General features: G+C 46.7%; 1 protein-coding gene across 1 annotated transcript; it reads right to left on the bottom strand.

The window, feature by feature from the left end:
* Positions 1 to 6494: 6494 nt before the first annotated feature.
* Positions 6495 to 42124, bottom strand: CLRN1 (clarin 1). Its single transcript, XM_046652703.1, has 3 exons — positions 41872 to 42124; positions 18526 to 18705; positions 6495 to 6760 (listed from the first exon to the last, which is right to left on the bottom strand). Exons 1-3 carry the CDS (start codon positions 42122 to 42124, stop codon positions 6495 to 6497), a joined length of 699 nt encoding a protein of 232 aa, XP_046508659.1.
* Positions 42125 to 71923: the final 29799 nt, after the last annotated feature.

Here is a 71923-nt window from a genome sequence, read left to right on the forward strand (position 1 = left end):
CAAGGCAGGGCAAGATAAGAAGGCTTGAAGCTAGCTTCCTGCAGAGAAATGAGTGTTTCTAAACAAGATCAGAACAACCTCGGACCAGGCCATTTTGCTCACCTGGCTCCTCACACACGTGTGGGCTTGCCCATAGTGTGCTCTGTTGTGGGTGAGGGAAGACCAGAGAGAGGATGGAAACGTTCTGTCAGTTAGAATAGGATGGATAAGTCTGGAAGTGAGACTGCTTTGCCTATTCAGTAGAAATCATCCAGAGCGTCTTTTTTTAGGGAAGTATTGTTCAGTCAACTGGGATATCTCTGGATGAGATACACGGAACAAAGTTAAGCTGCGTCTCCATGTGTTTCTCTCCATGTCTCTCTCTCTGATTTTAGAAAACAATAAGACAGGGTAGAAATTGTGAAGGAACTTTGGTCAGTCATTACAAGGCAAAAACCTAGACTGAGAGACCCCTAGGAGCGAAGATGAATGCATAGCTACAGAATCTCACGACCAACCTGGATGGGGAGTTTTGGGTACCGAGGACTCGCCTCACACAATGCATGCACACGCACACACGCACTCTTCCTCTTCACCCAGACTCTCCCTACGTTGTGTGGAGCACGGGTGGGCATCTGACAAGGGGAGCAGGTCCAGAGGCTGGGCTGCACCATTCTGACATCCTCTCTCTCGCTCACTGCCATTTGGAAATGGGCAACAGAGAGACTGAGGCATTGGTCCTGGAGCTAGGGGATAATGTAGGCCCCAGCTGGAGTTTTCCCCCTCATGCTTTGGCAAAACAAAGAAAGCTGGTATGCAGAGAGAGAGAAGTGCATTAGAGGCCCAGGGAGAAACAGAGGCCGGAGGTACGTGGCCTTAGACACACCCCGGGAGGGGGTGGGAGGGAAGGGACGGGAAACCTTGGTCCTCCTGGCTTTCCAACTTCTGGATCTGCCCCACGGGGCCTGAATGCACTTACTGTCCTAGTGTCCTAGTGTCATGGGTGATGCCATTAAGTTTAAAGTGAGTTTTTGTTTCTCATATTAAATGCTCCCTGGCCAAGATATTAAGTAAAACAGGGAGCTTTCCTTTGAGGTAAAGGGGAGAGGATGAATGGATACGGCATAAATATATTTTATGTTTTTATATATTTATGTATTTTAAAAAGGAAATAGCAAGCATATTTTGTAGGGGGCAGCTATAAAGCTTGCTAAAAAGGGGGAAAAAAATCTGAAGCGAAGAGCTTCCAGCCCAGTGTGGATGTGTGTGGCGGGATAAGATTTCACCGGTTCCATTTGCCGTGCTTCTCTGTGCCCTGTGCTCAATCCACGTCTCGCCTGCCCTCCGAAAGAGACCTCTGCCGGGGCCACGTGGCTCCACATAAGCTTTGGGGAGAAGGGGGTGACTATGGCGAACTTGAAAAGTGATGTGAACTTGAAAAGTGATGTTAATTCCATAGTCGCTAGTTTAGGTGTGAGACAGAGTCAGATACAATCTTGCAGGATGCTGGAAAATTCCTAGGATGGGGGATGGGCAGGAAAGGAGAAGAGGTGCCCCTACATTAAACCTAGAATCCTTGCTGGAGTAAGGACCGTCTTCTTCCAGCACTAGAGAACAGTGGGGAAACTGAGTCTGTGCCGAGTTGTCTCATTGCCGTCCAGGGGAAGCCCAAGCTGACAGCAGGGAGCAGGTTGCCCAGCAACTGACTTGCAGGAGAGACACTACTGTAGGCCCCAAGACCTTGCTCAGGCCTCATCTGACCCACACCTGTGGAAAGTCCCTCCTCCCATCCCTTTTCAGGAGGGAGAGAGCGGGGGATGGTGGTGTGGGGGGGGGGGATGTGGCCACAGCCTATGCACCGCCCGGGGGCACCCCTGACCTGGACAGGGTGCCAGCCTCCCTCCCGCTCTTTCAGACAGATTAAACAGCTTTACTTGGCATTATTTAATTAAGCTCACGGTTCTTAAAACCTTTTGTGAAAATTGGAACTCTGGAATAACGGTTGATCTTTTTGCAATTTATGTAGTGAAGGAATCTCATCTGATTAGTTTGAGCTTTTCACTGGCAAATTTTTAAAACTCTGTCTTTAATAATAAATTGAAGCTTTAAAAAGAAAATAAGGATGGAAAGTCTTGAGGATATCTTTTTCTGCTCTCAACCAAAGATCAAGAAAAAGGGTTTTTCTGGCTTTTTTTACATTTGCTGCCCCCCAATCTTCAGCGCCTTAGGCACGGCTAGATCCATTGTAGATGCAAGATAAAATCTGTCTGAATGGATGGAAAAGGGTTTATTAATTGTCTTTTGGGAAGAATTCTGAAGGATACCAGCATAAGCAAAAGTGTTTATTCACTCTTTAGATATTTATGCAGAAAATTCACCCTCTGGTCTTCACTTCAGCAGGCGGTGGGTTATGTGGCCAGAGGGCCATGGTGTCAGGAAGGACAGTGGCACAGAAAGCTGGGTGGTGGTGGCAGAGGGCACAACCAGCCCCAGGCGGCACCTCGAGAGAGACCTGGAGGAACACCTCACTGGTACGAAGCAGAGCTTCCCGGAGAAGAGGGCCTTGTGGGCGAGGCCCAGGCAGGCTGAGCTGCAGCAACAACCAACCACCCGGACGCAGTGGCTTCACTCTCGTCACACTCCCGTGCAGGTCACCAAGCCTGCCTCTGCTTTGTAGCCTCGTCGTCTGGATCCCGCGACCTCCAGGGCTGCAGCGCAAGAGGAAGACAGAGCTAGAGGATTGTGTGGGATGGTCTCAGGACCAGGCCTGAAAGTGGCATGGGTCACTTCATGCTCCAACCCATCGGTCAGACTCACTCTCGGCCCCAACTGCAAAGGAGGCTGGGAAGCGTGGCTTAGCTGTGTGTCTAAGAAGAACGTGGTAGAGAGCACAGAGCATTGGCTGGTGAGTCAGTGGGGACAGGTGACAGCAAAGGAGCAGGGCCAAGAGAGCACCCACGAGGCAGCAAGTAAGTGTACACACCAGCTTCTCTTGGGGTCTCTGGCCTGGGGTAAGCAACAGACACTATCCTTCTCTGTGTTAAGACACACTCTTTATTATACTCGGCTAAATGGAAGGATAGCAATTTAAGTGACATCAGTGAGCTGTGGCATCCTGGACTCCATACTCTGAACTGGATGAGATGCACTTTTTTGCACAGGTCAAGTCCACGACAAACTGGAACCCGAGGAGACTGTGACGACAGGGTGAGCAGCTGGTGAGCACTGAGGGTGCGTGTTTCTGGTAAGGCATGGGCTCCAACCATGCGAGGGGCCCAGGCCACCTCCTCCGTGCACCGCCTCACAAACCAGACAGGGGAGCGAGGGCACAAAGGCTGCTGGGAGCTCCCAGTCTCTCACTCTCCTCCAGAATTAGACCCGTGGCCCTCGGGGAGGATGAGGGACACATCTACCTGGCAACTCATTCTGTTCACGTTCAGAGCGGGTGGAAATCCCTCAGACCAAGATCCTAGCAAAGAAACACAGTCCGTGAGGACATTTGCCTTTTCATTGCTGCGTGGCCGTCACAGCACTGCAGCTATCCCCCAGGAGTCTCTACAGCCACGGTCTGCCACTGTCCCTTAGGCCCTGCAGGGGACACTCTGGAGATTTCTGACTTGGGCTCATTCGGGTTTTCCAAATAGGACAGCGAGTCCCAGCTCTGGGCGTGACACCGCAGGTGTCTGGTTATCTAAGGGTGGGGGGAGTCACCAGGGCTGTAAATTGAAGTATTCGTTTACTGAGTTTACATCAGCATTTTTATGAGCAGGAGGATGTTTCTCCAGGTGGCATTTCATCCCAGAAGCCAGGGCCCCCGGCTTGCCCAGTCTTTCTCTCTGCCCTTTAGTTTCAAGGAGCAGGTCCTTTTTCTCTAAACTGACCAGCATTGCTCTGTCCTTTGTCACTTGGAGGAGGGGCTTACCTGCTGAACCAGCCATCTGCCCTGCGGGGGGAAGGATTGCTATGTTCAAGGGGGTTGGGAATCGGGGTGTGACCAGATCAGACACTGAGCCCCCAAATATTGCAATAGAAGGGTCAGGGACGGCCGGCAGTTAGGAGAACCGGGCGGCCGGCCGGGCTGGTCTTGAAGCAGCATTTCTGTAACAGCCACCTTTTTACCTATAGCACTGATCTTCTGGGAAGGGCAGAGGTTGAGGGAAATTGAGAGAGCTCGGAGCTCCCCGCTCCCCACCTTGCTTCTCGCTCAGGTTTCCATAGGTAAATGGTGGGCACTGACATTTATTCTAATGGCCAGCCGCGCTTCCCTGCAAGCTGGCGCGCCCTAGCGCGGCCTCTGTGACCCCCTCCTCCCTCCACCAGAGGTGGGAGGGGCAGCAGCTGCCGCCCGCCTCTCTCCCTGAAAAGGGGCAGAGGGAGAGGGGAGGAATTGCCCCAGGATTGTGTGATGTGTGAGCCAGCAGCCTAACTGATCAGCCTTGAGTGCGCATAAAGTGGCGTGAGAGCAGCTGCTCTGGAGGAGCGCAGCGGACCGCGAGAGCAGACGGGCTGTGTAAACTGTAGAGTGCGCGCGCTCAGCGGCAGGAGGCCTCCCCCGCTCCTCCTGACCGCCCGCCTGCACCTGCCTGGCCCCGCAGCTTCCTCCCACCGCGCGGCCGCGGGCTCCTAGCGCTCGGGCCGGCCGGCTCTCCAGCCTCCTGCCCTCCTCCCCGCATCATCCGCGCGGCGTCCCGGACGAGGGTGTCCGCGCTCCTGGAAACGAACCCACGGTGGCCGCGTTTGCAGCCCCAGAGCCAGCAGGGGGCCCCCGTCCCCGCGAGCTGTGAGCCTGCTGGCCGCCCCCGGGGAGGGAGCTCGGACACGCGTGCTGGACGTCGTTCCCAGGGCCTTTGCTGCCCACAGAGCCGGCCGCGGGTGAAGGTCCTGGCCACATCCTTCTTCCCGGGCTCCGCACGCTTCGTCTGGGAGAAGCGAGGGAGAGACTCCCGGGCTGGTCCGCGGCCGGTGCATCTGCTTGTTTGGGGCGCGACCCCCCGTGCGGGCCGCGCCGCCTCGGTCTGTCCCGTCCCGGGGCCTCGTTGGTTGCCCGGAGGTTCTCACAGGGTCCAGCTGCTGCTCCCGGTTTTCTCTTTTTACAGAACAAAGACTTGCTTTCTCAAGAAGAAAGCTTGGTGTTAAAAGTTTTTCAAACCTCTGAGGGGAGAGAGAGACACAGAGAGACAGAGAGGTCAGTGAGAGGGTGGGGACCTGGCCTTCAGGGTCTCAGGCCAGTTACCCACAGCAGATGGTCCTTGCGATTCCCGCCCTCTCCTCTGTGCTTCTGGGTTTAACCATTTCGTGAAGACTTCCAGAACCGGGCTCCACTAGCCTGCTACCCGAACGAGCATCCCCTTCATCACTAGGCTGACCTGTGGCCTTCCGGGAAGTCTCCAGGTGTGTTTCCTGAATGCAGGTGAGGGACCAGCGTCTGGAAACTCAGGGTGTGCTCTGATGTGGACCCGTGGGCTGCAAATGACCATCTGAGCAAGTGAGTCTCGGCTATACAAACAGTCGTTTGTTTCTTATAAATTGTTCCAAAAAGAAAACAGTATTTTTTAAAAATGAGCACTTTCAAAACCCTTGAGTGAGGCTGCGTACGGAGCGGCTGTGGCCGGGGCCCGTGGTGTGTTTTCCTTCTCCTCTGCTGCTTCTCGAGCGCCTTCCTGAGGGCCCCGGGCCGAGGCTAGAGGAGGTCAGTTCCAGGCTCAGCAGTGGCCTTTGCTCAGCTGCAGACCAAGCTCATGGGTAATTCAGGAAAAAAAAATTGACTCGGGTCATGCCTTGTGCCAGCCAGACCAAAAACCAAGATGACACAGTGATACCATCGGAATCCCAGCATGTGAAATAATTTTCATAATTGGGAGTTAGTGCTCGAGACACTAAAGTTGGAAACAACCCCAAAGAATCATTTTGCACTAAGTTTACTAGGGAGGATCATTTTTTGTGATTCCTCAGTGGTCCTAGCAATTATGTCTGTTGAAAGTACTGTGTTTCTCCTTTGCGAGGTTTGCAAATTTTGACCAACGGGCCTGGATAATAATTTTACACAAACCTTTTTAAAAAGTGCATTGATACATTTTTCGTTGCTCATTTGATGCACTATCACTTTAGGAAAGCGATTCCGGCTCTGTTTTCTGGTATCTGGGGCAACAAATGTGTGGATATATTGGAAAGAGGATTTGTTTGTATAGAAATACTTTGCCCGTGGCTTCGATCCCTCCCCGATGGAGCAGGCGTTTTGCACTTTGGTGTCTCTGTGGAGCAGCAGTTTGTCCATTCTAGTCAACTGCCTTGACTGCCTGGGCAAAGCCGTTTCCCAGCGGGTAAGACGGCCTCCCAGAGCCTCCTTCCACTCCGCCGACTTACCAGCCTGTAGCCTTCGTACATCATTTGTCAGCGTGACCACAGAGGGTTTGGGGCTTTAATTTGTGCATCTAAAAGGACGGGCAAAATTACCCATCTCCAAGGACCAAAGCAAGTCCACTCCCTTACTTGCAAAATTAGAGAAATGTCTGCTTTCAGTACATCAGATCCGCGGCCACGTTAGTTGTCTCTGTGTCTTTAGATTTTGCAAAAGGGAACTGAAATCCAGCAAGTCGTATTAGGAGACCGTTCAAAAAATGAACAAAAAAGCAAATGAAAACGACCCAGAAGGAGGTGCTGTACTTTTCACTCTGCGTTTTGTAGGCATAAGTCCCTTTTTTATAATTTGCAATCTTTTCTGAGAGGTGGTGGATTTTCAGTTCAGAGGCAAACAATATCATGACGAGACAGCCGCAGGAGCCTGCAACAGAGGAACAAACAAGATGTCGGGCAAATATTTCCTGACTGCAAGGGGCACAGAAGAGGGTCAGTGTGCAACCAAAGAAAGCCTTCTACCGTCATCCTCATTTGCATTCTTCTGCAAAAATATATCATTTCCAATTAGTTGTCATGAGCCTGATTCTCCAGCCAATGGGCGGTAGTGCCTGGGTGAGAAGATTTCGGAGGGGGTGGGTTGGGTAGAATGAGCTGATCTCACAGGGACTGAGAGACGATCCCCTTTGCGTGAGGAGAAGCCTGGATTGCTGGGCACCTTGAAAGCACCATGGTGGAATCAGGCCACAAAGCCGCCGCTGCTGTGATGTGGCTTCAAGAGAACCAATTTCTCTGAACTTCACAGCCTTGCAGGATAAATGCCAGTCATCTGGCCCCTGTGAAAGGGCTTAGGGCTCCCTTCAAAAGGATTGCCATGACTGCCCCCTCCTCCAGCTCCCACCTGGTCACAGATGCCCAGAGGAGTCCCTGAGCCGGGGGAGCCACGGGGAAGGTATAGACGCAGCGGCTACCTGTTCTCCTTGTTTGTAACAGGACTCGGGATTTTCACCTGGGCACGCGGCTGCCTTGAATAACGGCTACATCGTTTTGCTGAAAGTGGCAGGGATGTAGGGGCAGGAAAATTTCCTTGAAGGATGTGTGTTTTAGGGGCCTGCCCTTTCTTTCCCCATTCCTCCTCCCTGGAGCTGAAATATGGATGCGATGGCTGGAGCTCCAGCTGACATTCTGGACCAGGTGGCCTCAGAAATGGAAGCCATGAACTATGGAAAAACAAGAAAGAAGGAGTCTGGATCCCAGACACGTGGAGCCACCAGGCCAGCCCTGGACTTCAACCTCCAGGTTTTAACGTGAGAGAAAAATAAACACCAGTTTTGTTTAATCCACTGTTATTATTTTTTCCCTATTTATCACTCATTTATAGGCTAATTGTAACTGGTGCAGCTGTGGTTTGGGTGAGATCTCTGCGGGACAGGGGCACTCCAAGCTGAGTGATATGAGGCTTTGTGAAATTAGGCGATTTTAATCTCCAAGTCTCAATTTCCTTGTCTATAAAATGTGGATGATAGAGACGATGCGTGATTAGCATTTCGCTAATTAGAATTCACACATATAAATGCTTACTAATTGGTAGCTATTCCACTGGTTTTTATGTCTTCCTTTCTTCTTGAAAGTCCTTACCATAACCCCTTACCCACCTCCTCACCCCGAGAAAACCTGACTCCTTCAGGGAGGCAACCCCAGGAATGCGTGACAGCACCTGTTCCATGAATACCCTCCCATTAGGTTTATGACGCCCGTAGAAGGGGTTCTTGCTTTTTGTTCTTTAGTTACAGTTAATTCAAATACCTGGCAGCAGCAACATAGTGGCTTGAGTTCCCATTCGTTAATTCACTCATTCATGTATTCAATTAGACCATTACATGCAAAGCACCGGGACTGGGGAGATTTACACATTAAACAACATGCATATGGTTTCTGCTCTAGCAGAGTCTAACCGGGCAGGGAACATGTATAAAACAATTATTAACCAATCCCAGTGAGTGCAACGGTGAGCAGGCGTGGACAGCTGCTGCTGAGAACGGGCAGCATCCAGGAAGGTTCCCGGGAGGAAGCTGCAGGAAAAGTTAGTGGAACAAAGGGAGGCCGGACTGGATGGGGAGAGCGTTCTAGATACGTGGCGAGACAGTGCGAAGGATGCCTCATTCCTTTGCGAGACCGAGTTCAGATGGGGTGGACCTAGAGACTGGAGCCTGCGAGAGGGGGAGCAGGAAGGGCCACGTCACATTTTTTCTATTAGAATTCCATCCCATCAGCTTCATCATCATCCTAATACCACCCCCCCCAAATAATCAAATGATATAATTTTCTTGAAACTTCCCTTCCCACCAGCCTCAGAGCCGTGGTTGAGAATGTTCCTTTGTAAAATTTGTCAGCCTATTTTTGTATTCTGAGCTTAAAACCAGAGCTCTCCCCTGGCAAAACCGTATTATTCCATTATTGTCACATCCAACAAAAAAGCCGCAGTGCTGTTTTCTCTTTATCTTTTATCTGAAAATTGTGGAGAAAATGCCATTGCTTTAACCAGAGAGCCTTCTTTGTCGCAGGAGCTGGTGAATTTCCGACAGAAGCGAAACACTGTATTTCCTTGGCGCTTGAAAGGAAAATTCCAGCGCTGGTTTCCTTTTCAAGTTGTTAAATATTTTAAAGGTGCCACTTTGTTAAGGAGACAGCATGCAGCGAGCCTGCGTTTGCAGCCTGGAGGTGAAAGGCACTCGGGGCACCCGCAGCTTGGCCACAGCACATGGTGGAGTAGTTGTCAGAGTCAGAGCACAGAAACCCAGCCTGAGTCTCTGCCAACCCCTCGGCGACTGCTAAGAGATGTGGAGGGAAACAATTTGCTGTGAAGTTAGGCTAGTTTTGCTTTTCTCTGTTGATGGCTTTGAAAGAGACATGGGATCAAGGAAAACTACTTATGACTTATGGACCAACAAAATCACATGAAGAGTCTCTCTTTGTGGCCCGGCTGCTGGGACATGGAGAGAAGTGTGTAAGGAATGTGAGCAATGGTGAGAACAGGGCTTTGCAGTTTCCAGCATGACCCTTAGACTCCAGCAAGGGAGGTCCTGCTATGGGCCCCACATGTGGAGGGTCCTGCTCTCTCTCTCCTGGAGAGACACCCCCCCCCCACACACACACACACGCACAGGGGGAGGAATCCTTGAAGTCAGCGGGATGGGCCCATCTGGAGTCCCTGACACGCATTCTAGACCGTACCCCTGGGACCCGGGAATTCCCTCCCCCAACAACCCTGAGTGCGTTTCCAGGGCTGGCGTGGGCACCTCCCCTGGCTCAGCCCTCCAGAGGTGGACTCTGGCTGAGGCCCAGCCCTGAGGCCTGAGGGTGGCCAAGGAGCAGCTGTTTCGGGGGCATGATTGGAGCTCAGATACACAGTACAGTGTCCACATGCACACACTGGGACCTTTATGGTGTGGCTGGAATCAGGCATGGGCAGAGAAGTGGACAGACAGGGGCCAGCTCTCCTCCCATCACCACATTCAGGCACAGAATTCCCAGGCCTCAAGAATTCCAAACTTGAGGGGCAGGCCCGTGGCAGAGTGGTTCACTGGGGCAGCCCAGGGTTCACTGGTTCAGATCCTGGGTGTGGATGTCGCACTGCTCATCAGGCCATGCTGTGGCAGTGTCCCACATAGAAGAACTAGAAGGACCCACAACTAAGATATACAATTATGTACTGGGGCTTTGGGAAGGAAAAAAAGCAAAAAGGGGAAAAAAATGGGCTCAGGGCCAATCATCCTTACCAAAAAAAGCATTAAAAAAAAAGAATTCTAAATTTGAATCTGGCCTTCCAGCTCCTGATGGAGAGATGTTTGTCAAGGTGAACAGACAGAACACGTGTCTTGAATAGTTTATAACATTGACGTGTTTAGACACCCGGTATGTGGGCTGTCATTCACACTCCACCCACGGCTTCACGAATGTCAGCGTCAGGCCTGCACGCTGCCCTCTTCCTTTCCCCAGTTGCCCACGTACACCAGGAGCCATTTGGACAGATTGCCCACGTGTCTGTCCCTCTGACCCACCCCGATGCTGCTCACCAGAAAGGTTAGAGTCAGCTATGACTTGGGAAAACCTGCCAAGCCTGGCTCAAGCTCAAGTCTGGAATGCAACCAGGCACCGGCCCCAGGGTCTGCGGCCCAGGGTCTGCCTCAAAGACCAGCCACTCTCCTTTCACCAGTTTGATTTCCCACCATCTGGCTGGCACTGCCGTGGGTTTTTTTCTTTTAATGACTTTGATTACTGAGTTAATTTCTGACTGAATAGGATAGCTGAGTTATGAGCTGTCGCACTGTGAATTATCAGTCAATTAACAAACATTTGTAATGCGTAGACACTGCACCTCGTGACTCTCCTCCGGCAGCTGTGGCGCCTCTCGCCTCAGTCCTTACAGCATAGGGAATGAGCTAGAAGCCAGCAAGAAGCTGCTTCTTCACCCCTGGCTGTCCCCGAGGGGGAGGACCCTTTTATGGGTGGGCTCTTCTTGCCAGGATAAATCTGTGGGAGTCCAGGTACCATGCGTTTCCATAGAAATGTGTCCTCAAAGGTGGAAAAAAACCTCTGAAATATTCTCCTATTATCATTAAGGCTGTGTTTTGGGAAATAATAAATTAGAATTTCAATTCCGTGTAGAGTAATGGCCAACATTTCCAGAAAGCGAACACATCATCTTTAAAGCCCCTCATAGATGACAAATATGAGAGGCAGCCCATTTCCTCTGCAGAATGATAAGGTGATAATTTCCTTCTGTAAGGAGTGCTGCGAGATGATAAATGGGGGTGGGAAAGCCACAACTTTGCAGGTGTAGATGTGAATTTTCTCTGAAATTATGCAATCTCACTAGAAAGTCGATTACTAAAGGTCAGGTCGCCGGCAATGACTTCTTCCCCAGATGGGAGCAGTTCTGGCTCCATATTGCTCTAGAAACCAGTGCTACCATCTAGAAAAGGGGGAGGAGAAACAAAGCAAGTTAATACCTAAGAGTAGACTCTGCGGTCCTGATGGAGAGCATCTCAAAGAGCAGGGGTGGCTGAAGGAACGCCGCCCGCTGGGGTCGGCGATCTTTCCTCACCTTCTGCTAAGGTGAGTTGAAGGGTCACATCTAACTTCAGTTTTCCGAATGTCGTGTTAGTGAGAAGGATGATTTGTGTAAAGAAGAAATTGTCTGAAAGCACAATTTTTTTCCAATTTGAATTGATTTCCCGAAAACGAGAATGTCATTTGTGACCAGGAAGCGTGCAGAGCCACTTTTGTTTCATTAGTTTGCTCAGCAAATATTTATCAGGTGATTCCTGCGCTTTTCTGGGCACAGGGGACACAGCACCGAGCAGAATCCCTGTCTGCGCGCAGCCCTCAGCGGTGGGGGCCCTGGAGAGAGACCGTAAGGAGAGAAGTAACCACATTCATCGTCATGTTCATCAGAGAGCAACGTGCGCCAAGGAGAATACAGCCAGGAAGCGGGCTGGCGGGGGCCTCAGAGAGGAGACAGCCTCTTAGTGCCCCTTGAAGGAAGTCAGGGAGTCAGGGTGTGAGAAGGCAGATCTTTGAGGGGGAAAGCATTTTGGGCTGAGGGAACATCAAGTGCAAAGGAGGCAGGTGGTTTGAGCAGAGAGAGGAAGCGAGCCTGGCAGAGAGGAGTGGGAGGTGAGCCATGGGGGTGGTTTCTGGGGTCGGAGGGGTGGGTACCTCAAGCGGTGCTTTGGGCGTCATAGCAAGGACTTGCACTTCGACTCTAAATGAAACACAAGGGAAGACACACGGGCACATTCTGAACTGGACAGGAGGCTCTTTGTACCTGTGGTGAACAAAATTGAGCGTCTCCTTGCACAAGGTCATGGCTGGGCCCTGCGCAAATGAGTTAAACAGTCCTTCTCAGGCATCCTCGACGTGAGTAGCCTGGAGTGCATCTCTTATTCCATCTCTGCTCCTTCAGCTGCTGCCAGCCTATCAAAACAAAAGTCCTTGTCCATCGCTATCATGGGCTGGCTAATATTACTTCTCTTTTCCTTCCATGGCCTCCTTTCTAAAGTCTATGCTCAGAAACTAGTAGAATATTTTCCTTGTTGACTTTTCCCACCACCAATCCTATCCTTCCTGGGCTCTGTGGCTGTGATGCTGGACATCCCTGGATCTCCTTCTAGGACTCTGAACAACAGCTCCTCCATGAAGACTGAAGAGGAAACAAGACACAGACAGCTGTCACCGGCACTTGCAGAATAATATGCCCCAGACATGTCACAGAGGCGGGAGATTGCTAAGACCGAAACTGATCGCTGACATAAGCATTCCTCTATTTTTGTACTGTGCTTTGTTTCCCTGTCTTCACGTTCCATCTATGACTGTGCTAGTTTATGTTCCATACCATAGTATGGATGTATGATCATATGTAATGATCAGAATCAATTAGGCCCCAATTGGGAGCATCCTCCTTCTAAAGAAAGGCAGTCATTTTATTTGTATGCCTTGCTTGAGTAACTCATAACGTGATGCTGTATGTAAGAGAAGACATAACAAATACAATTTGCGATAATTCCACATTTTGGAGGCTTTCATCACTTCCAACTGGCCTGAACCAATGTGCTTATGTCATCCTCACAGAATACTCACTGAACTAGCTAGGAGGCCATTTGTCCATGGCGAGTCTTCCACCCAGCCTGCTCTCTTTTACATGCAGATCTGGGACTCTGCCATCAACTAGGAACCTTCTAGAAGGGAATATAGGAAGGCCTACGCTCATACATCAATGCTCCAGTGTGAAACCGGGAGTCCAGTTGCTTCTCTGCTCAGCGCCCTCTCTTTCTCCACCTTCTTAATTTGTGTACCTCTCTCTCTCTGCTACTATGTTAGAAACCTGAGGGAAATTTTCACCCCATTTTCTCCATTCTGCCTTCCCCTGCCACCTGCTCTCCCCTCCCATTTACTCTTTCGCAAAGCTCACTGTCACCAGTACTCTTGAAACAGCCCCTCCTCGTAGCCTCTGGGACACCACTGTCTCCTGGTTTTCCTTCCTCCTCTCTGGACACACCGAATCAGTGTCCTTTGCTGCCTCCTCCTCCTCAGCCCCAAAATTACCTGCTGACGTCCTTCAGGGATTGGTCCTAGGCCAATTTTTCTCTATCTACATCCTCTCCCTAGATGATCTCATCCATTTTCATTGCTTTAAATAATATCTATATCCTGACAACTCCTAAATTTATGTCTTTCGTCTAGACCTCTTCTCTGAGCTCCAGACTCATATATCCTACTGTCTACTTGACATCTCCACTTGGACATCTCACGGGATCTCAAACTTGACATGCCCCAAATAGAACACTGATTTCCAGTGCTAAGCTCCTCTCTCCACCTCTTTTTTGCCCTAAACTCTAAGTTTGTTCCTCCCCTTGTCTTATTCATCTTGGTTAATGCCACCACTACCTAATTGCTTAAACTACCTGCAAAACATTTTGGATCTACTTTCAAAGTCTTTTTAGAATCCATTCATTTCTCTCCATCTGCAATGCAACAGCCTAGTTTTTTACCAGACATTGTTTAAAAGGTAAATCAGCTCTCTGACACCTTTTTAAAGCCTTTCCCTAGCTTCTCATTGCATTTAGAATCAATTCTGAAAGACTTACTGTGGCTCCTGAGGTCTGACATTAACTGGCCTCGACTGATCTCTCTAATGTAGTTTTTTCCTGCCATTCCCCTCACTGCCCACCTCCAGCCACATGGGCCTTCTTTCCGTTCTGACAGCAAGCCGCGCTCTTTCCCTGGAGTCTCCCCGTGATTTCTCCTCTCCTCTCCTTGGTGTCTGTAGAACTCGGCTGCCGGGAGTAGCCTTCGCTGACACTACACTGAAGCCCCCTCTCCCCTTCCCCTTCATTCTCTCCCACCGTGGCCTGCTTATCACTCTTACTGCAGTTAGCGTGATCTTTAGTTACTTACGTCCAGTTTTGTTCAACTCTCCCACTGGACAGTAGGCTCCGCTAAAGCAGGACTGTGGGCCTGACTGTGATGTCACCAGAGCTATTATGGTGGCAGGCACAGGGTGGCACTCAGTCAGCTTGTGGAAGGAACGAAATGGATGCGCCTGCGTCAGTGGGTCTCAATGCTGGTCACACATCAGAATTACCCAAAAGAGCTTAAAAAGAATACCAGTGGCCAGGTCCCTCCCAGAGACTCCAATGTAATGAGTGTGGTGAGGGGCCTGGTATTGGTACGTTTAGAAAGCTCTTCCGGTGATTCCAAGGTACAGTCTGGGAAGAGAATGACTGTCCAAGATGAACTACGGGGACTGTTCAGGTGTTACTGAAATCCTAACTTGGGGAAAGATTTCTCAGACCTCGTTTATAATTGACAAGATGAAAAAGAGCTAATTAACTGACTTGCATGGGTTTCACGGAACAAAGAGAGTGGTCAGAAATGGGACAAGAAGAAGGCTGAGGAACACGATGAGCCAAACTGGAGGCCATGAGAAGCAGAAGGAACGTCCATTCCCTGAGGGCCACAGGACATTAGGTCATGGCATGAGCAGCTATGGGGACTGACCCCACTGGGGGCCTAATCCAAAGGTTTGTTCCCTTTCCTTGTCTGTCTCCAGGGTCTGGCACGCGCCCCATCAGGAGACATCAGGAGATGCTCCTGGCGTTGTTACCCTGGGCAGTGTGGAGGTCCCGGTAGTCAACCAGGAAGACTGCTCTCCCTTCCCTTCTCCCCGTCCTCATGCCTCAGGAGACCAAGCCTTGGGGTCCCCCAAGCAGGGAAGTAGACACTTGAAGAAATGGCCCTGGAATGATCCGCACCAGGAAAGGGGGAATCTTGGGAACCCCAGGGGTGAGTGGGAGGAAGAGGAAGGGGGTCGAAGGAGGAAAGAGCTTTCTCGCTGACTTGCGGGAGGTCAGCTGGGCAGAGAGGCAGCAGAGGGAACTCGGGGCAAGAGAGCTGCCCTCGGGGTCTTAGTGGAATGTGACTCACGCTGGGCTGAGGACCTCCTGACCCAGGCTCTGGCCTCGAGTGTGTGGCTTACTGGCTCACAGCTAGACTGTTTGTGACAAGGTCTGTGACCCCTGACCCACCCACAATCGGGCTTCAGAGCTGGAGTCCCCACGAATATTGCTGCTTCAGAGAAACACTGGAAAACTCCAGGCCCTCTGGATACTGCAGGTAGATTGAAGAGGATGAGGTGTCTGCGATTCCAGAGTGACCTGATTGCCCCAGAGGTCACAAACCATGAGTCTATCTGACCCTCAAACAGGTTTTGTTGTCATGCAGTTTTTAAAAAGTTATTGAGAATTTTGGTATTTAAAAATTTTGGATTTGGGGCTTTAAAAAAAACTGAATAACCTGGAAACACTGCAAGACGCAGATCTGGAGCTGGCTCCTTCTCCCCCGTCCTCCTTCCCTCACCCACAGGCCTTCATTGAGCACCCCCTTTTGCAACCAGTTCAAAGGTGAAGGAGGCATAGTGTGAGCATGGGTCTGCACCCACATACATCTGCGTGCTCAGCTTTTCCTCGCATTAGCCTTGGCCGAAGGCCGAGATAAGCTCCGGGACTTGGATTAAATTCTGCATTCTCTGAGTCATCTTGCTTTTCAAATACCGTTAGTTTCGTAGTCCGTTAGAACTGTCAAATAATTTGTCTTCCAAATAGGCGGCTGTGAGTTGCATTCAGATGCCAGAGTGCGAGACGGCTGTGCCAGTTAGGAAGCTGTTGTGTTTCGGCTTCAACCAGCTTTTCTTTTCTCTGCTTTGTGATGCTGGGTCAAGACTCCCCAGACTCTCGTTCTGCCTTGTCAGCTGCTTCCCCTCAGGCTCTGCCAAGAGCGAGCCCCAGAGAGGCAGAGGCAGGCCCCGGGGAGGGTCTGCTCCTCCTACTTTGCCACGGGCATCGGGCATCGTGCTTTTCCCACAGCAGCAGGTGGGGCGTTGTTCCCAGGCCCTTTCCACAAGCCCCAGCCGCCTTGTGGTGTCCTGCTGTCCCGCGACAGTTCCATCTCCTCCAGGTGCAGTGCCACCTCCTCAAAGGTCTGGCAACTCCAAACTCTTCCCTTGGTCCTCAAAGCCCTGGGGAAGGTAGCCGCTCTCTGAGATCACCATCTTGGAGTTGCTGCGGGGTCTCCTCGTTTGTTTGGTCCTCCAACACCTGCTGAATCCATTCCCTGTGGCCCCGGCTCTCAAACTGGAGCTTGCATCAGAATCACCTGGAAGCCGTGTTGAAACACAGTTTGCAGGTCCACCCAGAGAGTTTCTGCTTTAGTGGGTCCGGGGTGAGGCCGGAGGATCTGCTTCCCATCAAGGTCCCAGGTGGTGTAGATGCTGCTGGTCTGGGGACCTCGCTTTAAGAGCTGCTGCTGAACACAATATTCCTTCTGTTAAGTAGTGTGTCTTCTGTCTACAAGTGGGCCCCTGATGGATTCAAGAGCCTTCATGGAAACAGCACACAGCGCAGATCCACCAGTTTGGTATGGTATGTTGGGTTGGCGGAAGAAATCCCACAGTCAACTTGGACCTTCCCATGAGATGAATTGCTGTCGCTGTCTGTCTATCCACACCCTGCACCTCTGCTATCACTCCTGTGCCCTGACTGCAAAGCCCTTGGCCTTCCGTGACGACAGCCATCACGTCTCTCTGGCTGGCGTCCCACCACCTCTCTGGGCCCACTCTGCTAATTCCATCCACTTGAATTCTATTTCTCTAACTTGCACTGTCTAAGTGACCAAGTTAACAACTCTTTCTGGGCTTTTTCAAGTCAACGAATATGTATTGAATGGTTCACTGTGTGCAGAACCTCATGCTGGATGCTTCGCTGGAGATACAAAGATGAGAAAGACTCTGCCCTCGTAGTGGAATCATGTCTGCACATTTGAAAACTGCATTGTTGGCTTGGGAAAGACATGGAGAAATACTCACAGAGCCCCCACTAGAGAGAACCACTGGCTGGGCGGGTCATCTGATGAGCAAGCTGTAGATGGGGGAGACCCCCAGCAGTGTGCTCTGGTAACATGGATGGAGGCTATCCTGCCTTCTAAGATGGTGAGTCCCTGTTAGCCATGAGGCTCTGTTTTACACACAGGGAGCTATGCAAGTCTGTGGCTGGAGCTGAGGAGTGTGTGTGGTGGGGGATGAGGAAGGGAGGGGTGTCAAGAGAAAGAAGGGGCCTGGGCCTGGTGGCCAGCAGCCAAAGGGCCACTTCAGAGAAGGAAACAGCCTAATGCGGATCTGCACCCACTGCCTGCTGGTGTGAGTTGTAATCTTTCTCATACCTCTATGAACTCATTAATAAAAGTACTTGCTTCCTGTATTGACTCCTTTTGCAAGTTTGGAGTGGGGTGAAGTCAGAGACCTCCTAAAGAAGGACGGCGACACGTGAGTTCTGTCAATATGTTTGATTTTCTCATCTTTCTCTTTCTCCTCCTTATAAATATATCCGGAGCAGCCTGTGGTGCTGACGGATTTTACGTTCCTTTCCATCAGCCCCGGTTATTGAGCAGCACCTGTCTATTGATGAGCTGGTTCCTGGGTTTCGAGATTTCCTTGCCCAGATGCGCCTGCCATGAGGCTGCACAGAGTCCCTGCGCGCCCCAATGCGGCAACTCGTGTGGGCGCAACACTGGCCCTTTACTCTTTTTTAATGATTTTCGTTTATTTTTCTGATCATGAATAAACAAGTGCACATTACTGAGCATTTGGAAATATTACAAAGTATGAGGAAAAATGGAAATCATCCATAATTTCACTGCTCAGAGATTACTACTACCAACAGAATGAACTCTCTCTATATATGTGTATATATGTGTGTGTATGTATTTATGCATATTGTATATAATGGAGAGATTGTATTTATATATTTTCTCTCTATTTATACATATATTTAATCAAATTGGGTTCATGTTTATAAAATCCTATATACTACTTTTTTGATACAAGCATTTATCCTTTGATTACATCTTCTTCAAAAATATAACTTAATGTCAGCATTATATTCATTTGTGTAGACTACCATAATGTATTGATTGGATTCCCTACTGTTGGACAGTTATATTTTCCTCCACTTTTTCTATTACAAGCAATGCTACAGAGAGCAGCCACATGTGTGTACTGTAACTTTGCATGTGGGCACCAATCTTTTGACACGTTGAAAAGCACATTTGTCTTCAGAGGTAGAATTTTGTCCTCACCTGAAATGAAACTCAGAAGATACAACCCTGGTGGGCCGTGCAGAGTTTCAAAGGGCTTTCCAAAGGCGTTGTACATGAAGAAGGCTGTCCCCACCATGGTGACAACAACGAGGATCACGGAGAAGAGAAGGACATTGACGTGGATGCTCACTGGAATCACTTTGAGCAAATCCGGGAAAACTGAAGATAAAACAAAGATGAGAAGAGATTTCATTAGCGGTCGTCTGCAAGGGTGATTTAAAAAGTTAAATCCCTCTTTTTTTAACCTCAAATATCACTAAAATCCTTCAGATGAATACATTCTCACTTACTAATTTACAAGGGATTTACGAAAAGGTTTAAACATGGGATTATTTTATAAAACTTCCAGTAAAAACTGGCAAAGGAGAGATTTGAGGGAATTTTTCTTCTGTCCTTGGTCATATGTAATTACTTAAATAAACAAGGGCTGGCTTTATAATCAAAAACTACATATTGATGACCAAACTTTTAATGACATTGCCGGGTAGTCATCTTTTTTTTTAATGTCTTAACTTGTGATGACATCTTCAGTTTGGGTTTATCTGGGAGAGTTTAAATATCAGGAGGTTTTTATATTTCCTTTCCTACAAAAAAAGTTGTTTCTAGTCTACACTAAGATTAAAGAATGGGGTATTTTCAGTCAACTTCAATATTTTGATGTAGCACAAGCTGTGGGGAAAATAATTGCTGGTGATACAGGAAATATTTTCCGTTCAGAAAACACACCAAATCTATTTCTAGATTTTGTGTTCAGGGCAAGTTTTTCTTGTTTGCAGAGGAAATGAAATACTTTATCACTGTGGGGTTTCTCTTATTTGGTGAGGCATCAGCGTGCTTGGCATCAGCAAACATGGCAAGACCACTCTGGGAAGTTTAGTTCAGTCCATTGTAGTTTTCCAAACATTTATCAAGTACTTTATTTTTTGAGCACCACCTATGTTCTAGGTGCTGGAAATAGAAAACAAGCTAGACAAGGTCCCTGTTGTCTTGCGGACTTTATAACCTGACGGGAATAGATGGACAAGCAAACAAACAAACAAGTGCAAAGCTTCCTGGCAAAGACGGCACCATCAACTGGTTCCTCCTTTTACACACATGTCACTTTCCCTTTAAGAAGTCGAATTTGCTCCTCAGTCCCCTTGAACCTGGGCTGGCCTGTGACTGCTCTGACCTCTTGAATATGGCAGCAGAAGCACACCGTGCCAGCTCCAGGCCTAGCCGATAAGAGGACCAGCCGCTTCCGTTTCTCTTGGCGGCTTGAGCCGCCCTCAGGAAGTCCAGCTACGGTGCTGGGGAGAGAGGCCACCGGAGGAGCACCTGACCTGGGAGGGAGGAGGCTGGGATGCCCAGCCCAGAATGGCCCCTGGGTGCCTCCAACCCCAGCAGCTATTTAACTGCAGCGGAGGAGAAAGCCAGTCAAGAACTGCCCAGGGCAGCTCATAGTTTCATTTTCAGCCCTGAGTTTGGGGGCTAGTATGTGGTCACAATAAGACACTTTTGGAGCCATAATGCTGTGGAGAAGTAAAACAGGGGGAGGGGATTTTGAGTGACGGGATGATGATGAGGCGGTCAGGAGAGTGACAGCCGAGCTGACACCTGACTGTTGAGAAGGAGGTGACCGTACAGAGCTCTGGGGAAGAGGATCCCGGGGAAGAGGAGCACAGCCAGGGCAGGAGTGAGCCCGTGAGCTGGAGCGTGAGGGCAGGCGGAGGAGCGCTGTGCTCCCTGGGAGCAGATCCTTGCACCCGCTCGTCCTGGTCTGCTGACTGTGGCGCAGAGCTGCGTTTAATTCTACATTCCTTTGGAAGCCACTGGAGGATTTTAAGTAGAAGGATACAATCTCTTTCCTGATGTAGAGAGATCATTCTGATCTGGCTGCTGAGCAGTGAGTATGAGGGTGGGGGGTAGGAGGCAAGTGGGGTGTTGGGGAGACCTGCAGGGGCTATTTCCAGTGGCAGGAGATGGGGCCTGGCCTAAGGCGGTCGTAGTGAGAGCTTGTCAGATATGGAGTATATCTTGGAGGTAGAAGACAGGACTTGTTGGAAGAAAGGACTCAAGGATAACTCCTAGACTGTTGGCCTGAGCAACTGAATCAATGGTGATGCCTGGACGGAGGCTTAGGTGCCTCTGTGGTCCCCCCCTAGTCCCAGCCCTGGTTCTTAAAGCCAGGGGAATAGCTATCACCTGTGGAGAAGCTGTGGCCAGAGGAACAGAGAGCCCAGGGAGGAAGCCTGGGGCTCCCCCACGTTTACCTGCACAGAAGAGCGGAGAGGCCGGCCAAGGAGACTGGGATAGGGAGCTTGTGAGTGAGGAGCAAACCCATGAGTGGGACAGCAGGAAGCCAAGGGAAGAGCATGTTCCAAGGAGGAGGGAAGTGGTCAGCTGCACAAATGCATGTCCTGCGGCCACAAGGCTCTGCTCCTGATCATGCGTCAGAGGGCGATGGGTGAGGGAGCTGCACTGGTTCAGAACAAACCCTTCAGCACTGCTAGATATGTATGTGCATAAAATGTGCTTAGTGCCCCCAGATGCGGAGCACCCCTCGCTGAGTACAGACAGGGGCATTCGTATCCTGATGGTGTCCACTCGGTGTCCTCCCTCAGTGTCCTCACTCAGAGTCACGGGCAGGTCATTTGACTGCTGAGGTTTAGTTGCACTGTATTTTCTTTATCTTCTCACAGTAAAAGAAATGCACATTAAAACTATGAGATACCATTTTCAACAAACCATATTTACAAAGATCAAAGCATGCAGCAATATTCTGCACCAGCTAGGGCGTGGGGAAATGGGGACCCTTGTGCAGTTTTCTTGGGAGTGTAAATTGGTACAATTTCCTTCGAAGCTGTTAGGTAATACCAACGAAGAATTAAAATGCACATATCCTTTAGCTCAGCAATTTTATTTTCAGCAGTATATCCTATGGATATTTTTGCACATGAATTGAATAAAATATTACAAGGATATTCATTGAAGCATTTTTTTTGGTAAAAGCAAAACATTGGAAGTAACATACATGTCTATCAGTATGACATCCATACAATGAACATGTCTACGATTATAAACAATGAAGTGAATCAATTCAATGAAGTGATGGAATTATCATCAACAGGTGATGTTAGATGAATAGCACAAAGCAAACAAAGAGAAATGTGCATCATTCTATCATTTGGGGAAAAGCCAAAGGGGAACGTAGGCAATAACAAACTATAATTTAAGTACCGTACTTATCTGATTTAATTCTCTCAACAACCCCATGAGATAGATACTGCTATTAATCCCACTTACCAGAGGAGAAAAACTGGCCCCCAGAGGTGATGTCACCTGCCCAAGGTTTACACTCAGTAAGTGGCAAAGTGGAGATTTGAACTCATGTCTTAGCTTTTGCCCACCATGCTACAGCAGCCTCAGGAACAGGCATGCTTGTCTAGGCAGAGGCTATTTCTAGAAGGCTCCGTGTGGAACTGGTAACATTGCTTCTGGGGAGGGAGACTGAGGGCTGCTTCATTTGTCCCTTTTAGTTCTGTTTGGAAAAATGTTTTTTTGCTGTCCTGCAAGTGTTATCTATTCTATGAATACATAAATACTTTAAAAAAATAATTGAAAGAATAAATGAGTGCGTAAAAAATTCCTGTGACTGTTTTAGATTAAAAGAGACTTAAGAGACTTATTAACCAAATGCAATGTATGAACATTGTTTGTGATTTGAACAAACCATTTATAAAAGACGTTTTTGAGATAACCAAGGAAAACTGACCACGGGCTGGGTAGTAGATGATATTACGTAACTATTATTGATTTTGTTGGTTATGTTAATGGTATTGTTGTTGTGTTTTTAAAAGTCCTCATCAATTAGAAATGATATGGATAGGGGGCTGACCTCGTGGCTGAGTGGTTAAGTTTGCGCGCTCTGCTTCGGCAGCCCAGCGTTGGCAGGTTCGGATCTGGGGTGTGGACGTAGCACTGCTCGTCAAGCCAGGCTGGGGCAGCGTCCCACAGGAAGTAGAGGAAGACTGGCACAGATGTTAACTCAGCGACAGTCTTCCTCAAGCAAAAAGAGGAAGATTGGCAACAGATGCTAGCTCAGGGCCAATCTTCCTCACAAAAACAAATTGATGTTAATAAAATATTTCTTTAAAAAAAAAGAAATGATATGGATGGATGGGTGGGTGGATGGATAGATAGATAGATAGATAGATAGATAGAGATAAAAAGAATTCCTCAGCTCCATTTGGAAGAGTAGGGTAGTGGCAATGTGGATGTTCGAGTTCACAGGTGCTAAGCCTCTGTCGTCAGTGACCGCAGTGGTCCCCTCTGCCCGTGTTCTTGGGGCACAGAGTGAACCAGCTAGTCTTGCACTACGATCTCCTGCCCTCCGAAGCTTCCAGCTGCTGAGACAGCTCAGTTGATCCAACTGCTGTTCTTGACTCCATCCGCTGCTCACTTGGTTTTTACCAGCAGTTATCAACAAACCTGCTTCCGTCTATCTCCCCACCTGCAGAAGAGGTGGCAACATTTTCGTCTCTGATAGGGTAGCTAGGTGAAGGCTGTCTGAAAATTGAGGGTTGTAACCAAATTGAAAAAAGTTGCGCCGATTTGCCTCCTGGAAAGAAAAGCCAGAAGCTAGAATAAATTGGCATGTGGAGCATTTTAATTCTTATGAAGTCTCTTAGAATTCCCACTCTTGTGAGAAAGTCACCTGGCAGAGCACTAATCCTGCATGTTACACTTAGATTTTAACAAGTTTCCTCTTTGATGAGAATTCCGTGAGTCTGTAAGGACCGACCAGAACTCTGGCAACAACTGTCCATTTTTCAACCAGCACTAACAGGACTTCTCCTTGGCTGAAGCTGAGCGCAGACCACTCACATTAATATTGGGAGACGTCACTTTAATGTATTGGATACCGTGTATGGTAGGAGGTGGATTTGTTTGGTCTTTTAGGTTTAGGACGACAACAGAGAAAAAGGATTTGAACTTTTTGATCTTCGGAGGGGCTGTCATTAACCCAGCAGTCACTTCTAACTTCTAGAAATTACTTGATTAGCTGTTGACAAGTGAAAGGGAGTTACTTATTACAATGGGCAGCTGATGCCCACTAGCAGCACAGGCCCGGTCTGCGCGTTCATGGTTACTCTCCCTCTTTCATTCTCTCATCACTGATTTCCTCCACGCTGACTGAGTCAGTGGCTCCAGGTCTCCTCATCTCTAACCCGGTTCAAGACCCTAATTGTCCTTCTTCTCTCTCCATTGTTGCATCACCAAACTTCTTCAAGTAACACTAAGAAGAATAAATGTAACAGCCAAAAATTATATAGCATTTGCTGTATTCCAGGTACTTTATATACATTATATCAATTAAACTATGTTTTAATACAACTAAATTAAAGCATAAGTTACAGTTAGAGATTTAAACTTTTCAATTCTTACAATAATACAGGAAGGTAGTGTTTTATCCCCAATGTATAGATGAAAAAACCCTGAGTCACAGAGAAGTTAAGTAACTTGCCTGAAGTCACACAGTGGCATTGCTGCCTTTGCTTTTTACTGCCCTCCCCTGTTTAAGATTAAAGTAAAATTAACACAGTAGCAATTCTCTCTTTTTATGTATAGTTCTGTGAGTTGTGACATCCGCATACAGTGCACAATCAAGATGCAGAACAATTCCACCATTCCGAAAACTGCCCGTTTCCCCTCCGTAGTCAGCCCATCCCCCACCCCAGCTCCTGTGTGTGTGACTTTCTAAGAAATGAAGTGGCTGTCCCATTTCACCTTCCCACCAGCAATGTCTGAGAGTCACAGTTGTTCCACATTCTTGCTGGCACTTGGCAGGTTTTTAAAAATGGTAGCTATTTGATGGGTGTGTAGTTTATCTCATTGTAGTTGTAATTTGCATTTGCCAAATGACTAATAATGTTGAGCATCTTTTTGTGAGTTTCTTTCTGTGTGTTTATTTGCCTTCCATATATCTTTTTTGGTGAAGTGTCTGTTCGTATCTTTTGTGTTTTTTTATTGGATTTTTTATCATTATTATTGCATTTTGAGAATTCTTTAAGCATGCTGGATACAAGCCCCTTATCAGATAACTAATTCACAAATATTTTCTCTGAGTATCTGGCTTGTCTTTTCAGTCTCTTATCAGTGTCTTTTGGAGAGCAGTTCTTATTTTTATGAAGTTCGATTTATCAATTTTTTCTTTTATGTATCACGTTTTGCACGTCAAATCTAAGAAGTCTTTGCCTAATGCAAGGTCACAAATATTTCTCCTATGTTTTTCTTCTAGAAGTTTTTCAGTTTTAGGTTTCCACTGAAGTCTATGATCCATTTTGAGTTGTCTTTCATATATTGCCAAGGTTAATTAATTTTTTTGGCTATGGATATCCAGTTGTTTCAGTACTTAAAAAGCTGAACACAGACTAAACATAGGACCCAGCAATCTCATTCCCAGATATTTGTCTAAGAGAATTAAAAACGTATGTCCACACAAAAATCTGCCTGCAAATGTTTACAGTGGCTTTATTCATATTCCCCCCAAACTGGAAGCACCTTAAATATCCATCCATTGATGATGGATAAACAAGCTGCGGCCGACGCATAGAATAAAACCCTACTCGGTAATGAACAGGAACAGACTGTCGGTACACACAATAATATGGGCGGATCTGAAATGCGTTATGCTAACTGGAAGTGACCAGACTCAAAAGGCTGCATGTTGTATGATTCCACGTGTACGACATTCTGCGAAAAGCAAAAGGATAAGGACAGAAAGCAGATCAGTGGTTGCCCAAGGTTGGCAGTGGGGAGGAGGTTGACTACAAGGGGCATGATGGAAACTTTGGGGGTGATGGGGTGTTCTGTATCTTGATTGTGGTGGTATTTACATGCCTCTATGCATTCGTCAAAATTCACAGACCTGTACACCTAAAAAGGGTGAATTTTACTGTGTGTAAATTATACCTCAGTAAATCAGACTGAAAACACGAAAGAGGAGGAGGAACAAGGTCTGGAATGAGCAGGGTCTTCCGGCTGTGAGAGACCTGCAGCAGAGGAGACCACTTGCATGCAGGAAGGAAGAGCGTCATGAAGAAGAAAAGAGCAGTGGGCGAGAGTCAGGCCCCAGGTTCTAGTCCACTGTGTGACCCTGAGCAGATTGATGGGTCCCTGGTTCCCTCTGTAAAATGAGGGTGTTCCATAGGGCGACCTGGGAAACGGCCAGGCATTTGAAATTAGACAGAGGAGGCTCCCATTCCAGCTTCTTTTCTAACTGTGAACTCCCTACACCTGAGTTCCTTCTCTGACAAATAAGACTAATTCCACCTTTCTCTCAAACTTGCGAGGATTCAGTGGCATGAGTGAGTGAAGTGCCTAGTGGACAGTACTAGGTGCCCAGCAGAGGGTCACTATGGTGCAGCCCTATCTAAGGCCAATTCCACCAGCGTTCAGGAGCCATACCTTCCCCTCACAGACGCTGCTGCGGAGTTCTCGCCTCTCTCTGCCACACCATCCCTTTCCCCCTCTCTATTGGAGCAGCCCCATCAGCACACAAACGTGCTGTCATTTTCTCACCAAGTGCTCCTCCAGCGGTGGCCCCTTTCTCTATTTCCCTCCCAGCAAACCTCTCAGGGAGGTGCCTATCCCCTCAGCAGCTCATTCCCCCTGGCACTTTCTCTCTCGAACACACAGCACTGATGCTACAGTTCCCAGGGCACCAATGAGCGTCAAGCTGCTACACCCACTGGTCCATTCTTTATCCTCATCTTTCCTGGTCTACGTGTGACACAGCAGCTCGCCCCCTCCTCCTGGAAATGCTGTCTTCCCCTGGCTTCCAGACACGACATGCACCCGGGTCTGCTCCCCCCTCCCTGCTGCTGTCTCCGTCTACTTGGCGGGTTCATCCTCATCTCCTGAGTCATCGGGGGATGACTCAGTTCTTGTGCCTCTCCTCCTCTCCTTCACTCACTCCCCTGGTCCTCTCGCCAGTATCGTGGCTTTTCCTAGCACACTCTTAAATGGCTATTTCCAGCCCAGACTTGTTCCTGAATCCCACCCTTGCATGTCCTCCCATCACCTATCACACCTCTTGACTGGGACATGGAGCAGGCATCTCAGTGTGTCCCAAACCGAACCTGCAGTCTTCCCCTCCTCACACTTGCTTCCTTTGGCCTTCTTCATCCCAGAACAGCTGCACTTCCCTTCTTCCTTGGCATCATCCTTGATTCCTCTCTTACTCTCACATTTCGCGTTCGACCCATCAGGAAGACCTTTGGCGCCACCTTCAGAATCTGACCCTTCTCCCCGTCTCCGCTGCTCCACCCTGGTCTAAGCTACCACCTTCTCTCCCTCGGAGGAGTGCGAGGGCTTCCTAACTGGTCTCGCTGCCTCCACCCCTCCTTCCTACAATCTACTTTCAGCCCAGCAGCCAGAGGAATCTTTAAAAAATGAATTGGTTTATATCAACGCCCTGCTCAAACCCCTGCAGTGGACTCTAACCTCACCCAGAGCACAAGCCAAGTCAGTACAACAGCCCACAAGGCCATCCATGACGGGACTCCTTGCCAGGCCCCTGACTTCATCTGCTACTCATTCCTTGCTCAGTGGGCTCCAGCCACTGGCCTCCTTCCTGTATGTCAAACATGCCAGGAATATTCCTACCTCAGGGCCTTTGCACTTACTGTTCTGTCTGCCTGGATATTCCCCAGGTATCCCCATGACTTGCTTCCCCACCTCCATGTCTTTACTTCACTGCCGCCTTCTCCAGGAGGCTTTCTTTAACCACCGTATCTAAAGTTACAGCCCCCGCCCCTTCGCCTCCTCACACCCTCACCCCTTTTCTTGCTTCTATTTTTCTCCTAATCACTCTGCCCCCATGAGATTTCAATACCATAGATCTATTGTATTTTGGTTTCTGTATTGTATTCATATCTATGCCTATACATATGTCACATTTCCCCCCAGTTTTATCGAGATATAATTCACATACATCACTGTATAAGTTTGAGGTGTCCAGCATAGTGACTTGACTTAAATGTGTTGTGAATGGTTATCGCAAAAAGTTTAGTTGACATTCATTATCTCACCTGGATACAAAAAGCTGTTTTTCCTCCTTGTGATGAGAACTCAGAATCTAGTCTCGGAGCAACGTTGCTAGATATCGTACCGCAGAGTCAGCTGCACTCACCATGTTGTACCTCACATCCCCAGGACTTATTTATCTTATTCTGGAAGTTTGTACCTGTGACCACCTTCATCTAGTCCCCTCTCCCCCTAACCCCTACCTTTGGTAACAGCAAATCTGGCCGCTTTTTCTATAAGTTTGATTTTTTAAAAAAATAGATTCCACATGTAGGTAAGATCATACAGTATTTGTCTTTCTCTCTCTGTCTGACTTATTTTACTTAGCATGATGCCCTCAGGGTGCATCCATGTTGTCACAAACAGCATGATTTCCTTCTTTTTCATGGATGAACAATAATCCATTGCACACATATACACTTTTTAAAGAGTAAGGGGTGGTTTTTGCTTCCAAGAATCAGTTTTCCCCTCCTCAGGGGGATCGTTGCTGTGTGGAGAATGCAGCTGTGGCTGTGGACACACATGTTGGGTGGAGACAGTCGCTTGGAGTGGGATGCAGGGATGCAGTCTGATGTGGGCGGCTGTGGACACACATGTGTTGGGTGGATGCAATTTGCTTGGACTGGGATGCAGGGATGGAGTCTGACGTGGGTAGCAGGTCTGGAGTTTCTTGGCGGCAGCTCATGGTTCAGTTTGAAGGAAGTTAGGATCACACTGGCAAGGAGGGAAGGAAGAGGAGTGGACGGTCCAGTTAGTGACCCCGGGGCCAGGGGTGTGGACGATGGTTGGCAGTGTAAATTATGATGGAAATTTCTGGTTAAGAACCAGAACTTGTCCATCGCGTCGGGCAGTCACTGTTGACCTTGGTGCAAGCTGTTTCAGGGGGCTGGGGGAAACAGGAGCTAAACTGAAAGAGTTTTCAGGGAGAATCTGGGGCAATGGAGATAGACTAGAGTAGCTGCCAGAGAGGGTGACAGGACCCAGGATGGTTTTTTGGTTTTTTCAGAAATTGAAAGACCTGATTGGCAACTGGAATGGAATTTCAAATCTCTTTATTAAAAGAAAAACTTTAATCTAACATACTTGGGGGATTGTCAACATGTTACGTGGAAACTGACTGCTGTTCAATAACACGTTCACAGTTTGGGATTTGGTAAAAGAATTCATCTCACACCTGAGCGCGACCAAGCTCCTTCCTGTGAGCTGGGCAGGAGGGGCAGGGAGGATGTCCGGGCTCCTCAGCAGGTTTCGGTAAGTGGGTCTAAAGGTCCAGCTGTTAAAGGGGAACTTTTGTCTTTTGATGAATGTTGTAACAATGAAATGGAAATGAAGATAAAAATTTCACCTACAATCCTACCAACATAAAAAGCAAGACTTTCCTTTATTCCAAGATTTCCTTGGAATAGCCTTCCAAGGTATTCCTTTATTATTAAGGTGGACACATATTTGTCGACCCTAATATTTATTTCCTACACTGCTATAACCATAATACAGTGTTGAGGTCACACGCTGTTCTTTTCACCCAGAATATAAGCATTTTCCGCGTCGTACATCTTGTCTTCCTAACCACCATTTGGATAACTACATGGTTTTCCATTGACCTGATGTACTGCTGTCTGTTGAGTTGCCTTCCGTTGTTTCAGTATTGTAGCTAACACTTCCTTGAACATCTTCAAGCACATGCCTTTGTCTTTCTTATTATGGGGGTAGATGATTGGGAATAACCTTTTTGGATGAACTCCCAAGAAAGGAATCACTTGGGTCAAAGTGCTTTCTGAAAGAATGCTGACTATGTATAGATACAAGGTAATTTGAGGAACGTCAGCTATATTTTATAACGGACTTACTAAGCTCCACTGTTTCACCCCCAAGGGTTCAAAGCTCAGCTTCTCCGTGAAGTCTGGAAAGCAGAGATTTCTGACAAGATATTTAGTCAGAAACAGAGAGCTAGAAGAAACTGGTCATTGGCTTCACTCCCCTGATAGCGGAACAGAAGGCACCCAAGTCCAGGAGGGAGGGGGCACGGGGTGTAACCTGCTCGGCATGTGGAGAAAGGCTGTCACGCCCTTGCCGCTATGGTCTGCTTGACGAAACAGAGCCGAGTCCTAAGTTAGTGACATGGAGTGAAAACGCGGTCCCAGGGACGCTCGCTGTAGGAAGGTTACCCTCCCGCAATCATTTGGTGGGGGCTCCGTTCTCTGGGCTGTGTTCCTTGCGTGCTACCCCCACTCTCTGGTCAGAGGGTGACCCCTCGAGCCTCTGATCTGTGGTCCCCCCATTCTGCAAAGCCTTGTGCAGTCTTTCCCCCTTCTGACCCTTGTCAGATGTTCCAAACCCCCCTAGCAGCGATCACACCCCCACCTCTGTGTCCCTTAGTCTTAGGGGCCTGGTTTACAAAAGGCTGGAAATGTCCTGTGACCCGAACTCTCCCATTTCACAGAGCGGACAGCGGCTATCAGGGGCACTCCCTCACCTTTCCACCTCCCAGTGCCACTCTGGTCCAGTGGTTCATGCCCCTTCCCTCCATTCTTAGTGAAAAAGATTTTCGCTAGTCCAAGGCTTGGCCTTCTCCCTGTGTCTCAGACCCATCCTTTCCACCTCTGCAGGGTCCTTTCTAGATCCATCGCCCACCTTTCCTGTCTGTCTTTGGCCTTTTCCTCCCGACAGCTCTAACCCCTCAGCATAGAATCATGCTCAAGATCCTCTCATTGTGAACACATGCACACACGCACACACACACACGCACACGCACACACACATACACACGCACACACACACGCACACACATACACACATGCACACACGCGCACACATGCACACACACGCACACACATGAATACACACATGCACGCACACACATACACACATGCACACACATACACACACATGCACACACGCACACGCACACACATGAACACACGCACACACATACACACATGAACACACGCACACGCACACACACATGCACGCACACACACACACGCACGCACACACACACGCACACACTCCTAGCCTGGCCCTAGGGCTCCTCTAGCTGCTACCTGACCTCAGGTTTCCTCTGGGTCCTTCCCTCCGTTCCCTCCTCAGCTCCTGCGAGGACCTGCCTTCCCCTCCACGCCATCAGGACTGCTTTAGGAAAGGTCCCCCGGACCTTCTGGTGTAAAATGCCAAGGACTGTTTTCATGGTCCCTGGTTTGACACCCCTGTGGTGTTTTGGACTGCTGGCCTTGTTGCAGCTTTCTTTTCCCATGGTTTCCCCTCAGCTGGTTCCCTTCCAGCTCACCAACCCTCCCCTCTCAGTCTCCTTTGCAAGTCCCTCCTCTTGAACCCATAAATATTGGTGTTTTCTAGAACACATCTTTGTCCACCTTCTCTTCCGACTCCACTCCCTGGGAAACCTCATCTTCACTTTCAACTCCAACCACCACCTCCGACCTGCTGATTTCCACTTCTCTGCTTCTACCCCAGGCCCCTCCCATGACCCCCAAATCTTTGAAACTGAGGGACGTCTCTTGTTACTGGTCCATGAGTGGAACCTCCTTAAATATGAACAAAAATAATGTCATCCTTGCTCTAAGCTTTCTCCTTCCTTCTGTATTTCTCATCCTGCTGAATTGTTACAATTACCCATCCAGCAGAAATCTGGGTTCATCCTCTGTCACCACGTTTTGTTGATTTTTGCTTCTGATTATTTTGGAAATATTTCCCCTCATTTCCAGCCCTCTGACAATGTTTGGGTTTGGACACCCAAATGTTAGAGGGGCCTCCTGACCAGCCTCCCCACCTCTCTTTTGGTCTTCTTGCGATATATCTTCTGTCTGGTAACGTGCCTGCTTAGCATCCTTAAATGGTTTCCCATTGCCTGCAGGATAACATTAACTGCCTCAGTACAAACCAAGTCCCTCATGTTCCCGTCGCTGCCTTCCTCCCAGCCTTATCTTCCTCCTCCTTCTTTCCCTCCCACATCCTCTGTACTCTGTCCACAATAGGCTCTTCATAACTTTGCTCATGCTCTTCCTTTGCTCAGAATAGCTTCCTCAATGCTGTCTAATAATATCTACTTCTAATCCTTAAGAACTTTCCTCTAATTTCCCTGTGCTTTGCCCAGACAGAGAGTAACTCTCTTTTTTGGGAGCTTTCTGAACAAAAGCAATAATTGGGATAGTAATTAGTGCTATTCAGCCATCTGTAGTTCGATTCTTCCCCATTCTGGGCTCATGATAGGATTGTACATCTTGGCCCCTTTGAAGCTGGAGGTGGCTGTGTAACAACCTTGGCCAATAAAATATAAGTGGAGGTGGCATTCGTCAGTTCTGGGTCAGAGCATTGAGTTGCCAGTGTGAGCACTTCCACAACTCTTTCTCTCCGTTGTGACAAGTGGCGACATTCCAGATGGTGACTGCATCCCGGAACGGCCGTCCAGGTGAACTCCGATGAATATGCACCAGGAGCAAGCAATCAGTTTTTGTTGATTTAAACCTACGATGTTTGGACTTACTTGTTATTTAAACATGACCTACCCCATCTTGACTGAGGTACCTGCATAGCTCTTCCGAGGAGATGGTTCTTTAAACACACTTCTGCCAGATTCTTAGTTGTTTGTGAACATTGCCTTCACGTGCTCAGAGTCTAGAAGAACGTTTAGGCACATAGCAGGCACCCAGTGATCTTTTTTTTTTTCAGGGGGGAGGAGGGCACATGTACTCTTACTTACAAAGAATTTGTGTCTTACATGTAAAGTCATGCTGTTTTCAATAGATCGTTGGAGGGTACTAAGAATAAGATACTGAACTATTTGTTTTTACTAACTGCTAAGTGTGTTCCTTTATTGCTTGCCATTAATCCATGTTTCATTTGATATCTCCAAATGTATGGTTTCCATTTCAGTTGCCTTAAAGTTTATTTTATTTCTCTCTGCTGGGCTCTTCTGTTATATTTTATCCTGAAACTTTGTTCTCCTTTCATCTATTACTGATTCTGGTCTAACAGTCATATCTTTTATCCTACAATTCTTAAAATAGGAATTAGTAAATCCAGACTAAAGCTATGTTTCGGCATTAACCAAGTGTATTAGGTTGTTAGAACATCACTCACCACCAAGCAAGCAGGGTGGGGGAGCTGGTGGGACCAGAAACAGACAGCCGGGCCACAACTGAAAGGCAGCATGGCAGCTTGGGAAAAGCATAGCTTTTGGAGTTGGGGAAGTTTGGGACTAATTTGGTTTTGCCATTTACTGCTCATGTGGGCCTCTGTGTACCTTGGCTCCCTTATCTATAAGTGTGGGTGGTAATAGAAATAAGTTAAAGGACTTTTGAGAGACACAAGTGACATCATTTATGTGAAAGCTCTTTGTAAATTTTAAGTAATTGCTTAAATACTTTTTAACGTGATGATAGTGGCAGGAGAGTTGCATTTTCGCTGAGAGGAGTGGGAGATACAAGAACTCAATTCAGGGGCAATGTCTGCATTGCCAAGTCTCAGGACCAATCACTGGGGTGAGTGGGAGTTATTGGGCATCCATACTGGGGACCAAAGATTCCCTGCTTGTAGTCCGTAGATTATACGGAATCAGGCGAACTTTCTACCTTGTAGCTCAGATTTTTACTTTTTTTTACTGACCAGGTGGCTGACTACTGCTGTAAATAATCCAGGAACTCTGGATTTATAGTTAATTACTTATTTGATACCTGTCACACGCTTTCCTCAGTGCCTGATATAGTGTTCCCATTCTCGCTTCTATTTCCCTTGTGCAATTTCTTGGACATTCTCTGTAATGACTCGTCTAAAGTGATGTTTGAGCTGATGGCACACCTCTAAAGAGGCCCCCGATAGTCTCTGTGGAAGGAGGAGACCCTAACACAGGAGACAGGCAGATGGAGGCCAACATGTTAGCTTCATTTCCCGTAAAGTGCTGGAGAACGTGGCTTAGATTTCCCACCAAGTTCCGCCAAATTAGGCAGCCTCCCCGACTCAGTGGCAGGCAGGGCTGGATGGCTGAAGGCTTCCTGTCCAGGGCAGAGCTGGCTGCTTTACCCTGACCAGGTGGAGAGCAGGCTGCTTTACCCTGACCAGGTGGAGAGCAGGCTCCGGTAACAGGTGAGCAGATTTGGAAGGGAGGGGAAGCCTCTGTGGCTTCGAGCCAAGGGTGTTCATCTTCTGACTGCAAACTTGTCCACTAGGCCAGTCATTCCCTCTGTGACCAGGTGGGTGTGATAAAGTGTGAGCCCCTTCACGGAAATAAGCAGCTAAAGGAATGGAAGCCAAGGATCCCAGCTGGGATTTGACCAGACAACCTCCTGGCTGTGTGGAAACAGAGCTAACTGCTGCTCCTGGCCCTGTGCTCCTCCTGGGGCCCGGCCCATCCATCCCTCACATGAGGGCTCCTGACTCTTGGCCTCACCTGACTCCACCTGTCTTGTCCTCCATCAGGCTGCACATCAGAATCCCTGGGGAGCTTCTAAACCATTTCAACGCTCAGGCCCCGCCTCCGGAGACCCTGAGTCAACTAGTCTGGGGTGGAGTCTTGGCCTCGGCAGTTGTACCAACTCCCTGGGGGGTTCTAAAACGCAGCAAGGGTTACAGACCACCGATCTAACGGTTCAGACCCCATCCGCCCTTTGCGCCTTCATCTGGCCAGATGTAAAATGCAGGCACCACCATCTGTGACGCCCTCCAAACAAAGGTGGCCTCTGATAATGATGTCAGCAACGGTGCAGCCACTTTTTCTCAGATTAAAGCCATAGCGGTAGCTTCAGAGGTGCTGGTTTCCTTCTCAACTTGTCCTTCACATAAAAGGATGTAAAAAAAGTAGTTGTGTTTGGCCCCTTTCTGCTCAGCTATTCATTTTCTTGAAAGAGAATAAGAGAGAAGATTTCTTTCTTTTACAGAATTGCTCTTGATCTGACTTTCCCCTCAGCCCATCTGCAGCCGGTCATTATGAAAATCCAGTAAAAGACATTCCCTGACATGAGCTCGAGGCATGCATCTGTTTTAATATCACCCGTAATCGCACACCCAGGTATTGAGCCAGGCTTCTGATGGCTGCCCGGTCAGGGAGAATGAAATCCATGACCCCGGCACTTCAAACGAGGAGACTTGATGGTATGATGGGACCGTTTAAAATACAATTTTCTCAGTCCCGCCTGAATTTCTCCTGGCTGAAGCGTATCTACTGGACTCAAGCCTGTTTGGAGGCAGCCCCATCGGTGAGCCTTAATCACCCATGGTGGCTTAGGGACGACAGCTGCTTTGTCGCATATGTGTCTCTGATAACAGACCCCATTTAACTGCTCCTAATCCACAGGGTATGATTATGTTGGGGTAATAACTCCCAAGAATGGTTTTGCCACTGTTACAACATGCTGAGAGGGAGCGAATACGAATCCTGCATAAATTAGCCTGCCAGGTACCGTCTGCTGTTCGTGGGCTCTATCAAACCCGTAATTAAAGTCTATCACACCGCAGCCAGTCCGCGTGTCCAGCTGCACGACTAGATGAAAGGCACATTTGTCATCGGCTAAGGTAGATGTTTTGTTTTAAGAAAATATGCCTTTAACTTTATGAAATCCCTGAAACATTTCAGGGATAAAAATGAGTTTTTATTTTGCATTTTTTTAACAAATGAGATTTTAATTTGTGCTCTAATTTTGTCCCATTGGCTCTTAATGAAATATCGGTTTTGGAAGTCAATCACATGCTGTGTACCTGCTTTTCTTTTTGTCCCTGTCTCTGTTTGGAAACTGTTTGTGTCACCCCAGGAAAGAGGCTGCCGCTATGGTCATTGGTGCGGTGAGGTAATTGTCGTAGTCAAAGAAACAAACGTGGAAGATCGTACCGTGAAGATTTTCCTTGGCAGTGCTCTTAAGTCAGCTAAACACGTGTGCAACCAGACAGCTCTGCCTTCAACAGAAACGATCAATGTCAAGGTAATATAATTACGTAACCCAAAGATTAGCCATAAGCATGGGACCTGCTCAACCTAGATTATTAAGCAGGCTTGGCTTGACTATTTCACCTTCAAAGGTCAAAGGTTGGGGCTTCAACATCAGGGCCACTGAAATGTGAAACGAAGAGGCAGTGAATGAATTCAAGTCTTAAGGCCAAGGACCATTACACAGATATTCGAGAACCAGCTCGTGTGAAGTACCAACGTCACTTTTTAAATAGATGGTGAAACTGAAGCCTGCTGTTACATGTTCTTCATCTCTTTGTATCCTTTTCGCATATCGTAAGGAGTCAGAACGCGGCAGAGGAGTGAGCATCTGGATTTCAATCCCAGGTCTGCGATCTACGAACTCTGTGACTTTGGGAAATGTTTGTGACCTCTCTGAGTTTCCAGTTTCCGTATCTGTTCGGGAGGAACAGCATCATAACATCTCCCCTGTAAAGGTTGGAGATAATAGATGCAAAATGAGGCAGCCAGTGAGCAGCTGAAATCAGCATTTTTTCTCCTGGCTTGTCTGAAAGTCCTCGGGAAGACGAGTCACCCTCAGTTTAGAAAAGGGAGCGGAGCAGCAGATTGTGAGAACAAACGTGGAGTCACCCTCCAACAGGTAAGGTTCACACCCCAGTGCTAAGTTCCAGAAGCCCCCATAGGTCCTGCCGCGCAGAGCTTTTGAGCAGCCCTCTCAGCTCTGCTTTGTGTCTCAGGAAAGCCGGGCTCTATGACTTCTCTGGCTGTTAGGGGGAGGGCAATTTAAAGGGAAGGAAGGGGTGGGTGTGTGCACTTGAGTGTGCCCGCACACGTATATGCAAAATTATAACTGTCAAACAAAGCCAATTCTGTGGATTTTTTTTCTAGTAAGGGTAGTAGGGGCAGTCGTCAGGGAGGAGGGAGAAAGAAATGCTCTTTTCCTGGACTAGGCAAGGAGAACCAGACGCTCCATTCCTCAAAAGCATTTTCCCCCTATTTTTTTCATCCATTCGAGGACAATTTCTGCTTAAGTGCCTCCTTTGGGTAAAGACTCCCCTTGGAGTGTTGAACATACTGGTCATTCCTGACTTCTTCCCATTATCAGTTTAAGAAATCAGATTCAGGAACGAGGAGAATTTTCGGGAGGATGGAAGAGGAGTTGCCAGGAGAAACAGAGGAAGGAGGAAGTCGGCCTCTCACTGTCTTCGACCTTCTGCCTTTTTTGCTTTCTCGACAATACCGTCTAGATTGTTGGGGTGTTTGTGGCTGCTCCTGCTCTCTGCAACCCACTAACCCGTCTACTTTGGAATTCTAAAACATCCCAGTCTTTGCTTTCTCCTTCTTAGGCTGCAATTTTCTACACAAAAAATAAAATGTTACAACGAGGAAGAAAAGAAGCATTCACTTTGATAAAATTTGTTTGGGTCCTGATAAATACTTCTAATGACAGCAGCCAAAATCTGTCAGAGGAGTCTATAAGCAATGAGGTTACCGAAGCCATGCAATTTTACAGCTGGAAGGACCTTATCTAGAAGAGCCAGCCCCTCACTGTGTAGTTCACAGAGCGTTTGAACTGGAAGAGATGTCAGAGATCACCCAGGTTCACCTCCCATTTTACAGATAAAAGAACTGGAAACCAACTTCGTGACATTATTTGCTCAAGGTCTAATCCCCAGTGAGTGGCCAACACCTGCCTCAACCCAGGTTGCATCATCTCAAGAGCATCAGTTTACAAACATCTGTTAAGCACCTCTTTGTGACATGCACTGTGCTGGGCCCTGGTTTGAGGGAGTGCTAGGGTGAATGATACGCAGCCCCTGCCTTCTTGGGGCTCAGGATCTCCTTGCAGAGAAGTGCGCATTCTCAAATACTTATAATATAAGGTGATTTGAAACGATAGAGCGACCATCAAGGTCTAGGAAGGACAAAGAAGGAAACAATTATTTGGCCGAAAGAAGTTGAAGGTTTTCCCTCCACACTAGTGCTTCTTAGACATGACTATCTTCTATCCCACTAATCACTTTTTTTCAATGGGAGGAAAACAAAATCTCTATTTGCTGGACTGTTTTCATGGGTGAATGAGACTAGACAATAGGGCCTTGAGCTAAAAGGCAGAGGGGCCCATGCATGCTAGGTACAATAGTGCAAATGGCTTCTGTCCCCCTCCCGCCACTGGACCGTGCACCAAGGGAGGGGGAGACAGGCAGTGTTATGAGGAGGAGGTTCATCAAAGACCCTACAGCTCTGCCATGGGTAGGCAGGGCGACAGGAGAGATGGAGGGTGTGCAGGATGGTAAGCAGTAGGTCACCTGGGGCAGGTGGGGTCAGCAGGAGGCAGGAGTCGCACTTGCAGGAGACCCTGGAGATAGAGTGCCAATGCTCAGTAGTGGTCAGAGCCCTGAGTCCCAACTATTCTACTGCAAAATATGTTCAAGAAGCCACCTGCTTGCTCACAGAAGTAGTTCCAACATCCTCTCTGCAATCTAGGTCATATGCCTCATTTGGTAAAGAAACTCTGCTTTTCTAAAATATGAAGTAAGCTAAATCTCTGTGAAGCTTTTTACAAGTTTTCAATCATAAGGTCCAAATTAAAATGCCTTTAAAAGTATGTCTAAAGTCGCAAGCTGTGATACACGATCGGTTAAATTTTATTTTCACATTTCAAAAAAAAATATTCCATATGTTTGTACCAGCTCATTGAACTGTCTTGGCAACGAATAGATCAGCATATCTAGGAATGATTGATACCATATGATTCTTGGGGATCATATTTTGATGCTGCTCTGCAGTGTTTCAAACTTCCAAAACAGAAGCACACCCACACACACCGAGCTCGAAACTGGCAGTTTTTGTGTTGATGGCTACATTAAGAGTTTAAACATCATCATTAAAATTCTACAGGTGACATATCAGGAAAAATTAAGTCCACCAGTTGTGCTGCCTTGAAAGGAAAATAGTCCTTCATTATAACGAATGCAATTGTGTGCTAGGTACAAATGCTCGTGACCTCTAGAAAAGGAACCACTGACCCATAACGGATGAAAAGCAGCCAGAGTAAACGAAGCAGAAGCTTCCCCAGCATAACTGTGCATCCTGGCAGGGAGGGCTCTTGTTATAATTAAAAGTGATAGAGTGGGCAATAGGGAACTTTTAATAGGAACGAACATGACAATGTTGCCTAACTACTTTTCTGGTCCATTCTTCATCCTCATGTTGTACCATATATCTGGGTTTTAAAAGTGACACATACGTTGCACATAAAAATAACACATGTAAACTTGTACAGCAGAACCAAGCAAAAATTCATTTAGAATATGGACACCATCAACGCCCAATTTATCCTGAGTAAATCTCCATCTAAATTTGCACTGTCCAGTATGACAGCTATTAGCTGCATTGAAATGGCTGGTGAGCACTTGAAATGTGGCTAGTCTGGAAGGAGATGTGCTGTAAGTATAAAACACACACTAGATTTCAGAGACAGCACAGAAAAATAGAAGGTAAAGTATCTCAATGATTTTTTATTAATGACTACATGTTAAAATGACAGTATTCTGGATGTCTTGCGTTAAAGAAAACGTGTCATTAAGATTGATTTCACCTGTCTCCTTTTTGATTTTTTTCTGATATGACCACTAGAACATTTAAAATTACATATGTGGCTTGCATCTGTGGTTTGCATTATATATCTCTTGGCCAACGCTGATCTAAATGAAAAGCTTGGTAAGCAAGGTAGCATTTAGCAAGCCAACAGAATTGAAATAGAAATTCCTATTAACTGATGGTGACACGACTACATGAAGAAAATTGGCCACGAGGTGACTGACCCTTCGATGTGCTGCCTTTTCCATTCCTCCTGCACTGGGAAGTTTCTGCAAATCCCAATGTTTTCTTCCTAACTTTCTGAAGGGATAATGAGAAAGGGGGAAGTTCTGGGAAACGAGTTGTGCTCTAATCATAAAGTTGGCTCTGGAAGAAGCAGAAAAGTGTCGTCCACCCTGAGCTCCTCGGAGGCTCTGGATTTTGCTTGAAGGAGGCCTTTATTGAGAAGACAGGGCTGAGCCTCTTACTTTTTCATAGGAACAGGGCTATACTTTTCCACAGGAAGGAGGTCAGAGGACTCTCCTCCCTCAAGGATGTGTGGATGGAACATCGCTGACAGGCGGAGGGCGTTCTGCACGGGGATATGAGGACCACGAAGCTCTATGGCAATCGGGGTGTCACCTTAGAGGAAGCAAGTGTCCTAAAGGCACATTCGTTAGAAAGTTTTTAACACGGAGAGGGGTCTTTATTTAAGTGACATGATGCTTTTTAGGGAATCCATTGGATCTATTTTTTCCACAGTTTTCCCATCTTTCTCCCACGCTCCATTAGCAGATGCTTTGATGTTTAGGCAGAAGAAAGTTAAGCTGTAAGTCTGCTCACTGGGCCTCATAGAAATGTGTGAGGCATTAACACGTTGAGGATAACGTATAGAGAGGGTTCTGACCACCACAAAACAAACAAGCCAACGCCAGATTTCCTTCGCTCGGCTGGGGGAAATGTCAGAGTACCGCGGGGACTGACACAATTCTGTGAGACGGGTGAGGGTGTTGTCTAAACCCCACCGGTTCTGAGTCCTCACAGAAAGCAAAGGGCAGGACACCTGATTAGAACAACTCCATCAGAGACAGGCCAGCCTGAGACCCAGCCGTGGAAACCATTCACTGCACCGCAGTGGAATGCGGCCGTGCGAGGACCAAACGAGACAAAGTACGCACAGCGCTCAGTGTCCAGTAAGTCTTCGGAAGACGCATGATTGTTTTGAAACACATCCTAGGGGATGAGTAAAGTTAATCACCATTTCCCTGCAGAAAATGCAAAGGCTCCAGAAAATTCACTGTACATTCCCCGCTTTTGTTTAAATTCATTTGTGAGAAGCTTTACTCATGCTTTAGCTGCCAATGACTCATGGTTAAATCATTTCACTCATCTTTTCTCCTTTTTTATTTTTTAATACAGTTGCAAATCACATGATATTCTGCTTTGTTGTTTTTTTCCCCCAAGGAAAGCTAAGCAACTCTTAACAGCCCCATTACCTTAATGAACTAAAACCAGTCAGTGAAAAGACTCGGTATCCACTTCATCAAATCTAGTGGATGATAATTTCTTGAAAGCTGAAGACGAATTCTGGGGAATTTTCTGGAGCCCTGTGAAAATTCATATCACTTAATAACCTCTGTGAGTTGAAGGTTGGTGTCCAATGACTGCTAAGAAGATATAAGGAATCTTGCAGAAATATAAATAGACTAGTGCTGAAATTTAATTAGACACTGCATATGTTAATAATAAATTCAATTAATTTAGCCTTCTACCTATGCTGGAGAAAAAAAACACCCAGGCAAAATAATAATTCATTTTAAATGCCTCAATTGGTAACCTTCTTTCCTGAAGAGTGATTTGTGCAGTAATTTACTGGCTGTGTCTTCATAAGATTGTTCCAAACCAGCCCTTTTGAAATAGTAATAATTTCTGAATGTGTGTTGTGAGAGATATAACAAATGACTTCTTATTAATTTTCATTTAATGAGTTGCCTATTCACATGGTAATTTTTTAAAAATTCTCTTCTTAAGATAAACAGGTTATAAATACTCCGGATAACACTTCCATTTCACAAAAATCATGACAGAAAAATCTGTCTCATATTCATTCTCTACATGATTTGAAGGCCAATCAGGTTCAAATTTTCTATCCTAAATGGGCGTCTATTTCTTTCCCAGTCAGCACAGCAGATCCTTTTAAATTTCTATAGACAAGTGATTCCAAATTGGTTAAAAAAAAATAAAAACAAAGAATATTTATCAGCAGCAAAGGTCCTAGCAGGGATGATGGGGGGCAGACAGGGAAGCAGGTCATGGGCACGGAGGAAAAGCAGCAGAACTGGTGAAGGAGTGCGTGACACTGGTCCTTTTTAAAGAACAAGACAAAGATCCTCTCTTCCAGCTCTTCTGTTTCTCCAAGCCCCCCTTTTTAAAAAGACCCCATAATTTCTTACGTAAATATTAATATTTAAGAAGAACTTTTATTGCTTGTCTTTTCAAAAAGTTTAATTCCATAGTAACTCAACATAGTAATATGTTGTCATAATAAAAATGGCGAGGATGAAACAATTAATAAAATAAAAACAAAATTAAAAAAACTAGAAAGAAGAAATTACTCAGAAGAGTCCTAGGTATTTCAAATGGTTCACACCTGTTTAAAAATTCCTGCAATAGACAGTGCAAGGCTCTTAAAAATAATTCCTCACGACACTTGGAAGAGGGTGCCTGAAGGATTAAATAATTCAAATGCAATTGTTACTTACATGAGAACCGAAAGGGCCTCGCTCCTAGCCCACACTGCCTCACGCCCGCTCCGTGGAAAAGCCCATACTGCATCTCGCCCATGAACTTGTCCAGCTCCTGCCCCGAGGCGTTGACGAGCAGAGCCCCTGTTTTGCAGAGGAAGGTGGCTTTGATCCACAATGGTGTCCCCAGAGCCGTCACAACTCCCAGGGCACAAACGAAGCTTAACACCCCGGCCATGCAAAAAATCACTTTTTTCTGTTGGTTTGGCATGATGAGAAACGGCTTTTGAGAGGGTGAGGTTCAAAAACAAGACCTTTGTGAGTGACGGGAAGTGACTGCCCCTTTGACTGCATTTATTCCTGAAGCTGAGCGGACGGATCCCAGATGAAAGGCCAACTTCGCCGTGGACGGTGGTTCCCGCCAGGTTAAATGTCAGTAGAATGCCAGGATGGGGGCTTTTTCACCACGCTTACTGGCTTCGCTTGTTTTCAGCGGCTTCTTCTCTCTAACTTGAAATCTTTGGACTAAGAATCTGTAAAATAAAACCCTCAAACTGCCTTGAGTGTCTCCTCTTGTGTCTCTTGGTAACAGAGGTCTAAGGTAACAGATGCAGCCCTTCCCGTAACTTGATAAATGCCCCTCAACCCCTCCCTCAGCCTGTTGTCTGATTGGGTGAGTTGAAACTTTCAGAAACAGGCTTGGCTCCTATGGTAAATTTTCAGCAACTTGAGAAGTTCGTTTATTGATCTGTTTTTATTTTTGTGTTTCATTTTCTGATGCGGGGAGAAGAGGAATCTTGGCAGAGATAGGAAGAACTGGTCTATTTATTGGTATTAATTGATTCTGACAAGTGTTAACTGTAGGAGGATAAAATATGAACTGAATTGGGTTTTGCACAGATACAAAGCACCCTAGACCAACCCCAAGGGTGTCCTCCTCACTCCTTTTCTCCCAGATCTATGATTTAGAATCAATGTGTCAATAGAGAATTTGATTCCAATTTTTCCTGGTGCACAAGACTATGGAGATGCAGGTGCAAATATCTAGATTTCTACATGCCTTCCTTTACAACATTTGGCTGCTTCAGGACAATAGCAGGGACGTGTGGTTCTGGGTCCAAGAAGTGCCAGAATCTGTGAAGAAGACAAGGGCGTTGCTGTGGGGAGAAGGAACTGTGGTCAGACGGGTGGCTCTAAGAATTCGCCCAGAAAAGCCAGGGGCCCAGCAGAGGTAATGGGTAAGGGAGACCAGAGCCACAGTCATGAGCAAGGTGAAGTAGCGAAGTGAGTTTGTGAAATTGTCAAGATCTGAAAACCAAAGTTCAGGATTCAGTGACAGCTTTTTAATTCTGCACTTCCAATGAGGTTCCTCCTTCTGCAAACAGATACAGGACTGGCCTGTGTGTGTGTGTGTTTACGAGTTTACTGAAATTTACGTAAAACATCTATCGAATGCTTTGTTATTGTGCTAGGCTGTGACCTACAAAGAATTCTTAACTTCGAGAACAAAATTTCTTAACTTGTAGTTAGAACTTAGCATGTCAGGCACCTTGCTGAATATTTTACCCAAATTATCTTATTTAATTCTCACAATTACCATAAAAAGTGATGATGAAGAAGATGATGATGGTGGTGAAGATTGTGGTGGTGAAGATGATGATGGTGGTGAAGATGATGATGGTATCCCCATTTTACAGATAAGGAAACTGAGGCTTGGCAACTTGCCTAAGAGAGTAGAGGAGCTGGATTCAAACCCAGGCCTTTTAATTCTGGGGTTTACGTGTTATAAACAGTTGCGTGTTATTCTAAGCCAACCTTGACCTTGAAGAGATGACAAGCTCTTCATGTTGGGTGGGGCTGGGTTAACAAGGGCAGAGCAGCCCATTATTAGTTTCACACCTTGGGTGCTTGGAGAGCACAGACATTGCAAGTAGGACTTTACCAATTGGTCAAAAGCACGTGTTTATGCTAGCTTCTGTTCTCTCGATCCACCCTTAAGCATGGCAGCTTAGAAGAAATTAATAAATGAAGATTTGTTTCACACCATTGTTGGCATAAGTGAGTCTCTAGGTTATGTGAGCTTTGAGGGGAATTTTGAGGTATAGTCTTAGACTTCTTGGCACAGCGATGCTCTCTCAGTAGTTGCCAGAGGCTGTCTTGTTAAAGATAGACAACTTAGTACAGAACTGGTTCAAGAATGACAATGTCCCTTCAGGGGAGGGAGGGGTACCGTAAACCATGGCCTCAGGAAGCGGGGCATACACAAGATTCCAAAGAGGTACTCAAAATTAGGTTTACGGTCTAAGTCAGCCTTTTTATCTCACCTGCTGTGACGCACACAGTAAACAACTCAACGCGGGCTCTCTGCCTCCAATGCGTTCTCCGTTGGATTTAGAGTAATTGCCTTTATCATCCACGAGCAGACCAAGGGAGCACCAGTGGCCCCCAAAGCAGTTATCTGGGGGTACGTGTGCCAAACCCATTCAAGAAACCTCAGTTTAAGATGTCTGAGAAGAGCTAAGCTCATTAAATCAACATATTCTGTAATTGGAAGAGACAGAACATTTCCAACCCTGGGAGCAGAAATTATCTACAACATAATCAATACTATTAATCCCTGTACAGAAAGGATCTGGTAAGAGGGGTGGTCAGTACAGGACGGTGGTTTAATGAGCTAAAATCCAGCCAAATGTATCTGAAGCTGTCCAGGAGGAAGAGCCGTGACCGTGGATGCAGAGGGCAATTACGTCGCACCCGTCCTCTAGTTTGCACCACTCTACGGGGAAGTTTTCCCTGATCTGTAGGAACGTGAGAAGAATAAATACAATATAGGGAGCTCATCTTTCATCCTGAAATTATGTCCTTCTTAATTTTTGTTGTTAAGATTTCCTTTCTTTAATGAAATAATGGTAGTTAATTTTTAACGTGCTTACTTGGCAAATTAAAAAATTGTCAAACCTATATGTGTTCCCAGTTTAAACAACCAACCAACCCAGTGACCTGTATCAGGCAGGAGTGTGGATCCCTGTGCGGAAAGGATAAGGACTCAGGGCTCGTGGCAGCCAGATGGGCGGCCTCTTTGCTCTAACCCAGTGGTCCTCAGCCTCGGCTGCTCACTGGAATCACTTGAAGAGATTTTTAAAATACTGACGTCTGGATCCTGTTACTTGAGATTCAGGCTTATTTGAGTTCAGAGTGTGGCCTCAGTGTCAGAGCACCCCAAGGGATGGCAATCTGCCACCCAGGTTGAGATCCCGGGCTCAGACTCTGCTGTCCTTCTTCCTTCTTCAGATTTATCACACAGCTGCCTTCTGATTACGAACTATGGTTTGCAGGTATCTTGGTGCCAGAAAGCATGCAGACACGAACATCCAGGCACCAGAGAGGAATACTCTCATTGTAAGTTAAGAAATTGGCACTGCCACTGATAGCTCAAACTTCCAGAATTTTGTTCAGCACCGAGATCATGGTCGCCTTCAAATGTCCTGATGGGATCAGGTTTCAGCATCTCCAAGACTAAAGGTGAGGCCCTGGATCATACATTTACCCCACGTCACCATGTGAATGTCAACGGCGATGTCTTCTGGTTGTGAAGCAGCCCGCCTTGGGTCCGACGCCCACCTCACCTCCTCTCTGTGCAGCTTCCATTCCAACTTCAACACCACCCACCCACGCTGCATAGGAGCGTGTGTGATCCACCCTCTGAGGATGAGATAATAGAACCTGGCAGGCATTATGCCTGACAGCCTTCTTTTGAAATTTCATCTTAAATGTCTTGAATGACAGTGATGACACCATTTTCCTTGCATTCTCTCTGAGAATTTGAGTCATTAATGTCAGCAAGTTTTCACCAAGTACCCAACTGAAATCTCTACTTCTCTCAATCTTAATAGCAACACATTTGGTGACAGAGAAAGTGGAACGAGGCCTTTCCACCCTCATGACTCTGTCAGGTGCTGGGCAACGATAGAATTCTTCACTGTGACTAGAAATATCCAGAAGATGGAGGACAATTGCAATTCCAACATTTATGCCTCTTCTCACACTAATTTGGCTTCATACGGTCATTCAAAAACAAAAGGAAAAGGGAAAAGGGCCTGAATTCAAAGGCCTGGCAATTCCCACCTGATTTTCTCCCTACAAGTGAGAGACAGCATAGAAGAGTGTGGAAAGAGAACTGGGTAGAAAGATGTGATCCAGGGTGTGGCTCCAGGTTCACCACTAAACTAAGAATTCCTTCATTTCTCTGGCATTCTTTGTGCTCATTTATGAAAAGAGTGGTCTCTGCTACATTGGCAATTCTCAAGTTATTTTTAACCAGAAAAATCATTTCCTCAGCTGAACTCTTGGATGGAATAAGAGATAAAAATGGAGCTTCTATACTGGAGGTGGGGGGTCAAGGAGCTCTGCCCCCGGGGACCTCTTGCTCCTTGTTCCCTCAGAGCCCCCCCACTCCCAACCCTAAAGTCGGCTCTGAGATGCACAGTTTGATATGCATGCACCAGATGATCCTTTAATTCCCTTCTAAGTAAAAAAAAACTTTTTGGAAGTTACAGAATCAAAATTTGTCCATTTGCTAGATTATTTCTTTTTTTCTTTGCTGCACTAACCTGTTAACTTTATGGAATATTGCACGACCAAGAGAACGAGATGGCTGATCATTCCAGTTATTAATATTTAGATTATATAACGAGAGTTTCTGGGTTTTGTCTGCTTTGTCACTGGTAATACTGATTTCGATTTTCTTCCAAATGGGTCATTATACTCCAAGGCCTCTCTAAGAGAGATTCAACAAGGGTTTGTCAAGCTTCCTATTCTGAGACAAGAGGCCTTTGTGAATCTACCCCATTTTTCTCATCTTTAAAGCAAAATCAGGCAAACTTGATTGACGTTTCTTGACTAATTCAAGTTGCTGGTGATCCTCAAGTAGCATTGTAATGTCTAATGACGGAAAGGAAAAAAACACTCCGCGGGGAGAAGTGATTGATTTATTAGGGGAAAATTGCCGCCTGTGCTAGACCTTGATTGCAGCTAATATTTGTAGAGCTAATTGCTTGAACTAGAGGATTGAAAGGGTTGAGGGAGGGAAGAAAAAGAAAGCAAAATTCTCTGGGAAAACAGATGAACCCATGGTGGGAGGCAAGCCCAGGGCAGGCGGCCTCAGGGCTGATGGTGGCTGTGGGGACGTTTAGGGTGAGAGCTGCCGCAGAGCCAGCAGAAGTGGAGGAAAGTTGCTGCCCGTGTCAAATAAAATACGTGACTCCCTCCGATTTTTCTGGGTTTCTTGTTCGTATCTCACACCAAAGCTATGTTGATACTTAAACCTCCACCCGGCAGAACGCCTGAACTATTTACAGGAGGGAGGGAAGTCACTTAATCTGAAGAAGGAAGAAGGACAGCAGAGTCTGAGGCACCTCCTTTCCCAAGAAGGCACGGACCAGATTCCTGGTACTCCAGGCAAGTCGATCTGCATTTTCCTCGTTGACGTAACCTGGGGCAGATGTGTTGAGACGGTACTTTGATTCTGTTGTTACCAACCATTGCTATTGTATAACTGTTTTCCTTTGTGTGGGTGTGTGACGCTTAAAATACTGACAACTCCCTTGAGGATTTGCATGAAACTATAGTAGCAACATTAACAAAGATATAATACGGATGGGGGTTCCCCCTGTCCCAGCTCTAGGCTGAGTGCTCTCCACAGATCAGTTCATTCCTTTTCAGACTTCTGGGAGCAAGTGTTAGATTTCCCACCCTCCTCTGTTGAGATGTTCCAGGTAGCAGGATAACTTAATTTTGGTCAGACAGATCGCAAAGTCTCCTAAAATGTTCTCATGGTGAAGAACTGGAAAATAGTACGATTAGGTGGATGTTTATCTTGTCAAATCTCCAGAAACAAGGAGTATTGACTTACGGAGCTGTGCTAGCTAGAGAGATCTTTAGACTAACTCATCCATACGTTTTTATCAGTGACCTGCGTAAAAACACGGACTGTACCTCATCCAAAATTTTACCTTCATATCAAACATTTATTTGAGTACTGATTGTCGGCAGAGACAGCTGAAAGCAGTTGATGACCAATGGAGATGCAAGATGATCTGAACACTTTCTAAGGACGGGACCAAAGCAGCAAGAAATGTGATTGCCTGGGGAAACCTGGGTTGACAGGCCTTGTCGTGAGAAGACAATTAGCTAGACAATGAGCTTGGCAGGAGTCAGTGGTGTGAAATGACGATTGCAAGTGTGATCACACTATGACATGCACCTTTGGGTGTCTGCCCAGCCCTCAGCCCTGCCTTTGAGAAATTCCATCAGTAGCACAGATATAAGCCCTGTGGCAGCCACACGTGCACTATGTGACCCACCCTGAGCTAACATCCGTGCCCATCTTCCTCTACTTTATATGTGGGATGCCTACCACAGCATGGCTTGCCAAGCGGTGCCACCAGGCTGTCCCCTGGAGCAATCAGATTCTAGCTCCTGAAAATTTAGAAGTGCGTTGAGAGACACAAGTTAAAGCACTGAAGGCTAGTCTGCAGAAAGAGGGAAGAAAGCAGAGTCCTTTCCCCCCAATGAAGGCCTCGAATTGCCCTAGACTGCCCAAAATGATTGCTTGATTTTTCTTCCTGTGTCACCCTTCTCCCTCCCGGGAGTCAAATGGAGGTCTGTGCTCCCAAAGTTTTCCTAGGCTTTTACCTGTTTGTTTGCTTTCCGAAGAAAACTCCTGGGAAGCACTGATTTTGGCTCTTCCCACCGCCTGGTTCTTGGCACGGTGCCTGAGTGAAGGATGTGTGGTAGCTGCCTTGGCCCCCATGAGTGGTGCGCGAGCACATGGGTGTCAGTGCCGCCGTCCCCTGTCGCAGGGCCTCTGTGCCCAACACTGCCCTGGATCAGCGGACGCCTTCAATCCGCCTGCCCTTGCCTGGTCCCTCCTTCCTCAGGGCCCAGCACTTCCCTTCCATGCTGTCACTACCCCCACAGTGTCCTGGGCCCCGCCGTCCAGTTCTGGAGGGACCACAAGAGTCCTGGGCTGTTGAACTTCCCAGGATTGACATCATGGAGATGAACAGATAGGGGTGGGAGGGCTGACAAGAGTCCTGGGGCACAGACAGGCAACCCTACTGTGGGTGCTGGCTGGCTGCTGTCCAGTGGTGGCCTCATTAGCTGGCCATGAGAAGGGCTGGATGACAGCACAATTAGGCACGAGGATCTGGGGCTTGACTTCCACTGTGGGCCCCTCACTCCAGCTCAGTCTCCCAACAGCCTTCTCCTGAACGCAGGTCCCTTCCTCTTCTTCACTTTCCCAGACTACAGTGTCCTTCGGCAAATCTGTAAGCTGCAGGGCCTGCGCTACTCAGAGCGGCCAGCCTCTTTCTGCCCTTCAGGATAGATCACACGTGAACTCATCCTTCAAGAATCTTTCCTTGTACTATAACTATTCTCTCCCTCTCTCTCCCGCAGTTTAATTGGCAAAAATAAATATTTTGTCCACCCGTGAGAAGATCCTGAACAAAGTGCATATTTATGCACCTTACAAAAACAGTGCTGTCCCCTTGGATGGTAAAGCACAGGCTGGTCACCAGAGCAGTGAAGTGTGAGAACGAAACACTTTCATCTTGCGGCCAAGACAGTTTATTAAGCTCTTGTAACAGGATGGGAGTCCCTTTCCAGGAGATTCAGATTGAAATGAATACAAGATCTTTATTAATTTTCTGACTTCTCTGCATATATTCTCTGTGCATAGTCCTTATTTGAAAAATAACAAAGGCAGATTGTGCCGGAAGCAACCTAGAGAGCTGTGAGTGCCTTCTTTTTACAGTCTCTTTCCGAGATGGGCAGACACAGGTGGGGAAGGGTGGTGAGCGCCGGGAACCCCAGGCTGGGTGGGAACAGCCTGTGGAGCTGCCATGCTGGGAGTCAACTCTTTGACTTATCACGTGCTGAAAACTACCAGCAAGGCAGACCAGACATGGCACTGTCTGTCAAGGATGTAAAGTGCCCGCGGGTGGAACCAGGGGCTCTGCCGAGAATAGGTGCAAACTGAATGGACCTGGGATCCTTCTGAAGGAGAACCGAGCTCCGCTCCCTGCCTCCACTTCTGCTGGAAAGAAAGCTGGGCTAGCCGGTGACTTCTTCGTGTTAGTGACATGAGAAATGTCTAGTCACTATGAGAAAGATTACTTTAAGAAAGATATTTAAAAAGGAAAAGCGTACCCTATTCAAAAATTAATTAGAAATGTATTATAGATCTAAATGTAAAGCCTAAAATATAAAACTTCTGGAAGAAAACGTAGGAGAACATCTTTGTGACCTTGGTTTAGGTTACGAGTTTTTAGACAAAAAGAGTATGAATCATAAAATTAAAAAAAATTGATAAATTAAAATTTCTGCTCTTTGAAAGGCACTGTAAAACAAACCACAAAAAGGTAAGCCACAGACTTGGAAAAAATATGTAAAAACTACATATCAGGTAAGGGACTTATATACAGAATATATATTTAAAACCTCTCAAAGCTCAACAATAAGAAAATAAACACCAATAAAAAGGTAGACAAAATATTTTAACAGACACTTCACCAAAGAAGAGATATGGGTGGCAAATAAGACCATGGAAAGATGCTCAAGAAGATTAGCCAAAATCAGACCACAACGGGATACCACAACCCACTTCTTAAAATGACTAAAATGAAGAGGGAAAAAAGACTGACGATGCTAACTCCTGGCGAGGATGCGTAGCAGGTGGAACTGTTACGAGTGTCGGTGGGAATGCAAAATGGCACAGCCACTTTGGGAAAGAGCTTAGCAGTTCCTTAAAAAGTTAAGAATACACTTCAATATGACCCAGTAATCCCACTCCAGATTTTTACCAAGAAGAAATGAAAGCATATGGCCACATAAAAACCCATACACAAATGTTTATAGCGGTTTAATTCATAATGGCCCCAAAATGCAAACAATCCAAATGTCCACAAACTGTGAATAAACAAACTGAGTTACACCTACCAGATGAGATACCACTCAGGAGTAAAAAGGAACAACCAACCGATACATGCACCAAAGCACGTGAATCTCAAATGGTTTTGCCAAGGAAAGAAGTCAGACTCAATTGTATGATTTCATTTATATGACATCTGTCAGGACAAAAGATGTCAGGACAAAATTTATATTAATGATTGTCAGGGGCTGGAGGTGGGGGAATTGTATTGACCGTTAAGGAGCAGGAGGGAACTTTGTGGGGTGATGATCGTGGTGAGACTACATGCCTGAAAGCATTCATCAAATTTTCTAGAACTGTATGCCTAAAAAAAGGAGCATTCTACTATATGTGATGTATACCTTTAAAAAAAGGAAAACAATTAAACTATCTTGGAATGTCACCACTCAGCATACAGCTCTCCAGATATTTTCTCATGCAAGGAGTTAAACATGAATTAACCTCTTTCTTAGCATAGAAAAATAGGAAATTGCAGTCAATTCAATATTTTGTTTAACAGAGTTATATACTATTACATACAGGGATCATTGCTTCCAAAAGAGTTATAACTCAAGAAATACTTCTTTCAAAATTTGTTCTACTGTAAACGTTCAATGTGTTGGAAAGAGTTGGGTGGCCTCTGGGGTGGCCTATGGAGGTCCTGATGCTAACTCGCCCATGGGCAAGCGACTTTCCTCTTCGGCTTTCTCTTTTTCCTATTTCACACAGGGCAGGATGGAGGAGAGTGGACAGTGGATATGAAGGGGGCAAATGTAAGAAACCCTGCTGACTATCAGTATCTATCCATCCATCCATCCATCCATCCATCCATCCATCCATCATCTATCTGTGTGAAACAGTAATGTACACACATGATTTACAAAATTAAGAAATGATAGAAGGGTAAACCATGAAAACCAAGTCTTCTCCTATCCCTGAGCATCAGCAAACAGGCTTTCACCTCCAGGGGAATTTCTTGTGAAATTTTCTATGTTCTCCGATCATCTTGGCATTCATGTAAATACATCTTCCCTCCACCAACTGCTTTCTAAACAAATGATAACCTACCATGCAAACTCTTCTGCATGTGGCTTTCTTCACTTAACAAAATGTCTGAGCAATCTAATGGGAACATATATACGATTGTTTTGATTGTTTGGTCTGTCTGATTGTTTTGACAGCAACAAATTCAACTTTCTGTGGCTCTGATTGGAGTGGGATCTCTGATGACGCACGTGCCCTTGTCCACGCACATGTGCACAGCCACCCACTGCCACTTCCTGGGACGTACACACGCTCTCCTTAATTCGACATCTGGAAGCAGCTCTCCTCTGCATCCACATGAGACACCCTGTCCTGACAACCACTAGTCCGACATGCCAAAGGATGATGTTTCTGGTTGTGGACACTCTGTAGGCCAGGTGTGGAGCCAAGAGCTTAAGCTCCACTTCATGCTGTAACCAACCTGGGCAATTTCCTCTCAGCCATGAAGCGGCTCTAAGTATCTGATGTGGACAGGGCTTCTTCGCACAGATGTTTTTGAAACCATTGAATGTTTTGTCACTCCCAAGTAGCAGCGTGGTTAAGCAGTCCTTGAATCTGTACTACCCAACACTAGAAGTCAGGAGTGGCCAGGTGTTTGAAATGGGGGATTGTAGTGGATTCTGGGGATCAAATGAAATAATAATCTAAACACCTTAAAATAGTGCCTGACAAATAATAAATGCTCAATAAAGGTTAGCTATTCTTTACTATAATAATTATTATTCATATTATTATTACTTTCTGAACTGGGGAAATGCTTCACTGGAAACAGTTAAAATATTAAGCACATTTTAAGAAAACCAATGGACCAAAAATTAACACTTGCTACATACTAGTTTCTATTTTTGCATCAAGTTAAAAATATTAAACCTGACAAATTTTTAACAAATTTAGACAAACGTTTTCTTGCACAATGTCTGCTTAGTTACCATTCTAATATATCTTTTGATACAGATTCTCTCTGAAACATAGCTTTAGAAATACTTAGAGTTCTTAAATGGGGCTGTTTATTACATTTAATCTTTGATAGCAGCCCATCCAGTGAATTCCCTACAGGAATATTCACAATTTAGTGTGTGCAATAGGATGTATTTTAGCTCCATAAAAAACGTCGACTTGGTTTTTCCTCTGAAAATTTGAGTGATTTATATATGTATATAAGTTGTGTATAAATACGATGTGTGTGTATATATGTATATAGTGTGTGTGTGTGACCCCATTCAACTGCAGTTGCACATGCCATAAAAGTTATCTCTTCACATTCTTATGACATTTGCCTCATTTTTAATTTGTGGAAGTAATATTATCCAGGTGGCAGGAGAAGGAAGAATTTCCATAGCTAATTCTCCAATTGAAAGCTGATGTACATACGAACAATCCTGTGGCATTTCCAGGGCATGAATACCAAAGAGAGTGTATTTTATATTTAACTTTGGAGAGGAGCGTACCTGTATTATAGGAGAATTGTTAATAAAGATGGTTTATCAATTTCATTCCTAGTGCACTGCCCTTGGGCACTGTGCAGCCGTTTTTGGCTCCTGTGGGAGACTGTACTGTAAAAGGGTGGCTCTGTGACAGAGCCCAAAATAAGATGTGGTTCCTGGAAGAACTGTCGTTGCTGATACCGTCCCCCTTTCCTGAAACTGTGCCCAACGCTGACGCACGTGCTTGACTGCAAACATTCTCTCTAGAAACTTCAACAATTTGACAAGATGTCTTTGTAGCAGAAGTGCTCTTTGTGTTTGAAACATTCACTGAGGGGCTGGCCCAGTAGGTAGTGGTCGGGTTTGCATGCTCTGCTTCGGCGGCCCAGGGTTCACGGGTTCAGATCCCAGATGCAGGTGTGCACACCGTTCATCAAGCCATGCTGTGGTGGCATCCCACACACAGAAAAATAGAGGAAGATTGTCAGAGATGTTAACTCAGGGCCAATCTTCCTCACACACACACACACACACACACACACAAATTCACTGAGTGCAGCACGGGCATAGAAAAACATCTGAAGGGACCCACCAAAACAGTAAAACATTAACAGGGGCTTTGCCTTGGGGAATGGCCTTGGGACTGGAGGAGGAAGGGGAGAAGGGAGCTTTCTCTTGTTAGTTCTTCTACTTCTGCATTACTGAATTGTTTACAATCTGCACACGTTGCAGACAAGAAGCAGAGGCTTTGCCATCCGCTCCATCTCTCAGCTCAGAAACCAAGGAGGCAGGCTCACCTCTTCCTTCCCTTTCATGCCCCATACCCAACCTGTGACCCAGGCTGGTGAGTTTATTTCCTAAGCAGCTCTCAGATGCACCCCTGCTCGCCTTCTCTGCAGCCCTGCCTAAAGCAGGTGCTCATGTGCTCTCATCTGACTAATGCAATGGCCTCTGAACCCAACTTCCTGCAACCCACCCATTTTCTTAGCTCCTCAGAGGCACCCCCACCTCCCCTATCCCAGGAGTAAGTCTGACCAGACCACGTCGATGCCTAAAATCCCCTGCCAGGCACATCTACCCAGACTTTTAAAATTTTGATTTATTTCCAATTGCAAATCTGACCAAGAACACCTATGACCCCAAAAAAGAATTACTCCTCAGCCTGGCATGGGAACTCCTCCTGGCACTGTCTGCGCATCTCCTGGCCTCACCTCCTGCAACCGGGCCCTGCAGTTCCCCGGACACCTCACCAGGCCTCACAGCTGGCCGTCTCCTCTCTCCCTGACCACCCCCCTCCCCGCCCCCTCACTGTGGCTTCTTTGAAGGCTCCTGCTGTTTCTCTTCCTGGTCCTCCCCTGGCCAAGTGGCTCCTCCCTCTCTGAATGGCTGATCAGTGGTTATCACACCTTGTGGTAATAATTTAACACCTTTTCCCCAAAACAATTGTTTCCTTGAGAGCAAAGAGCTAATTTATTTATTTTCCTTTTATGTTTATATTTTTAATTTTGGTATCCCCAACATTTTCCACGTGCTACAAAGAACATTTTCTATAGAGTGTTTATGCTGAATAAATGAGTAAGTGAGAGAATGAATGAACGCAGAGAGCACAGGCTGGGAAGTACCAGATGTGTGGTCTAGTTTCATTTCTGATATTCTGGCTGGATCTCATGTTTCTCTCATTTTAACAGCACATGGGACACTCCCAATTTTGGCGATACTAAAATAGTTACTTTTCAGTTCCTGATTTCATTAGACACCAGGCTGTGATTTCTGGGGTCCTAGCAGGAGCCCTGGAGGCCAGTTCCACCTGGTGCCTCCTCCTAGGTTTTGGCTCCATAGTTTTCTTCAGCTTAGTAGCTGTGCCGCTTTGAACAAGTTGCCTTACTTCTCTGTACCTCAATTTCCTCAGCTGCAATATGAGGTTCATGATGTGCTCTCCTCACAGACTGTCAGTGGGAATTAGACCAGATAACATATGGAAGATTCTTAGAACAATGCCTAGCATACAGAACACATGACAAGTGTTCAACAAATATTGGTGATGGTGATGATGTTCCCTTGATGTTTCTGAGGGCATTTTACACTTTCTGCATAGGAGGAGAGTCAGCTATGAAGCTAACTGTGGATCTCTGTATTCTATAGTGATTAATAAGTGCTGTGTCTCTGTGTGACGTCATCAATACACAGCTATATAGGCATAGACCAACTCATTTGTCTGCAGTGAGTTTGGCTTCACAAAACAGTACAGTGAACCAAGGCAGTTTAAAATGTCATTTCTGGTACTATTCTCAAGTGCCTAAAAAGTTCCATCACTAGCAATTTTTTTCTTTCTTGGCATACTTGGTCCCCTTTTGAAACATAGCTATTCTAACAAGTAGGAACGTAGGAGTCATGGAGCCTTAGAGTGAATGAGTTGACTGAATCTTTCCCTGAGAACAGTGTTGATGGGAGGAAGAGAATTGGTGCCGGGATCTAAGGGACGGAGAGGGAGGAAGCAGGGAGTAACCTGCAGGGATTTGTCAGACATGATGGGTTTGGGGGCCACAGCCATTCCTGCAAGGCTGGCAAGCTGGGCCAGCTTTTTGAATTGCAGACTGCCCTCAACCAGGGAGTAGCTTCTGCTTAAGGGCAGCACTGTTCTGGTTGCTGAAAACTCATGCCCAGGACTGCTGGTCTGGGTTCCGGCCGCCTGGCCACCCACTCTTTGACCAGCTGTCTTGTTTTCTAAATCTGAGAGGATCTTGGTTGGAAGTGACAGAAATGCCAGCCAAAAACTGGCTTAGGCATAGAGGGAATTGTTTGGGCTCGTATAACTGGAAAGATCAGGAGTAGTGATGGCTTCGGGCTCAAAGGAAATCACTGGGGCTCAGCATCCCTCCAACACTTGTGTTAGCCGTTACTGTTTTGACATCCGTTTCAGGCTTCAGGGCTTGATGGTGACAATAGCTTCAGTCTGCATAACCTCGGATACACGGGAATAGAGCTCACTTTTGCTTCAGAAATCTCAAGAAAGTTCTCCTTGTGTCTCATTGGCTCTGAAGGGGCAATGTGCCCATCTCTGAAGAAATTACTCTGGCCAGGGAAATGAAAGCTCTGATGGCCCACAAAGAAATGGAAAGACAGGGCCCAGCCCGGTGGCACAGTGGTTAAGTTCGCATGTTCCACTTCGGCGGCGCAGGGTTCACTGGTTCAGATCCCGGGTGCGGACATGGCACAGCTTGCCAAGCCATGCTGTGGTAGGCATCCCACATATAAAGCAGAGGAAGATGGGCATGGATGTTAGCTCAGGGCCAGTCTTCCTCAGCAAAAAGAGGAGGATTGGCAGTAGTTAGCTCAGGGCTAATCTTCCTCAAAAAAATAAAAAAGAAAGAAATGAAAAGACATCCCATGTTCATGGACTGGAAGACTTGATATTATTAAGATGTCCATACTACTCAAGATGATCTACAGATTTGATGTAATTCCCATCAAAATCCCAATGGCATTTTTTTTTCAGAAATAGAAAAATTCATGCCAAAATTTATACGGAATCTCGAGGGACCTTGTATAGCCATGACAATTTTGAAAAAGAAGAACAAAGTTGGAGGACTCACATTTCCTGATCTCAAAACATATTACAAAGCTACAGTAATCCAAACAGTGTGAAACTGGCAGGAAGGCAGACACGTAGAGCAGCAGAACAGAGCAGAGAGGTCAGAAGTAACGCTTGCTTTTATGGTCAAATGATCTGTGACAAGGGTACCAAGACCGCTCAGTGGAGAAAGAAAAGTCTCTTCAACAAATGGTACTGGGAAAATTGGATATCCATATGGAAAAAACGAAGCTGGACCCTTATCTTACACGATATACAAAAATCAACTGAAAATGGGTTAAAGACCTAAAGGTAAGAACTGAAGCTATAAAACACCTCGAAGGAGAACATAGGGGAAGCCCTTCGTGACATTGGATGGGCAATGATTTCTTGGATATGACATCAAAAGCACAGGCAACAAAAACAAAAATAGACAAATGGAAATACAGCAAACTTAAGATTTCTGTGCATCAAAGGGCACAATCAACAGAGTGGAAAAGCAACCTATGAAATGGGAGAAAATATTTGCAAATCATGTATCTGATAAGGATTAGTATCCAGACTATATAATGAACTCCTAGGGGCTGGCCCAGTGGCATAGCTGTTAAAATTTCACATGTTCTGCTTTGGTGGCCTGGGGTTCACCAGTTTGGATCCCAGGCACGGACCTACACACTGCTTGTCAAGCCACGCTGTGGCAGATGGCCCACATATAGTAGAAGAAGATGGGCACAGATGTTAGCTTAGTAGCAGTTTTCCTCAACAAAAAGAGGAGGGTTGGTGGCAGACGTTAGCTCAGGACTAATCTTCCTCAAAAAAAAAAAAGAACTCCTACAACTCAACAACAAAAAAATCAAATAACCTGATTAAAAAATGGCCAAAAGACTGGAATGGATATTTCTCCAAAGATGATATACTAATGGCCAACAGGCATATGAAAAGATGCTCAAAATCACTAACCATCAGAGAAATTCAAATCAAAACCACGAGTTATAACCATCATTCCTCACACCCATTAGGATGGCTATTATTAAAAAAAAAAATCCTAAAAAATAGCAAGTGTTGGCAAGGATGTAGAAAAATTGGAACCCCTGTGCACTGTAGTTGGGAGTGTAAAATGGTGCAGCCTCTATGGAAAATAGTTTAGAGGTTCCTCAAAAATTAAAAACAGAACTATCACGTGATCCAGCAATGCAACTTCTGGGTATACATCCAAAAGAATCCAAAACAGGGTCTTGAGGAGAGATTTGTACACCCACATTCATGGTAGCGTTACTCACAACAGCCAAGAGGTGGAAGCAACCCAAGTGTTCATCCAAAGGTGAATGGATGAACAAAATGCGGTATGTGCATACTCTGGAATATTATTCAGCCTTAAAAAGGAAGGCAATCCTGTCACAAGCTACATCACGCACAAACCTTGAGGACATTATGCTAAGTGAAATAATCCAGTCGCAAAAACATAAACTCTGTATGATTCCACTTCCATGATCTATCTAAAGTCGTCAAATTCACAGAGATGGAAAGTAGTGTGGTGGTTCCTAGGGTCTGGATGGAGGGGAAAAGGAGGAGATGCTGTTTAATGGGTACAGAGTTTCAGTGTTTCAAGATGAAAAAGTTCTGGAGATAAGTTTCATAACAACGTGAATATACTTAACCCTACTGAACTATACACTTAAAAATGGTTATGATGATAAATTCTGTTCTGTGTTTTTTACCACAGTTAAAAAAACACCCATCCTAAGTGTCATAACAGATCAATTAAATCAGGTGGGTGGGGCGAGGACTTCAATATTATTCAAAAGCTCCCAAGATTATTTTACGGTACAATCAAGTTTGCAAGTAATTGCCCTAATCCTTAATCCTGAATCTTCTTTCTGCACCCAGTTCTTCCCCTTTAGCCACCCCCTGCTGGGGCAGGCCCTTGCCCTTTCGCACAGAGCAGGGCGAAGTTAGCAGTTAACTGAGCACCCTCATTCAGAGCTGGGTTGGGGTGCAGATTCTCTATGGGCCAACTTGTCCAATAGAGTAGAAGCAGGGCGTCAGTTAACTCGGGTTCCCTACACAAACGTTTGTGTAACTTCTGGGCAGGCAAAAATGACAGCTACCTAATGCAGCTCAGGGTGAGGTCCCGGGCAAAGCCAGGCTGTTCCTAGGGATAGTCAGCAGAAGGAAGAGGCCAGGCAGAGTGCTGCCTGAGGAGTGGAAAGTCACAGCCGGCAGCCGGAGGAAAGTGGCCACCAAGGATAGGAGTTTGGGGTAAGGACAGAGAGAAAATTCCAGAAACCAGGGCCAGAGAGTTGAAGGAAGGAAGAAAGAGAAACAACGTAATTCTTTTTTGCCTAGAACTGGACCTATTTAATTTGTTGTTAAAAATAAAAACTGCCGGGGCGGGGGGGGGGAGACATCCTTCTTTATTGGAGAAAGAGTGGGGAGCAGGTAGTGAAGTTTTTTTGCGGGAACAGTAAGCAATATTCAAAATCTTCCTTCTTAATACAACCATGGATTGAATTCAGGCTTTAGCATAATTTAAACTGTTTTTCTTTCTCACTGGTGTTAGTGAGAGAGTTGCAAGTGTGAGGTGAGCAAGATTAGGTTCCAACTGAAGCAGATCCATCCTCCGCCAAGCCAAGCAGGCAGGAGGCCTCTATAAACAGACCGAGACGGCTTTGATGGCAATTCCCGTTCAGAAGGCGTGGGTGCACAGGTGCAGACAGCTCCCTCCTTGGTTTCCAGCTTTAGAAAGCCCGGGAGGAAATGTTGGGTGAGTTCAAAATTTTTTTAAATGACAGTTGGATTTCTTCATAAAACACATGAGGTAGGTGGCGTTGTAACAGGACTATATAATTTGTGCTTCTGCAACACTTTCCTCCGGAAAACATGTTTAGATTTTATTTCCACTTAGCAAGGGAACCAATATTTAAGTGCCTGTTATCTAGTAACGGTCTAGGAATTTTTAACTCGCTATCTTAAGCTAATTCGCACAATGACACCCATTTTACCAGCCGAGGAAACTGCGGCTCAGGGAGATTTTTGTAAATTTTTCAAGGTCACTTAGCTGATAAATAAATAGCAGAACTGGGATTTGAAGCCAGTTATTTCTGGCTCCAAAGCCAATGTTCTTTCTGTTTGTTAACCCAGATTTTGGAGGAGGTAAAGCTAAAAGCTAAGGGGTGTAATTCGCTTGACTCTGTTTTCACAGAGTTAGATTCAGATAGCAGATATAAATTTTGGACCTCAAACCCGGAGGTCCACAAAAGTTCATTTCTCTAATTTCTATAAATCACCTTCATCGTAATTTTAGGCCTCCTTCCTGTGGAGGGTCTCCCACCTCCTGCTGGAGCGCTCGCTGTCGCAGCCCAGCGCATCTTGCACGTCTGCGTGGGGCTGTTCCCACACCATTGCTTGGCCTCGCTGATCCTTGCCTGCTGCCTGGGGCCCAGCCACTGCGGTCTGCTGCAGTCTGCAGGGCTCTGTTCTGAGAAAAGTCCTTCTTTAATCACGCTTCCCAGAAAAGTACTCATCTCTCCCCTCAAATTTTGGTTTCAACAATGGGTGTAGACTTGAAAATACAAGCCGGGGAGAGGATAACAGTGACACCCATCTCAAAAGGTGGTTGTGAAGACTAAACGCATTGTCTACAAAGTGCTTACTTAGCACAGTGCCACACAGGGTACGTGCTCTGCAAACATTAGCCATTACTATATTGTTTTAGACTGTATTTACATGTATATTTTTCTCTAGTTTTACTTATGTGGCTTACAAAATACATTAAAATATAGAATTTGTAATCACTTGCATAGAAACAGTACCGATATATTGGTTTATGCTCTACAGGCAAAAAATTCTATTCTATTTCACACAATTCTCATCAAAACAGGGGGGAAAAGTACAGTGCTGTTACAGTTGCGTGCACTGAATTATACAGTATATTCTTGCCAAGAAAGAACTTCCATTTCATCTAGGCATCAATGAGAATTCAATCCTCACCTCACAGTTTTACATGTCTGATGATTGGAAGAATTTTCCAGAGACCAGCTGCTGGCTCTGTTTCTTTCCAGTCTTGTTTTCCTGCACAGACGCATGGCCAGTACGATGTGCGGTGGGTCATTTTCACATCGTGATGCCATTCCTGGCCCTGAAGATTTGTTTCATGGTGACTCGGCACGGTGGACGCAGAGAGCGTTCCTGGAAGCCGTTCCTACACTGGGATGATTGTAAACCACCTAAAAATGTCCCACTGAACCCAAACTAAGTATAGTCCCAACCCTACCTCTCATTAGCCAGATCCAAAACCTTCCCTCAGATACTCCATGCACCCTGACAGAAAGGGCGACATGATGGTGAGAAGTCTGAACGGACAGAGACAGTCATCTCAATTAAGGTAAACGTATCTTACGTTTACTGGTTTTCCAAAAGGATGACTGTGTAAGCCGACTGTTAAGGTCCCCCTGAGGATCTTGAAAGGTGTCTGTGAGAGTGAGAGGCCCTGAAGCTTCAAATTGGTTAGTATCGTGGTAAGCGGGATGATTCACGCAAAGGACATAGGGCCACGCCTAACACATTCAACGGATGTCAACTGTTGTTGGCCGTGGAGCGGTATGAAGGCAGCGGAGACCACTGTGCTGACTTTTGTCCACACAGCCCGCCTCTGCCGTGCTCCGTGCCTCAGCTGACCTCTGTGCTCTGTCTTACACAGACATCCTAGCCCCCGGCGTCCTGTTGGCTTGGCCAGTGGGAGGCCTCAGCAGGAGATGGGTGAGCAGGACAGAGAGGTTGGGACACTTCTCCCCCTATCCCTCCTCCGGGAGATTTCCTTACCGTTCCAGCCCTGTCTGCATACAGCTCCCAGTGGGCGGCTCCTCTTCAGGACCACAGGGCTTCCGGTTCCAACAACGCCACTTCTAGCCCTGCTCTCATCGTGCCTAGAAGCAGTAAAGCTTCCTGCTGTTTCTAATCCCTGAGTGCCTCACTCTCCCTCCTTAGTTCCCTTAACCTGTCCACACCTCAGTAACGAGTCCCTTCGTTAAATCCTTCAGTCATTCCTTTCAAGGATGCTGTTTCCTGCTGGATCCCCAACTGAGACATTGTTCTGACCCCAAGTACCATGCCTGGTGGTCATTTATGGCTATATTACTTTTTTTGCCCTTGGTATCCTGAGATAAGAGGTGCTGCTTATTTTCTTCTTTTCAGAGTGAGTCATGAAAAACGTGTACCCAGAGTCATTTCCTTCTCCCGCAGCGCAGTCGTAAAGCTGTATAAGGTCCACGTGTCACTCGGGGGAGAGCTCTGCTTGTTGACCCAGCTGTTAATTTCCCCTGGGGGTGACATGTCCCTCGGAATATTTAGCCTCTCTTAAAATTTCCAACTTTCCACATGTGTTTATGTAACCGCTTAGCCCTGTGCTCTGTAGCCCTAGGGAAATTTGCTACCCTCGTTGAAGTTGAATTGTCCCATCATATTACGTAAGATGAAAACCTGACCCCATTCAACTGCCAGAGCAGCCACTAGAGAAGACGTTAAGTGAGAACTGATTTTCCGGCCAGAGATCCCTTCCATTCACGAGTCCTTTAGGGTTTCTCCCAGGCTGCGCAGATGGTTGTTTTTCAAAAGAAATATAATTTTTTCTACCCTTAGGAAATACTTAATCTGGACAGTAGAAATGTTTGGAGAGTTGGGCGGAGCGCAGGATGTTTATCTTTAGTAAGATGAAGCAAAGGGGCGGGTACAGAACATTCGGATGGTTTCTTCTTCGTGCGGCTGCAGGTGAGCTCTCCAGAGACGCTGACCTCAGACGTGCAGCAGCCCGGGCGTCTCTGTGACAATACTGCCTTTGCAGACGCCCTCTGGCCCTCGTCTCAGCTGGTAGTCTCGGCCACCCCCGAGGGAGCTGTGCTCCCTGAACGTTCCAGGCAAGCTCACACCTGCATGTGTCCTAGGCTGGACTGTGGGTCTTTCATTCCTTCAGCTGGTGTCCCTGAGTGCCCGTGAGGGACAGAGGGCCTCTTCAAGATGCTAAAGACACTGCAGTGACTACGACAAAGTCTTTACCCTCCTGAGCTTACAGCTGGTGGAAGAGCCCAACGATAAAGAAGCAGACAAATACGTACAGACAGATGTATAGAATTTATTGTAATTTTAGTTAGTGACGAGTGCCCTGGGGCAATATTGCAGAGTCAACCTGTTATAACCAAGAAATACCTCCACAGTGTTGGTGTGCAGAAAACAATGAAAGTAGCAGGCCTGGGGCTGCCATGCTTAGGAAGGCTGCTTGCAAGGGGGGCCCTTGGCTGGTGTCTGGGGACTTGAGTGGTAAGCTGTTTTACACTGCTAGAAAACCAAGTGGTAAGAGTGGCTCAGCATGCCAAAACTGTCTGAACGCCCGCTTTTCCTCTGCAAGTCTGGGATTTGGGCACATGCTGGGCAGAAGGTGTCTGTGTGGCCAGCCCCCAATAAAGTCCCCAAGCGCTGAGTCTCTAATGAGCTTTCCTGGTGGAGGACGTTTCACACGTGATGTCACAGATAATACGGGAAGAATTAAGCGCGTCCCATGTGACGCCCCTGGGAGTGGACTCCTCGAAGCTCGCGCCTGGTCCCCTCCGGACTTCTCTCATATGCCTCTTCCCTCTGCTGATTCTGCTTTGTATCCTTTCTCTGTAATCAGTCATAGCCGTGAGTGTGATGATTTCCTGAGTCCTGGGTCGCAACGAGTCACCAAACCTGGGGATGGTCATGGGAACCCACAACACAGTTGGGAACTCCAGAATTTCCAGAAACAAGGGGGTTAAGGAAGCAACGCAGTTGGAAGGTGGTAGTGGCGTAGCTTAGAGCGCCACATACAAACTAGGGTTGGGTCTCAATAAAGCTGTTATTTAACACAAACTAGCAAAGATAAAGCAACAACAAGAAAAAACCCAGGGGTAATGCTAAGGGATATTTAGGGGAAGCTAACAGTCACCCAGCTATGGCATGGGCATAACCCAGAACATTGTGGCCACACTTGTATCCTCCCTCCACCAGTCAAGGTCCTTGAGGACAGGGAGTGTGTTTCAGAGGCATACTCAGAGAAGCTCATTTTATAGAATGATAAACTAGTGGATCCCTATTTACAGGGACTCAGAGAGCTTAAGCAGGGGACCTGTGGTCACATAACCAGCCAGTGTTTAAAGAAAGTTTTAAACCTCTCAATTTGTTTTAACTTTCATTTTGTCAGCAAAACAGACCTGGTTCAGGGGCTTAGTGGTGACTTATTACATTTCCATGGAAGTTAAACAATAAAAAGAGACAACATTTCTGCAGTTATGTTCTTGTAGCTTCTCTAGGATACCACTGCCTGTTTAATTGACACAGACCTTTTAAGACAAAAAGGTCTGGACTTCCAGCAGCAGGGTAGAGGATGTGGGTGGGAACAGGCCTGTCCCCAGCCTTTGTGCTGCCAACAAGGAGAGATTTACAGGTGGGGCCCCAGGCTCATCTCCCAAGGTGGGTGAGGATGGGGAGTCTGATTCCCAGGCAAGTTCTGTGGTCCCAGAGCTGGGATAATCCTCTTCTTGCTTTATTCCTCACTTTGCTTTTTTCTTTTTTCTTTGTTACTGCTTCTCTCTCTGTCTCCGTACTTTCAAATGTCTCCCTTCCTCTCCTCTTTCTCTCTTTTCTTACTTCCCTTTCTTTTGTTCCCTCTGTTTCTGAATCCTCCCCCGCCCCAGTCTCTGTCCCTTAATTCTTGTGGCCTTCTCTCTGGCTCTTTCTCTTTTTTTTTTTTGAGGAAGATTAGCCCTGAGCTAACTGCTGCCAATCCTCCTCTTTTTGCTGAGGAAGACTGGCCCTGAGCTAACATCCGTGCCCATCTTCCTCTACTTTATATGTGGGACGCCTCCCGCAGCATGGCTTGCCACGCAGTCCCACGTCCGCACCCAGGATATGAACTGGCGAACCCCGGGCCACCGAAGCCGAACGTGCGCACTTAACTGCTGTGCCACCGGGCCGGCCTCTGGCTCTTTCTCGATAGAATCTCCTCGATTCAAGTTTTAACTCTCCCATTGGCGATGCTTCAGACTCTACACTTGGAACTTTCCTGAAATGTGGTCAACTTACCCTGGGCCAGAACGAGCACTTTCGATCAGCAGACACCTGGAAAAACCAATGGTGGTGAGAGCCTTCTTGTGCCAAGCATCGTCTTCCTCCTGCTGCTAAAGTGTGGGGAAGGTATAAAAGATGATACCACATCCAGCTGAGGTCTCTAGAACCTCTCTGCCTTAAGGATGACAGTGAGGTGTGCTTTTTCACTGGGTCTGCATTTTTAGCCGTAGTATTTGCCACCCCTGAAGACAGTATTGCATGTGCTATAGTAACTACGCTGCCTATCTGAGCATGTTCCGCAAGGGCTGGAGAAGATCACTCACCCACGCAGACTGGCCTCACCAAGAATCCCTGACCTCCCGCCTCGGCCGGGCCCTTGGGGCCGCTCATCAACCCTTGTGGCTGGTGGACTTCCGTGGCCCCTACCGCCCTTCCCACCCAGGAGCTCTGAGAGCCCTTGACCATTCTCCTGGAGACCTTTCCCTCCAACCCGCAGTTTTTGCAGTTGGCGGATGATCCCCCTTCTACTTTATTAGAAAGTGATGGCACATAAAGGATTTGACCTTACGATCCAGCCTTTTCCCTTAATTTCCCCTCTCCACCATTCATTCGGATAAAGATTTCCTTTTTCAGTTCAAAGCCAGCCCTTCACCTGTGCTCATGACCCAGTTCCCGCCCATCTCTGGCGCCTTCCTCTATGGTTATCGTCCCTCTTACATAGCACCAACTTTTATTCTTTCTACTGGCATATAACCCATAAATATGCTCAGAGACTTCCTTCTGGAAAACGACAATCTCTTTTGGCTTTTTCCGCCTCCCAGCACCTCTGATTACTGCCCAGATTTCTGCTTCCCTTTCTAGTCAGGTTTCTGAAAAGAGAAAAATTAACTTCTTGTCTCCATTTCCACACCTCGCATTCACTCCTCACGTCCCTGGGATGTCCCTTCCATCACCCATCCCTCTGTTGAAAATGATTCTGGCAAAGATCTCTGTTCCGGCAAAGATCTCTGGTGTTCTTCATCTTGACAAACCCAATAGGCACTTTTCAATCCTTAACTTATTAGACCTCTCTACGGTACCTGACACTATTGAACTTCTCATTCTTGAAATTTCTTGGCAACTAGGATATGTCTCTCCTGGTTTCTCTCCATTTCTCTGACTGTGCTTCTCGGTCTGTCTAATGGGATCCTCTTACTCTTCTTACCTTTTAAGCTGAGAATTAAAAACTCAAGTGTCTACCAGGGCCAGGCAAGAAATATAAATAAATGAAGCAAGTACGTGAAATAATAGCATCAGAGTAATGATTAATGGGAGTTGACGTTAGCCCTGGTGTTAGAAAGACAGTGGGGAGTAGTGGAGGCTGTGAAGAATTGGAGAACATGCATCCCATTTAGGAGGAGAAGCAGCTACTCAGTTTTGGCAGAACACTGCTATGTGAAAATGCAAGCCTGGTGGGTCCAGAGCTCCTGATTTTAAGAAAATCTGGAAATCCTCATGTCGAGGTGAAATTTCTTGATTTTTAAATGTTGGCAACAAAATCAAACTTGGCTGTGTCAACCAAAGAAAACACGCTGAACTTTTATGTAAAATCTGCCTTAAATATTGGTGCACCTCACAGTCGTATGCTGGCCCCATGGCTGTTTCTTTACATACTCTCCTTTTCTTGGCTCATCTATTCTCATGATTTTAACTCCCACTGAGGAACTGAAGACCCCCATCTCCCAGCCTGATCTCTCCTATGACATTCAGATACATAAATCCAATTATTTATTGGACATTATAATTGCATGTTCAGTAAGCAATTCCAGTCCCACATGTCCAGACTTGAGCTCATGGTTCCTCAAACATCTCTTCCACCCTCTCAGCTCGTGTATCCCCATCCTCCCAGCCATTCAATCCAGATTTCTGGCAGTTAATTTGGATTTTTGTTGTCACAGATGTTCTCTCATTCACAGCTCTCCTGCCAATTATACCTGTTAGGTTACTTGATCTACCTCATCCTACTACCACTGTCTTCATTAAGGTCCTCCACATCTCTTGCTTGAACTAACACATTAGACTCCTATGTATTCCCAACCCATTTTCCTGCCTCCAGATTAAGCTTCTTAAAATCCATTCTTTCTACTGAGGCCAAAGGGATAAACGCAAACTTAATTACTCTCCCATCTTCTTGAAACATTTCAAGGGCTCCCCATTGCCTACTGAGTCAAGGCCAAGGTAGGGAGTAAAGTTTTCGTGACCTCCCCTCCCTGTCTGGTCTTGATGCTCTAGTCCTGCCAAACAGCCTGTGGCTCCTCACGCACACACTGTGCTTCCCGCCTCCTTGACCTTGCTCTCGCTGTCCTTCCTGTCTTCCCATATTCTTCCCAGTACCTTCTAACTCTCGCTTAATGTTCAAGATACTTCTCTTTCTGGGAACCCTTCCATGAATTTACAGTTTGGGCTAAGAGTCCCTCATCTGGGTCCCCATAACAGCTGTGTTATTTATTACAGTTCTTCCTATATCACGTTGTGTTTATGTGGGTGTCTTATCCCTCTAGCCAGCAAGCTGCCCATGGGGAGAAATCATACTCTAATTCATTTGTACCCACTCCCCTCACCTTAGCATCTAATACAGTCCTAACACATGGCAATGTCTCAATAAATATCGCTAAACTAAACTGAACTAACACCTCAGCTGGGGAAACAGAAGCAGCAGCCACAGCACTTGGCAATGAGAAGTTTCCCAGGGACAGAGGGAGGTGTGGGATTTAGCCCAAGACTTCAGAGAAGGAGCATGCAGGATAAGTTTCACGTGTACCTGTAGCTGCAAAACCACACAAGAAAACAGAGCTCGGTGGTAGTACACTGACATCCCAGAAGATGGGGTTATAGCCTCATCAGACTACAGAGACGAAGGCAGTCTCGGGCTACGGCAGTTGTATCGTGGGTGCCTGGTTAAGAGGAGGGAACTGCCCCACTGTTCTTCATCCTGCTCGGCCTACATCCTAAATGCTGTGTCTAGGTCTGGGTGTCTCATGCTTGCATGACCAACTGAGAGATGAGAACCGGCATGGCAAGGCCATGTCACTGAGGGAGAACTTACAGAACTGGGGGTGTTTGATCTCAAAGGAGAGGAAGTCTTAGTGGAAACCTGAGAGGAGCACTGGAACCCTGGAAGGAGCCTCGCCGGAGAAAGGGAAGCTATCTACCTCATGAGGCATGAGAGGATGAAACTGGCACAAATAAATGAAAGTTACAGGGAAGCAAATGACAATGCCACATTGGGGACAGTTGTCTAAAGATCAGGCCTGTTCAGAGAGTCATGAAATTCTTCCCTCATGTGATGCGCTCCCATCCCAGGAGGGGTGAGGAGATGCCAGACAGCCGGCTGGCAAGGCAGTTTTGGAAGTGCCTGCTGCTTCGGTGACAGCCTGGACTAGAGGAGCAGTAGACGACCTTCCAATACTCAGAACCTAGAATTCTGTAAGAGGGAGAAAGCATCTTTCTTTCCGAAGGAGAAGTTCTTTTCTCAAGTGAAGATGGGGAGAGACAAAAGAGCCATTGTTCGATTTGCCTGCTCGGAAACCATCACGGCACTCTTCCTTCCGCTTGAAGGGCTTCACATTTGGCGTTCTTGGGGTTCTCCAATCACGTCTTCCTACTCTCCTCAGGCCTGGCTCTCCATCCACACTAGATGCTGCAGTCACTCAATCACTCCCAATTTACCTGTCCCCTCTCCTTCCCGTGGTACTACAGGAGTGTGCGGAACTTCCCCAGGAACCAGAGATGACTCTGGAAGGCCACAGAAATGTAGATGACCATTCTGTGACAAGAGGGTGGCTAATTCTGCATCAACGCCTCTGCTCATCAGGACTAGGTGGGAGGAGGCTCCTTGAGGTACCAGCATGTCCTTCTTCTAAGTTAAAACTTGGTATGGGAGGGGAGGTTTGGAGAGCTCCACTCTTAAAAATACAAGGATAAGAGACAAAGTATGAAAAGAAGAGAGAATGTGTCAGTCCAGTGGGACTTGAGCTAACCCCCAAGAAGGGATCCAGGACCTGGAGAGAAAGTTCTACCACACGATCATTTTGCTAGAACCTGGCGCTGAGCTGCTTCTTCATGGCTGTGATTCCCGTTGTCCTGTCTTTGTTTTCTCTTGGAAAACTCGTCTATGCATAGCCCCCTGCAGTCAGCCTTGTAGTTCCTGGATCCAAGTGGGTCTGGGAGGAAAAGGAGCCGGAGACGTGGCCCCAGGGGGCTGGATTACAGAGGGTGACTCCTACATGCTCTGCTTGCCTGGCCTGGATTCTAACCAGTCTCTTCTACCTGGTCATTGTAGACACTCCTGACCCCTCATCCGGTGGCTGTCAGCAACTCTGTGTCCCCCACGTCCTCTCGCCCTGCTTCCACTCCCACACCCTGAACTGCTGATGTGGAAACCTTGGAAATTTGCAGACCTGAGTCACTACAAGTTTAATCATGCTCCCAGCTGAGCCAGCGTCACACTTTTCTGGTCCCCTGGTCAGGAAATTTCTCATCCCTCTGAAAACTCATCCTTCTATGTCCCCACTCTGGTTGTTTCCAATCTAGTCACTCAGCGTGACTCCAGTCCCCCTCCCGGAGGACCTCGCCTCCCTCTGCAGTGAGGCTCCTGCACTTCAGCTGTTCCGTCTGCAGTCACCTCCCCCTCAGACCACCCCGTGTGCAGAGGGAGTCTTTCTCTCAGTTCTAAGAAGGAGTTCGTCCCCTAAACTCTTGATTTAGCCTCCTCCTGCCTTCTTGCCCCCTCAGTCATCCTCCTAGACTCTGACTTCTGTCCTCAACTCCAGTTCTGTATCTCTAATTGCCCGCAGGACACATGTGCTGTCGTCACATCACCAAGTCCCGTATTCCACCTGCCCAAATGGAACATGTCGTTCATCACAACCTGCCTCCAACATCACCATCACCAGCCCATTTCCTCAGGTCCCTCCTTCCCTCACAGCCGTCGGGCCACCACGAGGTGACGAGCGTGGGAGAAAGGCCAGGCGCACTGCAGAGACGTGGCCCCTCGTGGTCAAGCCCTGAACCACATGCAGCAGCTGCTTCCCTCCAGACTTCTGGTAATTGGACAAAAAGAAAAAGGCTGGTTTGAGTCATTGGAAGTCTGGCATTCTAGTAGTTGAACTAAAATGCATACTGATTAAACTGGCATACTGATTCCAATCGACTTCAGAGCCAGTGTTCTTCCTGGGGCAGCTCAGTAAGACAGATCGCCAGAATTTAGAACGGCTCTGGATACACGACCTGCACTCAAATACTTGTTAAATAAACAGATGAATGAACGAATGACTACATTTGACTTCAAAGCCTTTTTTTTTTTAAACAAACATTAACCATTAGAAACCTCATGAGTAAGTTCAGAGTTTAATGTTATGTTTTATAGAGAGCGCCTAGGAGATTTCCGGTCTGATAAATTTAAATATAAATAAGCTTATGGGATTTTTCTCTTTACGAGCAGAGGCATTGATGAATAAATTTTGATTAGACTAAGACTTTTTATTTAAGGCAGCACAGTTGCAGCTACAATAGGCTGGGAATTTTCTGGTCTGTCATAGGGGATTGTGCAGATGGGGTGTCACCCTTTTGTAAACCCAGGATGACTAATCAGGCCTGTGTTCCCAGCCCTGGCTGGGAACTGCTCATTTGGCAAAGTGCCAGCATGGTCGGTCAGGTCCTGGCTTCCTAAATCAGCGTGTTTCCAACAAGAGCCTTCATTTCCTGGGCTGAGCTGCTCCAAAGTGTTTGATAACTGAGGCAGAAAAGATGAGTTTGCAGAGGGATGAGGTATTTCCTGACCAGGTGACCAGAAAAGTGTCGCTGTCGAGCCATATCTCATGCGTTCTAGCCATCAGATTTTGATTACAAAAAGGAGGCCCGGCCAGAAGTTGTAGGTGGGAAAGAGGGAAGCTTCGTGTTTTCCCGCTCACTTGCTGATGCCCAGGCGGGCCAGGGACACGGATTTCAAACTTCTGTGTGAATCAAAAACCCCACTGTTGTTTGCCGTGGTTAACCTAGTAACAAGGACATGTTTTAAACTTACATTTTAAAATTTCCACCAATAAACAGTACTTCATTAGTTTCAGATAGTAGGGTTCCAGCAAGGTTTCATTTTTTAAAAAGAGCCCCTCTATTAAAAAGATTGAAAACTGCTAAGAGGTCAACATGATGGAGGATGCCTGCTTAGGGAAAAGCAATATTCTGTGCCTTAGAGAGAAATTTTACAAGTTAAACGAAATAATTTATGTGACAACGTTTAGCACAGTACTTGGTACAAAGGTTAATAAAGTTCAGTGGAAGCAAAGAAGGAATGATGGAAAGAAGCAAGGGAGAAAGGATGGAAGGGACGAAGGGAGTGACCGGCGTAGTTGAAACGGGGTGTGCCAGATGCCGTTGGCTTGCCTCTCGAGATTCACTTTTCACCCCTCTGTACCCTACTGTCTGTCGGGAGGCTGACCTACACAGATACATCACCAGAGCTCCCTCCTTGCCTTGAGCTCCAGTTCGTTTGGGCCAATAGGAAGCGCTGGTGGGAGCCTGGCAGGAGGGAGGAGGTGCGAGGGCAAGATCAGGGCACTTCCTCCCCGGCCCTTCCTTAGGCTGTGCTCCTTCACTGAAGCCTGCTGCTCCTCTCAAGGCAGCCTCTTCACACACTCTCCTTCTGCATTCTGATATCAACGTGCTCCCCTTGTCTCTTTGGGGCTGGGGTGGCGTGATGTTGTGATTTATAATAAGAAATATGATTGATAATAAGAAAAGTGATTGGAGAGTTGGACCTTTCCGTCCCACCTCCCTAACCTCTGGGGAGGGGAGAGAGGCTGGAGATTGAGAATCACCAATGATCTAATCAATCGTGTCTATGTAATCAAGCCACCATGAAAACCCAAAAAGATGAATCTAAAGAGCTCCCAAGGTTGGCGAACCAGGACGGTTCCACATGCCCCTGTGCCCGGCCCCAAG

This window comes from Equus quagga, chromosome 1 (genome assembly GCF_021613505.1).
Source record: "Equus quagga isolate Etosha38 chromosome 1, UCLA_HA_Equagga_1.0, whole genome shotgun sequence".
In the NCBI taxonomy this organism is placed as follows: domain Eukaryota; kingdom Metazoa; phylum Chordata; class Mammalia; order Perissodactyla; family Equidae; genus Equus; species Equus quagga.

Excerpts from the sequence above, each read along its gene's own strand:
- CLRN1 (XM_046652703.1), bottom strand. The coding sequence starts at position 42,124 with ATGCCAAACCAACAGAAAAAAGTGATTTTTTGCATGGCCGGGGTGTTA. Across the intron at positions 18,706-41,871 it reads GAGGCCCTTTCGGTTCTCAT|TTTTCCCGGATTTGCTCAAA; the intron begins GTAAGTAACAAT and ends TTTTATCTTCAG. Across the intron at positions 6,761-18,525 it reads TCTTCTGAGTTTCATTTCAG|GCTCCTGCGGCTGTCTCGTC; the intron begins GTGAGGACAAAA and ends CCTCTGTTGCAG.